Source organism: Pinus tabuliformis, chromosome 2_2 (genome assembly GCF_031772625.1).
Source record: "Pinus tabuliformis cultivar Carrire ecotype Pingquan chromosome 2_2, CPIR1, whole genome shotgun sequence".
In the NCBI taxonomy this organism is placed as follows: Eukaryota; Viridiplantae; Streptophyta; class Pinopsida; order Pinales; family Pinaceae; genus Pinus; species Pinus tabuliformis.
In genome coordinates this window covers 896628926-896701014 of record NC_142300.1, presented here as the reverse complement: position 1 = coordinate 896701014, position 72089 = coordinate 896628926, and the positions used below count along the sequence as shown (strand labels likewise).

Here is a 72089-nt window from a genome sequence, read left to right as displayed (position 1 = left end):
GTTGTTATTCTGTTTTTTTTTCAACATACCTCGGTTTTTTCTTTTGTGTGGTTGGATTGACAAGAGGACAAGGAGGTTGTCAGAATTCCATCATCATCGATGAGGTGCAAGAACTGCTTTGGCATCCAACAATCCTGCAAAAATAAAACAACAACAGTTGCAAACAAAAATATCCAGAAAAGACATCACATAACTACCCATTTTTTTTAAATTTAACTTGCAAAAATTCTTCCATGGAAATGACACAAATTTACGCCTAGACACATTGGATGAGACAAAACACAATGAGGACAAGCTGAAACAATAATGAAAAAACACAATCGACAAGCCAAAATAATAGTGCAGAAACACAATAGACCAAAATAGAATGCAAACGCGTAGAAATATAAAAATGTGAAAACAACACAATGCAAAAACTCTGCAGTGGTCTCAAGGCCTACATATATATAAAATGTTTTTTGGTTGAAAAACTTATTCGGCCGAAAAAATTTGTTGCTAGATCTTTCCCCTAGCACCCAAATATCTGTCGCACACTGTCATTAATTTAAATGATCAATTTTTAGGCCGAAAGTTAAATTCAACTGTTCGGACGAAAAAATGTTTAGTTTGGCTGAAAAGGTGAAATTATGGTTTTTTAGGAAGAAATTCTCACAAAAGTGTAGCCCAACTTCACATTTTCACCCTTAATCATACTACGTGATTACTAGGTACATGAGAGTGGTTTCCCAAGTGTTGTGCCTAATGTTTTAAAGAGATAAATAAATGAAAAGTTGTATAGGTGGTTTCATATATTATAAGAAGGCTTTTGATATGCTTGATAGTGTGTGGAAGGTCAAATCCATAAACAATTTATTTAAAAAAGGAAAGATTACTCGCAAGGTATCAACAAGGAATATACAAGGTGTTCAATCAAATAACTCCATTTATATTCCATGTATGTATGCTTCTTAGTCATGATTTTAAAAACTTATTAAATAATGATTCAAAATGGATCATTATATTTTTTTTCATCTATCTCGATGCTCAAAGATGAAAACATTTGAAGGAATCAAGTTGTAGAGTCATTGTAATAGTGGGTCTTGGTTTGGAGAATTGGGCTCTAAAACCTTTTGGAACCATTTTGAGGCATTAAACAATATTTTTTGGGTCAACAAATTCTTGCTTGGGATGGAAGCCTTTCCAATGGTGGAAGAAATGTGTCAAATCAAGTTCATATTCAAAAGTTATGCATCTAAGAAGTTGACTTATCATGTTGACCACCATGGTATGCTCCGATGTGATGCTAGCTTTGTTACTCATGCATAGCAAGCTAGCCATGTGTGGGATTTCAAGAAGACTTTAGAATTTCCAATACTGTAACCATAGTTGAAGGTTGAGGGAGTCTAATCTTACACCCAGTTGGCTATTAGGCTATGTTAAATATTGGGCCACCAAGAGTAGGGATTCGATTTTGTGTTATTGTATTTTGTTTCATAGTTGAGTAGACAATTAGGAGTGAGAAGTTAGAGAGAAAAACACATGAAGTTATGTTTTTGTGGGGCCTTAGATGCTACAACTCTTAGTTAACTGCATATAGAGTACCTCTTGTACTTGCATATTTTCCATACCAAAGAAAATAGAGGAGAACATCTTCACTTCCTAAGTGGGTTTTCTCGCATGAAGATTTCCCATGGTAAAATTTATGTTTATGGTAGATATGTATGTCTGTGTGTTTAATTATGTTTTTTTATTTCTTACATGAAAAATTAATTAATACAAAATTTAAATAAAAATTAACCAAATTTATTGTGACAAATTATTTCACAATAATAACAAAAAAATCAAAAAACAAAACTTTAAGTTGATAAACATTGATACACTTTTTTAACTTAAAAAAATTCTATGAAATTTAAACATATTATATAATATATATATATATATATATATATATATACTTTGTTATATGATTTCGATAAACATTTTATTGAATTAAATATATGATTATTTCTATAAAATATTACAATAATATATTAAGATTTTTCAAAACCCATTAATATATTAAATATTTATTTACTTTTTTAATTAATTGAAAATACATATTTTATATTTACAAATATAACATTTTAAATTTATAAAAATAAAATAAATGATTGGAAAAAACAAAAAAAATTTTTAGTAACAGTGAACACTTTTACCACATTCCTGCCCTATTAATGACAATGTAACACTAATACCATATTCCTGCCCTCAACTAGAGAGCGCAAGGAATAATTCAATAACTTGTTTCTCATTAATAGGATAACCTATTTTTAATTAAAAGAATGGTATATGGTTGGTGCGGATATATATGTTGCAGATTAAGAAAACAATGTGCGATATATATGAAAAATCCTCCAATAGGTCAAATAGATATAAATATGCTCTTAATATGTTTCCATAATTTTCTATCACAACATTAAAAAGTATATACAGATTGCAGGGAACAAGGGGAATACCAACAGAATTGCGTCGTGTAGTCAAGTTGGAATATCTTGATATATCTCAGTATTTTCTCACTTTTCTGAACAATTGCACATCCCTGCAACAATTGATCAGTTACCAGAGAAATCTTATTGGTCACATCTCTCCGGCTCTAGGCAATTGTACTCACCTATTGGCTTGCTGCAGAACTTAGAGCAACTATCTCTGGCTTCCAACCACCTGATTGGAAGAATCCAAGTGGAAATGGGCTTTCTATACAACTTACAGGTATTGTCTCTACGTTCCAACAACTTGAGTGGAAGAATTCAAGGGGATTTGGGCTCTCTGCAAAACTTAGAGACATTTTATCTATTCCCCAGCAACTTGAGTGGAAGAATTGCACATGGTTAGATCGTATCAATGTATCGGAGAATAAAAATAGTGGACACCTAGGCACAGTGTTTGTAATTTCCTTGAGCATTCTCCCTGCTCATTCATTTTTGCCAACTACACTACACTTCAAGTACTAGATTTAAGGAAAATTAAATTGATAAGTAAGTTTCCCAAATCTTATGCATCTTTTCAATCATTACGAGTTTTAAGTATGGGTTATAATAAGATTCAAGTGGTATATTTAGTTGGCCAAAAAAAATCTCTAAATTGGTATTGGATTTTTTCAATAATAAATTTATAGGGAGAATTCTTTTTAATTTAAGGAGACTTTTAGCATTTCAAATGGAGTCGTCCAGCGAGGCGGGGGAATTGCTTGGACTGCTAAAAGTGGTCGAAATTTGGACAAAAAAATTCAAATAATTTTGTAGAAGCAGTGTTTGAATCGTGTTTTTGATGGTGGAAATGGATTCAGCACCATCAAAAACATCTAAAACACCTAAAATTTTGAAATTTACAACTATAACTTGGATTTACAAAAATCCTTGCCAGATTTTCTGTAAATATGACTGAAATTTCTATAACTTTCCGAGCAATTACTCCGGCTGGTTAGACTACGGCATTTCAAATACCTAGGTCTTCCCAACTGATTGGTAATACATTATATTGTGATGTGCAAGTTAACATTAAAGCCTTTGAGTATTCTCTAATATATGTGTTACTAGCAAATTTTAATAAAGCATAGTAATAAATGATATCATAAAAAAATAAATATTTATTCCTTAAATAACATAATTTTTTCCAATATATTAATGAAAATTAAAAAATCTATAATATTTTTATGAATAAAATGTGATCAGATTTTATTATTTTCATATTTATTATTCCTCTGTATTGTATTTTTTTCACAATTAAGTGTTATTTTCATATATATATATATATATTATTTTTTGTTTTTCTCGCTTGGCATTTATATAGTTTAAGTAGTCTATACAATAAAGTGATGCATGTATGTGATGCTTAGATTTTTTTATAGATTTTGAAAGTAACATTCTTGATTTAGTTTGGAGAAAATTAACTCATTTTTCTTAATAATTTACAATTCCATATACTTTTTCAAATGGTATTTGATTATTTTAACTTGATTCATAAATTATTGTTATTTATTTATAAATTATTTAATTGAATTTTTTTATTTATTTATAAATTAATAAATTAAAATTGGTGATTTTTTGTATTTACATTTTAATTTCAGTTAAAATTTAAATGAATATTGGAAATTAGATATGAACAATTTTGTAGTAAGAAGAAAATTAAAGTTTTTTATATTATTATAACATTTTTTTGTTGTTGTAAATCTAAGGTTTTCTTTTATGTCAAAAGATCATATTTCAACATATAGCTTCCCAAAATCTTATTGGTCTCACTCATACTAGATTTGTTAGCTAGTAGATGCAAACCCAAACATATAGCAAGTTCTCAAAATAGCAAAAAAAACCAGAACCGAAAAGGCAGGTAAAACTAGAAAACTTGTAAGACCAAGATACAATCAATAGTTATAAAAAAATAGAAGACTTGACCAGAGCATGTTGGTCTAGACTCGATCTAGGAGATGGAGTGGGTTTTAAAATTGCAATGGAAGCATTTCTCCATATGGGTTAGCTTGATTTCAATCCGATCCAACTTCTCCTGAATGCGCAACTTCCCACTCATCATGATGGTCAGTCTATTATGCATCCACCACTGGTTTCATTGAAGATGGTTCATGAAGTTGATAATGTCATTACAATCATCATGTCAAGCCCTGTTGAGATGATCCAAGGAAAGAGTGATCTACCTCAAAACACTGTCATTTTTAGCGTGTGGAAGGATGCGAGCCACTATGGAAGAAGGCTAAGAGGGTATCATGTCAACAACCTCACCCTAGCCATGATCTTCCTCTGCATGCCCCCCACCTTGCCCCCTTTCTCCTACGCCCCTTCGCACCTATCCACATTGGCAAGGCATGGCCAACTGGACTGTTGTCGAACATGTACCCAAGCTCCTCTAAACCACACACCCAAAGATTAAATCTATTACAACAAGACTTTGTATGCACCAAAATAGCTAGGGATGCCACCCACTAATGCTTTGAACCACAAACAGAGTTCTCTACTAAGTGTAGTTGAATTCCACCTATGGGTCTCCTCTCATGTTTATACAAATGCCCGTAAGCCACCCCTAAGGTGATAAAATATTGTTGGTGATGGTCTTCTATAGGGGTTTTCCTTTGTTTGAAACGAACTCCACCACTACCTAGACTTACTCTAAGAAAAATTGCACATATATATCTCCCAGGAAAGTGTTGAAAGGCCCAGCAGAACTGAAACTAAACTCAATTAAACCCGGGACTAGACCATCAAACATTGACTCTCTACCCACACCAATAAACACAGAACAATTACACTACTGAGGATCAAAAAACTTATCAAGTCAAACAAATATGAAGCTACATAAAAGTTTCCCTAGGAAAACTCCTCAACCCTCTAGTAAAATGATAAAATCTCTAGCGACTCGAGACTTATGGATAGAATTTAAAATTCCAAGAGCCTTTGCTTGCAACCATCCTCCACAAAAATTAGCAATGAGGCCTAATTCTTTAGATACAAAGGTGATAGACTTAGAGAGAGAACCAAGGCATCTTACCTCGTTCCAGATGTGATGAACCAAAAATGACTTCTAAGACACACCTAGTGTTCTTGCAATAATTTCAAGCGATAGGTGGTCAGATAAATCTTTAGGTAGCTTCCCAGAGGCATGCCCAATTCCTAGATCCCAGCTTAACTTCGATTGAGCTAACGTCCCCCCACTTTACTATCCTCATGTATAACTACAACAAGGATTCCCCTCCTTAGTCACTTGCTAGGTACATAGACAATATTACCCCTAATTCTACATATATTTCTTATCAAAGGTAGGCAAAAGAGGCTTCCACACCCATCCCATACCATATTGTACAAACCTCCATCAACAAATGAACCGACATCCACACAACTACATCCCAACTCCAAATATCACCATAGCCATTGTTAAATGAAAATGAATGCCACTTTACCACAAGTTGATAACTCGAACGAGGGTGCATGTTTCCCAGTTGCCACAACATGTGACTATTAAATTCCATTATGATCCATGGGGTGGTGAACCCCCACAATGATCCCCACAACTCAATGCTGTGATACCCTATTCAAGGAATTGTCATAACATTTGTAAAATTAAAAGTAAAAATGGAAAAGTTTAGAAAAACTTAAAAGTGAAATATATACTATTTTATTATTTTTGGACACCACACAAATTAGTATAATGCATAATTTTGTATATAAATTTAATTATTATTAATTAATTATTGAATCAATAAAATTATGATATATAGTTCATGGAACCAAACGAGATCAAAAGTTATATTCATGCTTGTGAGCTTTGTGATCATGTAAAAAACAATATCATTGGACATTCCAACTATCACAACATCTAGTTTCTTAAGGAACCACCATATTATTCGCAGTTATGATATTTCATTGGGAATATGATCATATTTATTACCCCACACCTAGTGGAAGTACTTCACCTTAACCCAATGATTTTGTTCGAATAAAATGCAATTTGGAGGATTCCATGTATCAATTTACATCACATAGGGATAAAAGGGACATGGAGACACATATTTCATTTTGAAAAGCTTATTACATTGGAACCACAAAGATTGTGTACAACTAGATAATTGAGAACTCAAAGAAACTATATTCATGGAACGGTGCTTCTTGTAGACAACATACTAGAAGCATGGTCGCAGTAACCCTTTATGGATTATATTTGGGAGGTGCTCTCTCCCCATCTCTTAGTGTCCACTCTTTATTGTGAGTTTTGTGTCCTTTAGAAAAATGTTTGATATGAATCGTTTTACCAAAATTTGGGTATCTTAAAGTGCTCCAAATAAATTGTCTCAAAATTAATATAATTTGCAGTTGGTATTTTGTAATTGTACTCATATTTAGCTAATCATTCTTTTAGAAAACATCTCGACAAGGACTACACCAACATACTTGGGTCATCTAGTATAGTTGGAAAATCTCTCATAATTCATTAATCTTTTGAGTGTAAGTATTAAACTTATTTGAGAAAATGCACATCTCTCTAAGTATTGGAAATTTATTTCAACAATGTCACTAGTCATGTCCTCTCAAGTCTAGGAAATTATATTTAGTAATGAAGCACTCATTTTTCTATAAACAAATCAAGTGGAAGAATTATATTTCAATTGGACATGTTATAAACCTTATATTCCTTGATCTATATTCCATAATTTCGAATAAAACTCATCTATATTTAGAAAAATGTTCCTCTTTTTTATTTTCTCTTGCTTCAAACATGCTAAATGGTAGTATCCTTGAATCTATTACAAAATTAGGCAAGTTGGCCCTTCTAAGTTTTTATGCAAACATGTTAACAAGCAACATTCTTTAGGGAATAGCATTTTAATCAAGCTTGAATTTTTTGATTTTCAGATAAATAATCTTAAGGGTATCGACAAATGTGTGTGTCTAAGGCTACTAAGATTATCCATAAACAAGTTGCATGAAAATATCCCCTTATCTTTTTAAGCCCTATATATTGATTTATTACATTTTTATTATTGTACTAATGTTGTCCTTATTAGTTAGCTAGGCCCTTCAACGATCAACTAGAATCTTTAATTGTGATTATATCCTTTGTCTCATATATATACCAAGGAGACCGTGTTTTAGAGATCATCTAATATTTTTCATTTCCTATATTATAACAGGAAATTATCCCCCAAAGAGGTTATTCATTCATTTGTTTCTCTTATTCTCATGGCATGAAGTTGCTTTTCTTTCTATTTTTAGGTTTTTTGGTGTTTGATGCATAACATTTGGTTTAAAAACATACACTCCTTGGGTTTGACCACTTCAAATTAATCCTCTTGAAAAAAATTATAATTATTTTTTGTAATTTAAAATAGAAAAGGCTTTGAGGTGACATAACTAAGCACTTGTTATAATAATCTCAAATTATGGTTCATAACAATTTTCAACTTACATGTTGTGGAAGTTAGGGTTTTTTATTAGTCTTAAAATTAGTCTTGAGCATGTGTTTTGTGTAAAACAATCATATATGATTCTAAAAATATTCAAATTGAGTGCCACCATTTCTATTGAACATAGTTTACACCATAGTATTTTAAATAAAAAAATACAAAAGTATTTCTAAAAAATTGGATGTTGGGAAAGTTATGATAGCAATGCAAAGAATATAAATTAAAATTTTAGAGTCAAAGGTGTGAAATTTTTTAGTTGTATTAAGTGAAAAGTTAGCCTACAAAACAAACTCCAGATCAAGGTTTTTAGAGTGTCTCTTAAATTGAAACTTGCACAATTTATGATTGGAATATCTATTTGAGATGACTAAAAAAGTGTAATAAAGAGAAAATATAGGAAAACTCTAAGTAAATACTATTTTTGGCTCACATGGAAAGAGTGGGTGGAAAGAATTCTACATCTACCAAGCCTCTAAAAAACTCATCCATGACACCTAAATAATGTAAAGGCTTAGGGAAATAGGTATCTCAATTGAGGAACTAGTGTAATGGCATGGGTGATACTGTGAAAAAACATGTATCGACATGTTCACATGAAATCCTTAAAAATAAATTGAATATAAAATGGAAATATTAATGGATCAAAATATGGAAAAGTGGATGGATTAAAACATGGAAGTTAAAGATAAACTAGAGAAGTTGATAGATCAAAAGATATAATGATTACAAAATACATGTAATCCATTCTCTTACATACCTTAGATGGGAGGTTCTCTGAAAGTGCTATTGTTATCCAAGGAAATCATGAAAATAATGAAAACAAAATTGTTCAACAGTATTCACATATTGGGAACATTTTAACACATTTAGATAACATGAACAGTGAATTACTAAAATATGGTCATTCATCACTCAAAGATCCACATCATTAAGTGTTAGACTTGGGACCAAGGAAATATTTAATTCATAATATTGATATAAGGCAATTTGATGGTAAAGATAATTTAACATGGATATTCTAGATAGAGAAATTATTTAATATACATCAGCTAGCAACTTTACAAAAGGAAACTCTTGAATCCTTGTATTTAGAACCTAATCAATTTACTTGGTACTAATGGATTTGTGAATTAAAAAATATTACATTGTCTCTTGGTCAATTTTTATGAATGACATGATATCACTTTATTGGGATATTATGAGCAACATATTCTTTAGGCAATCGATAAATCTGCAACAAAGAGTTCCAATTATAAAAGAAACTCATCAACTTCAATAGCTAAGTCTCCAAAGTAAAGAACATTCCAAAGGATATTTGTTAGATCTTATTACGAGGACTTTAAAGGAAAACACACAACATGAAGTGCATCTCTTGGAACCTGAATCCAAAAATCATGATTTCAATCTAGCATGGAATATTGAAAGTAAAAATATGGCTATTATAAGGGTTTTCACTAATATCTATATAGATTGCCTCATTCCCTTTCCTAACTTAGCCCGAACTAAAAGGATGACACCTAAAAAAATAGTTGAATGAAGAGAAAAGGGACTATGTTTCAATTATGACAAGTATAATAAATTATATAAGTGTGGAGAGAATAAACTATCCTACATAGATTATGAAGAGGAAGAAGATCAAGAATTGGAACTATTACAAGATCTATAATTAGGAGACTACTCCAACCATCTCTTGTCATATAGTGGCTAGCATTAAAACTTCTCAAAATATTTATATAGAATGTTATATCAAAAGAAAAAGGTAACAACATTGAATAGTTTTGGTAGTACCCATAAATTAATTCATTTCAAACTAGCCAAACTTTTCAATTTCTTTAATTATCTGGCACTAATGTTTCAAGTAATGATTACAAATGGAGGTATCATAAATTGTTCAAGTAAATGCATTATTAATTAAGATCACTATGGGTGAGTATTTATTGGATAATATAATTTTCGTAATCCAAGTGGGTGGTGTTCATGTTATATTAGAGGTCCAATGCTTATAATCATTGGGAATAATGCCTCTTAATTTTTAGGAACTTTGTATGATATTTTCCTTAGAAATTAGGAAAATTGAACTTAAAGACATGCAATGGAAGCTCTCTACATATCACCATGAAAAAGTGCTAAAAAGGGAAATAGTAGTGATTGCACAATTTCATCCACTATATGTTCAAATAGCTAGGCCCTCTATTCTCATGGATCTCCAAAAATCTATTGACAACCATTTCACAGTATTAGAGGATATGCCTAAAGGTTTTCCACTTGCTCAAAATCATGAACATGTTATTCATTCAAAAAAGGAAATGTATCACCTAACATCTAACCTTATAGGTACCTATATACACAAAATATTGATATTAGGTATATGGTTTAGTAAATGCTACTGAGGATTCCATTCATGAATGCAGGGGATCATCCATTAGGTTTCCCGATAAGCTTTTCCTTGGGATTGTATATGTGTGTGTCAAACAGAGATAGAGAATTCTAATATATGTATCATGCATGTTACTAAAACAAATGATAATATGACTATTATAATATCTAGTATTTTATCAGTGACATAACAAATTTTGTGGGAGTGTCTTAGACAACATTAATGGCTATGTGTACAAGATTACACTTGGATTTCCAAAGATATATGCACCACTCAATGTCTTGGAATATGAATGAATTTAGTTATCAAATAGTGCTTGGAGGTTCTATAACCTCATTTTATTGAGATCTATCATTGTTTGAGGTTCACAACCTTGAGGAGGCTTGCATGAAACTTATGTACAATGAAACCGAGAGAAAATGAGATATTGTATTTAGAGAGAGCTCTAGAAATTTAGTAATCAAAATTGAGGAACAAAAAAAATCAATGAAAGGTAATAAGGTTTTTCATGCCATACAAAGAAATAACATAGAAGAGAACGATTGATAGAAGGAAAGGAAACACAATTATTGAGTAAAATTACAATATCCAAAGAGTAAGAAAAGTTATATTACGTTGAGAATATAAATCTACTTTTAATGATTGTTTGTTTTGTATAATGCAGAGAATAAGAATCACCATTTTACTAAAATGATTCATATGCACAAAATGTTGTCATGTACATGCTTAGTTTTGGCCATCCTTTCTATGAAAAATTTATAGGCATTATTTCCCAGTATCTTGAAGGAACAATATGGTGGATGTATATAACCAAGTTTATATTTTTTAGTTTTGAAGTGTTTTATAGTGCAAAAACCCAAGTAAACTTAGAAATCCCTTGCTACATTCATGGAAAATATGCATATGATTGTAGGTTTACCACTATTTTCTTTAGTCCATAGTGTCCAACAACTTTTGAAGTATGGGCCTCCTAGAGAAATCATAATATATTGGAATGACATAAATTAATAATAGGTGATGAACAAAAAACATGAATAAATGCTCGTTATTTTTATAATTTTCCTCCAAGTGACCACAAAATAACACTTTCCAAAATAAGCATGACCATTCTATTCTAGATTCCACCCCTAATTTGAGGCTACAAAACCACACGGGTCAATTCCTAATAGTTAGCTTTGAACTCCCACTTATATCTAAACCCATAGCTCTCAAATGGGGAAAATACCATTGTTGGCTTGTGGGGGCCTGACCCAGGTTCGAAGCTAATTAGCCAAAAAAATCCCGATACTACTGGCCCTTTCGACAATAGTCCGCAGAATGCGAACTGAGGTCTCACCTAAAGTAGTATGGGGGGGTGCTAGAACCAGGTTTCCACACCCTTGAGATGTCTGACGGTTTGATTTGGTCCAACTATAATTCCTTCATGTAGGTCAATTCATGCACTTCCCAGGCCTTTTTGGCCCAATATATTCACCTCCGCGCAACCCTAATGAGGGGCTGCAGGGCTTCCACGCTACTGGAGCAGCGCGTTGCACTATTTCCTTAAGTCACACCCGAGATCTTACTTATCTTCTTACACCAGTTAATTATCTTCACATAAACAGAGGCCTTATGTTATAATTACTTATTCAGCACATTCATATGAGTTCGGGCAATAAATAAACATTAAAAGTGCAATTTGTACCCAATAACACATAAACATGAAAAGATACACAAAATTATGATATAACTTCTTTTTTATTAATTCCTTCCACGGTTACAGACTTGACCTGCCCTACACATTTAGCTACAGGGGTCTACAGACTCAGCTGCGGACTACTAGGCCTCTACGCACTCAGCTACAAAGCCTTCTCCTACTCTATGACCCAAAACCATGATCTACACTTGACTCAATGCTTCATCAATCTCTTAGGCTCATCATTTCTTTTATCTCTATCTATGTATGTTTTACAACTTAGAGCCTTGCTCTATTTATACAATCCCATGGTCCATGGACCATGGGTAGATCTTACAAACCAACATTACATTACAGAAACAAGGGCGGAAAACCCTGTGACTCTATTATGACTTCGCACTCGGCGCCCACAAATCACGGAGTCTTTACAATGGAATTGGTCAAAACTTGGGCTTTAAGCCCCAAAACATGTCTTAGGGGATCTTGCACCCAATAGGCCCCCAACACAAACATCGTGACTCGCCCTCGAGTCACTTGGTCAGTGTGGACATCTTCGGGCAGAGTCCCTGTAACTCTGCTCGAACAACTACAAGGTTGGCAGCACACTAAGTGGCTACCTGTTGAATCTCTTATACACGTTGTTCCGAGACCACAGAGTTGGAAATGCTTCCCTGGATCTATGTTTGTTTCCCCTGCATTTGTGCGAGCTTGCCTTCAATTGTTGTTGTCATGACGAAGGCCTCGTCGATCCAAGGATGAATGCGCACCTTCAATACTGCTTCTCTGTGTCGTGTTGCGTCCACTTGCTCTTTCAGCGCTTTGGCTTGTTGCATTCATGCGAGCCTTTGAGTAAGGGCCACCATCTACGTGGTCCCTTTGATGCTGTCATACTACTGCTAGACCTCACGCGCCTCTGTCTCTAAGCACTGGATGTTAGGGTCCACCTGTAGATTGGTCAAGACCTTGAAGGACTCTTCCAACATTCTGGTGCAGTCCCTTACTGCACTGTTGATCTCTTCCATCCCTACTGTAATAGCATTGGCACCCTATTCTCTGAATTCTGGAGGGGTGGACAGTTGCACCTTCAATCGCAGCTCTGTTATCTAAAGGTTTAGCTCCAGCTAAACCTTAGTCATTTCCTCTCATGCTTTGTGCACCCTTGCTGCTAATCAGTGGATGCGCGCCTCTACCGATGCATCTGCTAGGATGGCTAGCTCAGGGACCATCAGACAGGCTTCTTCCAGTATCTATACCATCTGTTGATTCTGTGAGATGACATCATCGCGCTGCAAGCTCAATTGTTCCATGTTGATCTTCTGCTCGCTCAATACCTGCAACGCGCGGCTCTCCCTAGCCTGCAGTGTTACTGTAATCCCATCTTGCAGAACATATAGTGTCTCCCGCAGGAGCACAACCATGTTGATCCGTATCCCTTTGAGCACACTAATCATAGGCCTGTCTGCCTCATTTTTTGTAACCAGTGCCCCTTCTAGTAGCACTATTGTGTTGGTTGTCCAAGCGCGTAGCATTTTCTCGGTTGCAGCTATCCCTACTGTGAGTCTGGTTAAAAGAGTACCAACATGGGGAGTGTGCACCTACAACTCCTGAAGCTATGCTCGAAGGGCCCCCAACGCAATATTCTCCTCCGCGAAGCTCTGGAGGGCCTCGGTGGTGACATCACACACTGCTTCACTTATGTCGTGCAGATCACCCTTAGTAAGAGTGATCGGGTCGATCGACAACTTGGATGTTTTTACCTTTTTGCGTGGCCCCATCTATTCGCTTGGGCATTGGTGTTTCAGTAGTGTTGACACTGTTTGTGGGTCTGCGCCGCCCTCTTCTTCCTCTGTTTCCATTTCCTTCTCCTGCTCATGTGAAGGCAACTTCTGGCCTTTGCACACCTGCTTTGTTTCCTTTTGTGTTGTTGTTGTTGTGGCCTTTCTCTGTTCTATTGCTGCTTGCATAGCATCCCATGCCTCTTGCGCTTTTGTTGCCGCTACTTCTTATTTTCTCTTTTCTGCCAATTGCGCCATGCACAGTTTAGGCTCATCTTTCTTCTTCTGCATAGTAGACTTTTCCACTGTAGCGAGGTCTAGGGCGTGCCACTTCAGTGGCCATGTTTCCATTACATCGAAAATTGCATCATCTGTGGTTATGAAGGGTAGCTCATTCCATTTCTTGGCCGGGTCCTTGCATGCTCTGATATATACGTTGTTGAAGTCTGCTTTAAATTCTGTAAAACTTTGCAGGATGTTATAGACAGTGGGTGATAACCACGGCTTGTGTTTAATCCCCATTCTGATGTTCATCTCCATGAACACATAGAATATCTTGCTGTCGCGGATCCGGTTCGCATTCTTAGTGGTTCATAGAAAAGTGTACTTCACGGCCTCCTGCAGATCCCTATCAATTGTGGGGAACTGGCTGTCCTCTGGCAATTCCCCTGCCACCAGCACTATGGACAACATAAGCCATGCATAGTGGAATGGTTTTCCTTGTTCCTGGGCCTTGCGGAAATTTTCAAGGAATTCTTGCATAAGAATTTAGACCAGTTAAATTGGACCCCCTCCACGCACTGTTCAGCCAGTGCCACCACCAGCACGAGTACCTCATCTGCACGACACTTCCGCATGACCTTTCCTACCAGTATCTGGGTTGCCACTTTAACTGCTTTGTTGTTGATGCTCGATATGGCGTAGCCCCTTTTCTTCTTTTCCAGCTTGTATTTCTTCTTCATGACCTCCATAATGGTTAAATCGCTGCTCTTCCCCTCTAAGATGTCTGCGGGGTCCTCTCCTACACAAGAGCTGAGTAATACGGTGGATTAAGTGGTCCGTGATGGGGATGGGATCCTCCATCCATAAACACCCATCATGCACCAAGCAGAGCAGCTGCCTAATGACGAATATCACTACTAGTGTGTGGTGGAAATGCGACACCTAGAGCAGGTTTAACAACCTTGCCTTTTCAACTCTGCGTAACCATTTCGCGGCTCCAATTCGATAACCCCCACTGCGGTGTTCTGCTTGGGCTTCATGAGCTACGCAGTCTCTAGATGAGGGAATTTCTTGTGGTTGCTGAGATCCCAATCTTCAAATTTCAAGTTTTGTACCCATCCTAGGTGTGCACCCTCAAAGATGATGTCGTTCGAGAAGAGCGGAGTCTAAAGAGAGCTCTTGCTCGTGTTGAGGTCCTTAGGTACTTTTGCCTACCCCTTCTATGGAGGGATATATGCGGGCATCTTAGTTGGAGTGTGCATAGCCTCGGGTTCTACTTCCATACCCTCATCCTCATCTTCTTCAATTATGAGGTCCTCTAGGTCTTCCTCGTCCTTGTCGGTTTCCAAGTTAATCGCTTTCCCCTTCTCCTCTATTGTTAATCTAGTGTGCAAAGGGTTTCACGGGGACATACACACCAAAATCATCAGTTGTTTGTCCTTCTTTTGCCTCGACGTGTGAGAGGATTTAGGGATTTCTGCCACAATCCCAGCGCCTTCAAGGGCATCTTCCACAGTTAGGGCCTACGCGGCCTCTTCGGCAGTCATCTCCACAATTTCTTCGGCTTCTCTACATGTTGTCATCTTTCTCATCCAGAAATCTCTCAATCACTCAATCAAGGGCTCAATCCACACTCTTTACAGGGCACATAGGTCTTGGCTTAGAATACGTGGGGCATACAACAACTCAATTAAAAAATTACCAAGTTTTGTTTGTTGGGAAGTCCTTTGTAATTTATGGCACCTTTTGAATTTTAATTCGACCGTTCCCTCCAAATCTGGTTCATTAATTCTCCCTTAGCAACAGATTTTCCCATATCTTGCCCATAAAGCATGTCTTAAATGCCGACCACCCGCTCCATTTGGTCTCAAGTCGAGTATCACATCTTGAATAGTGACTCCAATGGTCACTTTCTGGCCAACCCATGTAGCAGCGTAGCCCCCCTTGTGCGGTTGCAGACCTTGTGACACTTTACTCCTACGCGTGGCTCCATCATCGTCAGCTCCTGGGTAGAGTTGTTTATAGTCCCACGCCTGTTTTCAACTACCTGGGGTGCTAAGACTATTCTTCCCACAGCTATTCAGGTGGCCGCGCCACCTATATGTAGCTCCCTCCGATCACCATCTGCATTTTCTGGAAAATGTTCACCTTTGAGCTGTAATACCTATATAGCACCTTTTTCCCTTTGCATCGCGCCATCATTTGGGATCCCTTTAGTAATATGTGGTCTAATCCAAGGCATTAAATTGATTAATTCTCGGCAATAGTTTCCCAATTTATCAACGTGATCGTGCGCACCCTGTTTTATCACCCTGGTCCTCTTATCGAGAAAATCTTCCTTTATCTTGTCCTCAAGCTTCTTGACTTCTGCTTCCACCAGAGCACTTTTCTCCCTTAACCACACCCTTTCTTTCATGAATTCACAGAGCCTAAGATCATTCTGATGAATATCTTCATCAGTTTCCGAGCGTTGTTCTTCAATTTTTTCTAACTGCGTGGTCCCTCATTTCAGGGCGCTGCGACCCTTCATATCCCACGGTGCTACTATGCGCGGACTAGGCCTGCGGTACTCCATTGGGAGTACAACGTTTACTCCACAAACCAGCCTAGAAGGCGTCTATCCTGTCAGTTTCTTGCATGTTGCCTTATAAGCCCATAACACTGCTGGTACGCGCAAGTCCCAATCACTTCACTGCATGCTACATACCTTGTTCAATGCTTCGCACACTTCACTAAATGCTTCTGTATGGATAATATTTTGCGCGGTCATCTTCTGTTCACTCTGAGGCTTCAATTTAAGGAGCTTTATACACTTCTGCCTCTCCAATGCCCACTCATGGACCATTTTCGTCAACGTGAATTTCATGTGCATTCGTGTTGAACCTCAGAATTTCCTTCTCCTTGACAACTTTTCTCACTTCTTTCCCTTGTTCTTCATAAGAATACATGCCCTCATCAATGATAAATGATAGATTTTGTCTTAAAGGGGACATTAAATGATTAACATGTTATGCTTTTATGTTTTTACTATTTGAATAATTTTTTGCAAATTAGCTACAGAACGTAGCCTATTCTGTAGCTAACTGTGTGTTTTGTAGCTACTTCTGTGGTTTGGCAGGTTCCAGGTGTCAAACGAAGAAACTGACCACATGGGCATCTCTAAAATCATCTCGACATGGATCCTATCCTAGTCATCCAGCCCAGATCAACAAAAAAGCCAGCTCAATACCACAATCAAAGGAGGAGTCAAACGAAGAAACCCGAGAGCAATAGGACTCTTTATCCACTCTTCATGGTTAATTAATAAAACCCGACAATTTTGTTGCAGCAATAACTTGAACCACCCACCGATGATAACGGTTTCATGCAACCATCTTGCTTGACTTAAAGTCACTTGTAGCTTATCAACCATTTACACAGAACTATTGTAAAACGTGTAGACCACCTATAGCTAAATTCTCTCAAAAGATATGAATTTTTCTTTAAATATCAGTTGTACAAAACTGAGAAGAAGTTCGAATTCTTGGATGTATTAAGCTCAGACTTGCAGCTCTGTAATTTTTTAACTTTTTCCTATTAATAATATGAAGCCGTGTTTTTACCAAGTGATCATTTGAAAGTGTATCTTCAGCTAGTTAGCAGCTCAACTCAATCAGTTGTAGAGGGCCGCTACACTGAAGGAGGTTTTTTTTTTTTTTTATTTGTTTATTGTTCAGTTTAGTTTCATTATTTACTTTTAGCAGTATTTGTAGCTTAGGTTGATTCCCTATAGTTTATTTTTTTTTTAGTTCTAATTAATAGCACAATGTTAGATTTTGATGGTGCAGTCTTATTTCTTTAATCTATTTCATAAAGGAAACAACTTTGTTTTTAAACAGGGCAAGGTTGAAAAGTAATAAGGATGCATTGTTGATTAGTTTACTTACTGTTTTGTTTCCTCTGTTATTTATTTCCTAGTTCAGATTGCCAATGCATTGTGTGAATGAATGTTTTTGGTCACCATTTCAAGCTGATATTCATCCTAAACTAAATGGTTAACATTCACTTCACACAAGGATTGAAATCAATTAGTTACTTTCTGCATATTTGATTTAGTTCTTTGGACTATAAGGTACAGTAAGTTGCTTGTATGCCATCTCAAGGAAGTTATCTTTCAAAATTGAAGCCATGGGCAAACTAAAAGTACTTTAGTCAGTTTCATTCTCTGTGATTATTTTAATTTGCCTTACAAATTTCACCTTTTAATTCTTGACTTAGGATCAATGACAAAATCAAAGAGACACTCTGTTTTTTTTCCTTCTCTTAACTTAGATTTTGATTATTTTTAAGCTCTTGGTTCAGTTTTAGGAAACTTAGGCTCAATTTCTCACAAGATTTAGAATGTACATCATTAGGAATCAAAGAATAGAAAACCCCCAAACAAAACGATATAAAAATACAAAACAATGATGTAAGAAGGGTTAACTAAGAACATATAGTGCACTACACTTCATTAGCTTACAAGCCTCGGTTGATAATTCATGCAAACAATTTAAGAAACTAAATTGATTAAAGAGTCCATGTAGGTGGGTTGTCATACGCTTGTACCCATCTGGACAAATCAGGGAAAATTTTAAGAACCCCCCCTAAATTTATAAATATAATAAATGGGCGAATCTCCATGGTATATAGGAAAAATGAAAGGCGATTTTATCAATAATATAATATGTATATATAATTTTTTGGCGAATCTCTCACCAGGCATGGTGAATATTTTACTCAATTATAAAATTGGCGAATCTCTCACCAGGCATGGCGAATATTTTGCTCAATTATAAAATCTTGTAAGATCTTGGCGAGTCTTTCACTAAATAATAAAACTTTGTAAAGTCTTAGTGAATCTTAGCATAGGCTACATGCTGGTTTAATTCCCCCATTTAAATAGGCTACATTCCAGGTGAATACCATGGGTCAATACCATGTGCCATTTTGGTGAATACAATGGGTCAATACCATGTGCCATTTTGGTGAATACAATGGGTCAATACCATGTGCCATTTTTATTTTTATTAATTCTAATATTAGGGTTAATAATGGTTTTTTGCATGGTATTAATAACAATCTAGTCCATGGTATTTGTCCCATAGTATTTTGGCCATTGGTTTCACCTAAATATAACCCATTTTTTGAGTGTTCATAAATATAAGGTGACTTATGGAGTAAATATAAAAAAATGTTTTATTTGTTTACCATACCTCTCGTTTATTTATATTTTTATTAATTTATCATACCTCTTTTACAAATATGGTATTTGGCCCATAGGATTCACTTAAATAAAACCTCTTTTTTGGGCCTTCATAAATAGAACGAGGGTTATGGACTAAATATAAAAAGAGCTTTTATTTATTTACGATACATCTAGTTTATTTATATTTTTATTTATTTACCATACCTTTTGAGTAAGTATAAAAAGATGTTTTATTTATTTACCATACCTCCACTTTACTTATATTTTTATTTGTTTACACCCTTACATGTATATAAGGTGACTTATGGAGTAAATATAAAAAATGTTTTATTTATTTACAATACCTCTCATTTATTTATATTTTTATTAATTTACCATACCTCTTTTATAAATATGGTATTTGGCCCATAGGATTCACTTAAATAAAACCTATTCTTGAAAATGGGTGAATGGATTCACTTAAATAAAACCTATTCTTGAAAATGGGCGAAAGGAAGGTTGTAAGTCCTAATTTCAAGGGCTAAATTTACCTTTTTTACCCTCTCCCTTAAAATAAGGTGGGCTATTTGAGGTGATTTGTAAAAATGTACTATGATACAAAATATTCGCCCACTAAAAATTTAAAACCCATTAATTTCGCCAAAGGGCGAACATTCGCCCCTAAAATTATCGTTGGGACAGATGCACGTGCAAACCATCCCATCCATGGTATTTATCTGTCAATCACACTATAGGCTTTCCAAACTATGTGCGCATCATTCTTCGGCATTTGTGGTATTCCTCAAAGATTCCTTGGTGCATACTGCATAACCTCATAGGCGTAGCACACAGTACCCATTTCAAAGCCTCGAAGTGTTATTGTTCCGACACTTCCCTTTCGAATCTGTTCAGGAAGTCATCTACCTCGCTTAACCCATCATACGTAGGCAGATCCCTTACCTCCATTGATATGCAGCGTAGCGATCTCATCATCATGTTATAGCTCAACGTGGTTACCTAGTGTAACTGGTTCTGCCATCATTCTATCTCCTCGTTAGAATCCAAAGTACAAGAGCTTTCACGCTCCCATGAAATTTGTTCATCCGTGGTGGGATTTACTCTGTCTTGATCTCACGTAGTTATCTTGTAGATGCAATCTAAATCATCGTGACTTTCATAGTCGTGCACTAGCTCAGTGTGGCGTGATCCTTTTGCAAGGTTCAAAGGTACAACTATGTGTAGAGACTTTTTCTCAAAAATCATCCTGCACTTCTTCAGGTTTATCACCCCATTCATGTCAGTGGCCCAATCTATCCCTAATAGTGCAGGGTAGGGATTGTTATCATCAACAATATCTATCACTTCAAAATCAACTAGCGCACTCACTCCTTCGATATCTATGGTGATTCCCTACAATCTTCCCATAGGTAGGGTCTTTTGCTGGTTCGTCATTCACAGTTGGATAGGAGACCATTACAGCGTATGCCCCCACATGCACTCCTAGGTCTGCTTTGGTAGAACGTTCGTGTCTGATCCCATGTCCAAAATCACTTGGTCCATCTCGTATTCTCTAACCTGCATGGTTATTCTCATTTCTCTTCCTGTCCTTGTCGCATGCTTTCAAAACTTCCTAACTACCCACGGTTTTGGCGTGGTCCTAGCACATCGATTGATGAGTTTCTGCAGCACTTTTACAACCTTGATGTCACACAGCAGCTTCATGCATGTTTCTAGGAATGTTGTGAGCATCAAGGGGTCCCTTTCCAACTCCGGCCTGTCCTTGCTTGCTGAAGTGGAGGCATTAACGAAGATCTCCCTGGCTTCCATGAAGGTTTCCTTAGCATTCTCCAAATCAAACTCCGGCTCTTTCGTTAGAGCCTTGCGGTCCCAAGTACTCTCTTCAGGCTGATTGTCTTTGTCATCCCTTATCGCAATTCCACTTCGGAGTACAATGTGCACATTAGGATCCTCTTTGCGCAGCTCAGACCTCATCATTTGTAGGTTCTGAGTTAGGGAAGGTTGGAGCGTTCCTTTATTGCGCAACCTTGCTATTAGTGTGGGACAATCCTCCATTTCATGATTAAACAATGTACAATACAAGCATGATGGACATGTTGGATTCATACAATCTCGGGCATAATGTCTCGACCCCCCGCAATTGTAACATATGAGCTGTTCATGACCTCTTCCAATTCCTCCTCTATCTCGACCTCGTCCGCTCCCATGAAATCCGGTTCGCGCCATCCTTGCATTCTGGTCAAGGGGTCATGTTTCAGCCTGAACTCTGTAGATAGGAGTCCTATCCATCATCAGCTCATAACTTCTACAGGTGCGCTCATCATGTCTTACTAACCTACAGAAATTACAGAACAACAGCTGCGAATTTTGCATGTACTTCTGTAATAAATGGCAGTTGTATATGGCATGCTTTCCCCCTATTTGACAAATAACGCACCATAATGCAGGCATCGCGATATGCCCTACTTGTGCTTCTGGCCTCAACGACATTGGTCCTCCTCCCGCGAGGTAATTTGCAAACACTGCGCAGTGGTCCTTGTTGTGTCCCTGACCCTTGCACTTTATGCACCATACTTCTTCGCGCACCTACGAGCAAACTGTTCTATCTTGTTTCAGACTTTGCATCTCAAGGCATAAGTTTTTCAACTACGCGTGGATCCGTTGAACTCCCAGGTTAGGATCCTATATCGAGGTTTCATGTAGTCTCATCGTGGTCTCCAACACTTCAGCTTGAGTTGTTATCCTTTGTTGTGACAACGTGTTCCTCGAATGCGGTGCTAGTGATGCTACAAACCATGCGCGGCATTTTCCATCTGTCAGATTCATATTGGCTTCGCAAATCATGCATTTCAGCCTTTGATCCAACTCCCAAGGAGTCTCACCTAGTAGCATTGTGATTTCTTTGAACCCAATTATCGACTGCACTTCTAACTTTGGCCTGCTAAATTCCTTAGTTAGCGTGGCTTGGACCTCTGCGATTCCTGCGTTCGGGTGATCTCTTGAGTGCTTAATGGACCAAGTTAGTGTGTGATACTGTAGAGAACTAACCAATGTAGCCTTCTTGATAGCAACATTTATAACTCCCTGTTCTTCCCATACAGCTTTTGCTATGAACCAAAACTGGTTCGGATCTTCATTTCCAACTCCTTTGAACACAAGTAACTTTCTCAAGCTTGCCATATTAAAATGCGACGGTGGTGGAGGTGGTGTGAGCGAGGACGGAGGTGATGATGGAAAAATTGGTGGTGGTGTGGGTGGGGGTGGAATGCGCGGAATTATTTTCCTTATCAAGTTGATCACACTATGTAGAGATCCCTATGTGAGCTATTCTTTGTCCCTTCGCGGGGGTGAGATCAAGGGGCTAGTTTCTAGTTCTGTAATACCTTCGTTTCTATAAATTCTACCACTTCGCGTAGCCCCAAACATCAATGTATTCGCATAATATGCTTTTCACACAATAGAATCTTAATCCAAGTGTTCAAAGACTTAACGTACTTACCTTGTGGTCCCTTGAGGAAGCACTGCTCTGCCTCGCTGTAGCTGATTGAAGTATCTACCGCAAATTCAGTAATGAATCCTCCTATAATTTTATCAAGCCAATGATCAACAACGCACGTGATATTATCCTCTGATGCTTCCAACCTGCGCACCTATTCTAGGGTCCACACAATAGGGCTGTTAAGCTTGCACCTTCCTTGGCTATCTGCTAGCTTCGCGATCCACTCGTACAACTCAGTGGGGAATGACGTGAAGAAAATTTCGTGGATCTTCATATACAGGTAGGATTCTAACCACTCCTCTTTTGTCAGTTGCATTTTTCCTATTGTCCTACGTTGTGAACTCATGAATTCTCTTGTCAATCCAGCCTTCGATTTCCTTCTTAGTTGGATTCCAATGATGCGACATCATACATCTCTATGTAGATCTAGGTCCCAACAACGAAACCATTTGTTGGCTTGTGGGGGCTTGACCCAGGTTTGGAGTTAATTAGCCAAACAAATCTTGATACTACTGGCCCTTTCGGCAATAGTCCGCAAGGCACCAACTGAGGTCTCACCCGAAGTAGTATGGGGGGGTGTTGGAACTAGATTTCTGCACCCTTGAGATGTCTGAAGGTTTGATTTGGTCCAACTGTAATTCCTTCATGCAGGTTAGTTCACACACTTCCCAGGCCTTCGTGTCCCGATATATTCACCTTCGCACAACCATAATCAAGGGCTTCAGGGCTTCTGCGCCGCTGGAGCAACGCGCTGCACTATTTTCCTAAGTCACACCCAAGATATTTCTTATCTTCTTACACCAGTTAATTATCTTCATGTAAATGGAGGCCTTATGTTATAATTACTTATTCAACACATACATATGAGTTCGCACAGTAAATAAACAATAAAAGTGCAATTCATACTGAATGACACATAAACCTGAAACGATACATAGAATTATGATATAACTTCTCTTTTATTAATTCCTTCCATAGTTACAGACTCGAACTACCCTACACACTCAGCTACAACAGTCTGCACACTCAGCTGCAGACTATTAGGCATATGCGCACTCAACTACAGAGCCTTCTCCTACTCTATGACCCAAAACCACGTTCTACACTTGACTCAATGCTTCATCAATCTCTTAGACTCATCATTTCTTCTATCTCTATCTATGTATGTTTTACAACTTAGAGCCTCACTCTATTTATACAATCCCATGGTCCAGAGACCATGGGTAGATCTTACAAACCGACATTACATTATAAAAACAAGGGCAGACAACCCTGTGACTCTATTATGAATTCGCGCTCCACGCCCACAAATTGCAGAGTCTTTACAATGGACTTGGTCAAAACTTGGGCTTTAAGCCCCAAAACATGCCTTAGGGGATCCCGCGCCCAACAACCACTATAATTCCTCTAGGCACAACAATAACTCTTTAAATAACCACACTATACCCTCTCAATCCTACACAACATGATGAAATGAGTTCTCTTCTCTACAATACAATCCATAGGAAATCAATTTTCCCTCCTATTCTCTAATACATGCAAGAAAATTTCTTCTACTAGTTTATATGGATTCCTAGTTGGTAGAAATTGGTTTCATTTCTTCTAAATTACATTGTTAATTTTAATCATGGCTTTTACATATGTATTACATCATTATGGAATAGCATGAGTAAGAAAAATAAGGTACAAGTTCCCAATTTAAAGGATATGTTAGAAAATAATCATTCATGTAAACATTTGAATGTCTAATAATGCATCTTAAGTACTTCCAATGAAACTAAGACAACATGCCTTCTCAAGGAGAGCACATAGCATTAATTTGTACTACTATCTTCCAAAAATAAACCTACCATATTATTCACAAGGAAAATTTGAAAAATCTAGGATAAGGTCAAAGAAACAAAAAAATATATTAATTACCCTTAACACCTTTTTCTTTCCCTCTTTGCGGACACATAACCCCCTATGCTTACTTGCAACCCTTTCATGGTTAGTAATATATAATCATAATGTAATTGAGGTCAAAATCAAATAAAGCATTAGATTTGCATGAACATTGTATCATAAAATGCTTAAAAATAAAACTACAAATTTCTAACCAAATTATTGTGAACATATGTATACACAAAAAAATTGAATTGTATATGTAAAACCAAAAATTTCCCAATTTATATTATGTATCACTAACAATTATTTGTTAAAAGCCAAATAAAATTATAACTTCTCTACTTTTTTAATTAATGTCACATGTAATTTGTTTTTTTTTTTAAATTAACCTTTCAAAATAATATTTTTTTGGCATAAAATCTTATTATTTTGAAAAACAGGAAAATTAATACATAATTTACATTTAAAGATTCACAATTAATGTAACTTGAGTTTAATCATCTTAGATATATCTTAAATTTATATCTACCAAGCATTGAGAGGGATCAAATCTCGTTTCACTCTAAAAAAGATTTTCATCTCAAGAAATTTTATAGATCTAAAACTAAGATGAATCTAGACTGGACTAATTATTAATTATAACTATAATTATAGTTATAATTATTACGCTGTAAGGCGTTTCCCTTTGAAATGAAATCTCCTCTAGTCTATGTTGTCCTTGCTATGCACCATCAGATTAGGTGTTAGACAATTAAAAAGTTTTCCTCCGCTGATCTCATAACTGACTCATCTGATAACTGACTCCTTACCACTCAACTGACTCGCTCATTAATTTTTCAGTTCGATGGTAGTCTGTGTGAAAATCAGATAAAACGATAGTATTGGTATAGAATCTATGAATCAGTTCCAAAGACCTGATCGATGCCTTTGAAAATGAAAGGTTACTTTGTAATTTCTGGCAGGATTTATGTAGCTGGAGGCTCTATGAGGAGAGAGGTTACTGTGTAATTTCTAGTAGGATTTATTTTGTTGAGGAGAGATGCTTGCAGGGAAGCCATTGTTCATGCATAGGAATATGTTCCTGACCTTGATTTATGGATACCCATTGCAAATATGCATAGCAAGAGATATGGTTTCCTGGGTGCTACTATGGATGAGAATTTTCTATGTAATCGAAGAGATTAAGTTTTGTAAAATGAATGGTTTCTGTTGGGACAAGGTCACTTGCAGTCAATTTTGGGGCAAAAGCCCAAGTTTTGGGGCAGAAAGCCCAAGTTTTGGGGCAGAAAATCCAAGTTTTTGCTATGTAAAGTGTAAAGTCTTTGCAAGTTGTGGGCACGGAGTGTGTAGATAGTAAATGTCATAAAGAGATTTCCCCTTGCTTTATGTAAGTTGTGTCAGCTTGTATAGACCTACCAATGGTCCGTGGACCATGGGATTGTATAAAAATGAGAGTCTTAAAGAGTCTAAGGAAGTTCATAGTTGATGATTGATGTAATAAGTCATTAAGAAGTGAAGATCGAATATTTTTAGTGTATAAGAGAGGGCCTGCAGTTTTGTGTGTAGAGGCCTAGAGTAGAGTCTGTAGTTGAGTGCATGGACCCCTGCAATTGAGTGCGCAGGGTAGTCTCGAGTCTATAAGCAGAATTGAAGTATCAATAAAGATATTATTATGGAAATATTTGTGTTTTGCCCATTTACTTCTGTTATGAATGAATGCATTTATGTTATGATGAATATTGGGTTTATGATTTAATATTGTATTGATGCACGATTCTACATAGTTTACATTATTATATGAACACAAGTAATAATATCTGTTTACGCGAAGAATATCTTAATGCATGTTAAATATATGAGACACTTAAGCCAATCTGGGTAATAACATACATAGGATTAATCACAGAGGCACGTAAGTTGTTGATTCATCTGTCTAAGGTCCGCAAAGGAGAGTTGTAGACCTTTGCAAAGGTCTAGAGGCTGGTAAGAGAAAGTTATATCGATAAGCCTTAAACACTTATCGACTTGCGTGAAGCCAGGTTAAGGGCATAAAACAACATCACAATCATCTTTGGGTGTAGAAACTTGGTTCCATCATCCCCCCATCATTAGGGGAATTTTGAGGTCTAAAGTGGGCCTCCTAAGGAAATTATAAAATAATAGTGGAAATAACAAAATAAGAATAGATTACATCATTAAATTTTAGAGGGAAATAAGAAAAAACTATCATTTCAACTCGTATGTTCAACTTATCTCCCTATGAGTTTACTCAAATTTCGAGTGACAACACTCATTGGATGCAGAATTTGGTTCCTCATCCAAGGAGTGCCCATGTTTCATACTTTCTATGGACCCTACTACATAAAAAATGAGAAATACATGAAAAAGGTGATTGCAATCACATTTTTTCATGTATTTATCATTTTTCGTGTAGGAGGGTCCATCAAAAGCATGCAACATGGGTACTGGTTGGACGGGAAATTAATCTTTTCATCCAACGAATAATCCCACTTGAAATTTGAGTAAAACCTTAGGAAGATAAGTTGAAAATACGAGTTGAAAATGTAGTTTTATTATTTTATTATTTTTTAATCTTTTTACTTTCGTACTCCAAAAATGGTGAATCATCCCCCATGGTTGACATTATCATCTTGAATCCTATTAGTTCTTTTAAAGTTTATTTTGGTTGTACATTTTTCTTAGGAGGCCCATTTTAGACCTCAAAAGTCCCCTAATGACTGCTTCAGGTGAGACTTCAGTCCACGCTCCGTGGATTGATGCCAAAAGGACCAATAGTGTAGGGATTTGTTTGGAAAAATTTACTTTGAACCTCGGTCAAGACCCACTAAGCCGAAAAGTGGTTCCATTTCCGGGACTGGGATTTGCATAAGGAGATGTGTGATGTCGCATCACTGGAATCCAACAAAGAAGGAAATTGAAGATTGGTTGGATAGAAAAATCCTCGAATTCACAGCGCAAGAAAACAAAAATCCACTATTGAAGAAAGAACAGTAGTTGGACAGGTATCTGTATTCAGAGATACATGAAATTTTCTTCTGTTCCTTCTTGATCGTGCTATACGATGTTGAAATATGGCAACAAGAATATTCCAATTTAATTTGTCCTTGAATTAAATTGTGAATTAAAATCGAATTTAGTCTTAACAACTACTTGGAAATAATTAATTTATTTATTTTAAATTAATCAGTTGGAGAAATTCAAGTTAGGAGTCTTTTTGAAGTCATGCAAGAGTTATCCCTTAAATTAAAGAGATAAGATTGAGTTATATTTGAGTTTTAATTAGTTAACTCAGTTTACTGAGTTAAGTCCAGCTAAATTAGTTCTAAACTGTTTGAGGAACTAATCGTGAGTTAACAGTTAGTTGATGCATTAATGCACTCAACTAGTACTACTCTAGTTAACTGAAGATTCCCTCATTAGAAACCCATGCATGTCTATTCTGAGAAAGACATAGTTTAGATTAATGTTCAAGGACAATGTACTATCAGTTGCATGTGTTTTCTCATGGAGAAAACTCGTGCATGCAGTCAAGGATTCATCCTTGAGGATTATGCACTTTTGAAGGATTGGTTTTCCACTTGGTAAAAGGCTAATCATCCACAAGGAACAACACAAGGAAATAGGAGCTTGGAGGGCAAAGAGGAAGGCTTGAGAGAAGCCAAGATTGCCTGTGAGCATCGTGAGGATTGTATTGAGAGTTGGCTAGCTGTGAGAGCTAAGGCTTTGTATAATTCTTATGTATTTCCACCATGTATGATAATACAATGGTGTTGGGTTTTTAGCTGAGGCTTTCCCCAAAGTATTTTCATGTGTATTGTGCCATTGATTCTTCTTCTTCTGGTTATATTATTCAGCTCGATCTTTAAGCTTCCGCAAATTAATAGTAGAAGTAGGTTATAGTATTTTTATTTCATTTATATTTCATTATCGGGTTAAGCTATCACATATTTTCTACATGGTATCAAAGTTGTGAACAGTATACTGAGAAGAGAATTCGAAGTTTGAAGTTTGGGGTTTCACGTGCAAATCGAATTCATATCATACTTCAAGGTTGGCCAATGGCATTCAATGGCTTGAGACTTCAGTATGCCTTGGAAGGTAGCTTGAATGACATAGCATGGAAAGATAGAATGGAGGTTGTATTAGAAGACAATGGCTTGAAGGAATTCATTGATCAAGAAATCCCAAAGCTAGCTTCAACTAATGCAGAAGAGTTGGTTGAGTGGAGGAAGTGTGTGGCAAAGGCAAGACAAATCATCCTTGAGGGAGTTTGAGACCATATTGTCTCGAGTCTCCATGGGAAGGATACTCCATTTTCAATGTGGAACACATTGAAGGGCCTCTACGAGACAATAGCGACTAGAGGAAATTGGCGCTCAAGGATAAGTTTCGAAGAATCAAGATGGAGAAGGGCGATACTATTTCCACATATTTGAACAAGCTCACCACCTATAGACATGAGCTTGGTAGTGTGGGAATAACTACTTCTGATGATGATATGGTGAGCCTCGCTCTCCTTGGCCTTCCAAAGAGTTAGAATAGCTACCAGGACTCTATGAATGGAATGGAGAAACTGTCAGATTGGGAACGACTGTGGTCGGATCCTATGCAGGAGGAGATCACGAGGAGCACATGAGATGGCTCTTCATCCAAGAATGGTGATGAAGAAAATGTGGCCTTAAAAAGCAAGGCAAGGAAAGAGAAGGGGAAGACTTCCCATTCAAAATCGAATTCTTCTCAAGGAGGGAAGAAGGGTGACATGTCTGAAGTAAGATGCTTTAATTTTCACAAGATGGGACATTATGCAACTAATTTCCCATCGATGAAGTCCAAGAAGGGATCCTCGAAAGGATCGGAAGGTAAGGCATTAGCCTCTCAGTTTGAAATGGACTTTACCCTCATCACATGCATGGTGTCATCGATGATGGGTTGTGTCTGGTATCTTGACAATGGAGCCTCATTTCACATGACTAGTGATAAAAATTTATTCAATGCCTTGGAGAAGAAGACCTCAAGATGCGCATAGAGATGGGTGACAACAGAAGGTATAGTGTTTCAGGAGTGGGCATAGTTTCTTTTTAGAGGGAGCATGGAGCTCCTCTCACCTTGAAATATGTGATGTATGTGCCTGGACTGAAGAAGAACTTGGTATTGCTTGCGATTTTGGAGGAAAAAGGCTATGATGTTGTCTTCAGTAAAGGAAAGTCGTTCTTAAGAGACATAGCCACGGGTCAGACCAAGAGGATAGGGATTCGGGTGAAGAATCTCTATAAAATAGAGGTAGATGATTGTGCAACATTGAGTACGAAAGCAGAATTGGTGCAAGTCCAAGACATTGGCAAGTTGTGGTACAGGCAGTTGGGCCATTTATATCATGGAGCTTTGAAGATAATGCAACAAATATCTACAAGACTTCCCAAAGGTAAACTTGAGCAAGTTGACACATGCAAAAGTTGTACCTTGGGAAAGTACACCAACTCTTCCTTTAATGATCGAGACAGTGGAGCAGAGGCTATCTTAGAGCGAGTTCATACTAATTTGTGTGGACCATTCTCGATGGCATCCATAGTGAAGCAAAGGTATTATGTGATTTTCATTGATGACTATTCTCGTAAATGTTGGATTTATTTCATGCAGAAGAAGGACCAAAGTTTCAAAAAGTTTTGTGAGTTCAAATATTTGGTCGAGAAAGAGTCAAGGAAGAAGATCAAGGCCTTGAGAAGCGACAATAGTGGATAATATGTCTCTCAAGAGTTTAAGGACTTATGTGTAGTGGAGGGAATTAAATGAGAGTTGACGGCACCTCATAACCCACAGTAGAATGGGGTGGCTGAGAGGAAGAACAGAACTATTGTAGGGGCAGCATTAGCAATGTTTCATGACCAAGGCCTACCACTTCACTTGCGGGCTGAGGCATGCAACACAATGGTCTATTTGCAGAATAGAATCGCACATCGCATACTTGGGATGAAGACACGAGAGGAAGCTTTCTCTGGTAAGAGACCAAATGTGGGTCACTTTAGGATCTTTGGCTTATCGATATATTGCCATGTGACAAAGGATGCACAGAAGAAGCTTGAGCTAACAACATAGTTGGGGATATTTGTGGGGTACACTGATACACCTCGCAACTATCGGGTGTACTTGCCTACTAGTCAGAGGACAGTGGTTTGCAAAGATCTCAAGTTTGATGAGCAGAAGGCCATGCGAGTTTCCCTTGAGAGGGAGCTCCAACTAAAGGCTGTGGAGGAACTGTTGTTTCCTAAGGAGGAGGAGCCTCAGACTGATGCAGAGCAGCCACATTCAGAGGTTCCAGGAGTGGAGACATCGACTCAAGCAGAGTCTTCCAGAGATGGATGAAAGCACACAAGAGAAGCTGCTAGATTGTTGGAGGATGCGAGAGAGAATGTGGGAGCACCATCTTCTCAGCATAGACAGAGGAGATCACCTGAGAGGCACACTAAATACATGGCCCTTGCTGAGGAATGTGTTGAGACCGAGCCATCTTCCTTTGAGGAAGTATTACAACAACTGATTTTGGTTGATGCTCTGGTGGAGTATGACTCCATAGTTTGTAACAGTGTTTGGGACGTTGTTTCGAGACCGGAGAAAAAGTCAGTTGTGAGTTCCCGTTGGCTTTACAAGGTAAAGCAAGCTACTGATGGTAGTGTGGAGAAGCATAAGGCAAGATTTGTTGCCCATGGCTTTTCATAGGTCGAGAGGATCATGTTGCTGCAGTATATTTCGACAGAGGAGCAAGATGCTGACATTTTGACAAAGGCATTGTCAAAGTGTAAATTCGAGTTCCATAGAGACAGGATCGGGGTGGCAGATAATCCATTTCTTATTGAGAGGGAGTGTTGAAATATGACAACAAGAATATTCCAATTTAATTTTTCCTTGAATTAAATTCTAAATTAAAATCGAATTTAGTCTTAACAACTACTTGGAAATAATTAATTAATTTATTTTAAATTAATTAGTTGGAGAAATTCAAGTTAGAAGTCTTTATGAAGTCATGCAAGAGTTATCCCTTAAATTAAGGAGATAAGATTGAGTTATATTTGAGTTGTAGTTAGTTAACTCAATTTACTGAGTTAAGTCTAGTTAAATTAGTTCCAAACTGTTTGAGGAACTAATCGTGAGTTAACAGTTAGTTGATGCATTAATGCACTCAACTAGTGCTACTCCAGTTAACTGAAGATTCCCTCATCAGAAACTCATGCATGTCTATTCTGAGAAAGACCCAATTGAGATTAATGTTCAAGGATAGTGTACTATTAGTTGCATGTGTTTTTTCATGGAGAAATCTCATGCATGCAGTCAAGGATTCATCCTTGAGGATTGTGCACTTTTGAAGGCTTGGTTTTCCACTTGGTAAAGGGCTAATCATCCATAAGGAACAATGCAAGGAAATAGGAGCTTGGAGGGCAAAGAGGAAGGCTTGAGAGAAGCCAAGATTGCATGTGAGCATCTATGAGGATTTTATTGAGGGCTGGCTAGCTGTGAGAGCTAAGGATTTGTATAATTCCTATGTATTTCCACCATGTGTGATAATAGAATAGTGTGGGGTTTTTAGTTGAGGCTTTACCAAAAGTATTTTCATGTGTATTGTGCCATTGATTCTTCTTCTTCTGGTTATATTGTTCAGCTCGATCTTTAAGCTTCTGCAAATTGATAGTAGAAGTAGGTTATTATTTTGCTTTGATTTATATTGAATTATCGGGTTAACGTATCACAGATTTTCTACATTCGAGTGGATTGCAAAATAAGCGGATGGACAGGGAAGGTGGAGGCTTGACAGTCCAATAGTGTTGACCCCGAAGTTAGTGTGGATATTTGAAGCCTCCGAAGATAAGATTGCACATGTTGTCGATCAATGGCTTAATCATGTCCTCAGAAGGTTTGTGATAGAGTTCGTAATCGATACCCCAGTCAGCTACAGTGAAGTAGAGAGACGCTTCTTCAAAGGACCATGAGGTAATTATTTGAGATCTTTGAATACTTGGATTAAAATGCTCTTGTGTGAAAATCAGTTTATGTAATTACCTTGATGTTTGGAGCTATGTGAAGTGGAAAGTTATTCAGGAATAGAAGGAGAACAGATCTTGAATGTATCTCGCTAATTGAGCCTCCTCTAAGTGACGACGAAGAAGCAACACAAGCTTCACCGCAGAGCATTGTCCAGTTAATAAGGCAAGGGTTCCCATGAATACCCCATCCACCTACAACACCTCCATATTCACCTTCGCCACATACATCCTCACCCACACTGCCACCACCTCCACCACTGTTCAACATGGCGAATACTGTGAAGTTGGCCATTTTTAAGGGCTTGGTGAATGAGGACCCAGACCACTTTTGGTTTGTTGCGAAGGCTGTGTGGCAAGCATAGAAAATTAGAGATGGTCAGATGAAGAAAAAAATGTTGGATATTGATTTAAAGGATCACACACTACTGTGGTACATTAAGTATTGCACTGATAATGCGACAGCTGTGTTGGCAGATATTCAGACTGCGCTGAATAAGGAATTATGTAGACCCAAGTTTGAAGCACAATTGATCGTGGGATTTAAGAAAATCATGATGAAGCCTGGAGAGACACCCTGGGATCTAGATCAATGATTGAAATGCAAGATTCGTGAAGATAACATGAATCTTACAAATGGGAAGCATCGCGAATGGTTTAATTTGGGGCTTCGTTCTTGCCTCATCTAAGGGTTGCTTTATCATAGCAAACGTTTGGGACCCAGGCAGAGGCCCTGGAGATTGCGATGAGATTGCATCAGACACCAATTCAAGATGTTGCTTTGGGAGTTTAGTAGATTCATGCAGAGTTGCAAAACCTTTGCCTAGAATTCCAAAGTCTGAAGAAGGGTAGAGCGGCTTGGCCAGAGGTGCGCGAAGAAGTTTGCTGTTTGAAATGTAAGAGTCAAGGAAATGATAAAGATCATTTCCCTATCTTCGCCAGTTATGTTGCAGGAGGAGGGTTGATGCCTCTTAGATCGGAAGCTCAAGCAGGACCAAGTACGAGGCCCGTGCTATGGTGTGCTATCTATCAGGTAGCTGGAAAAAATGTGACAGAAAATTGTCACTTGCTGTAGAAATTTGTATAGACACCGCAACAACTCTTCTGCAACTTCTGCAAATTAGTAGGTCACGATGAGTGCAATTACGGTAGTTATGAGTTAATGATGGAGAGAACGCCCACGTATAAGATGTATATAGAAACTCGGCCTCTGGATCAAGTTGCCGGGGGGCGTGAGGAGAATATTAAGGGCACAGACGAGGCCAAGGTGGAGGAGGACCTGCGAGAGGTTGGGGGCAAGTTATTTGCTACAATTGTGGAGGACCAGGACACTACGCGCAAGAATGTATGAACCTGACGTGCCTATCATGCCTCAATTTAACCAAGCGAAAAAAGATTGCAATGTTTTTAGCTAAGATGCACGAAAAAGGGACGCAGCCTCAACAACCTACCCAGAACCTGCAAATAATGAGGCTGAACCCTGCGAAGAGGATCCTAATGTGAATATTGTGCTGCGAAGTGGAATGACGACTAGCGAAGATAAGGGAAGGCAACCTAAAGAAATTGAATGGGTCTGCAAAGCTCTAGAGAAGGAGGTTGGCTTTGATCTAGAATGCGCAAAAGAGACCTTCATGGAAGTGAAGAAAAGATTCATTGATGCTTCTACCTGAGGAAGTCTGGATAAGCAGTTCGAAGAAATGGACCCATCCATGCTGACTACCTTTTTTGAAACTTGCATGAAGCTGCTACGCGATAGCAAGGCCGTGAAAGGATTGCAGGAGTTGATCAATAAATGTGTTTGTAAGGAAAATTCTCCTGAGGGGCCGTGCATGGTCAGGAAAATTGGTAAGAATAAGTAAAGAATAGGGCGTGAGATGAGGCTCACTGCGAAAATAGGTGAATATGAAATGGACCAAGTTATTCTGGATCTTGGGTCAAATGTGAATGTTTTGCTGAAACAAACATGGGAGAGAATGGGGAGACCTGTGCTGTAGTGGTATCCTATTAAATTGAGGATGGTGAATCAGCAAAAGATTATCCCCATGGGAATATTGCAGGGAGTGATAGTAGATATTGAAGGCGCGAGCGCATTGGATGATTTCAAAGTGATAGATACGTCGACGACAGCAATCCCTACCCCACACTCCATGGGATCAATTAGGCTATTGACATGAATCGGGTGATCATTTTGAAGAAGTGAACAATATCCTTTGAGAGAAAATTGCTCCGCGTAATAGTACCTTTGGACCCTGTAGAAGGACCGCGATATACTTAACCAGTCCGTGATTATGAAAGTGATGATGATTTGGACCAAATCTACAAAGTAACAACGCAAGATCAAGATCGGGTGAATCTGACAGCTCATGGATGTATTGCAAGGGACCGCGAAAGCTTTTGCACATCAGATTCAGATGAGGAATTGAAACATTGGTTGAATCAATTGCACGAAGTGTCTACGCTGCGCTATAATATGATGACTAAGTCACTGTGTTGCGTATCATAGGAGGTAAGAAGTTTGCCTTATTGTGATAGTTCAACTAAAGTTGATAAATTTTTGGATGCATTTGAAAGGGAAGTGCTAGAGTAGCATCGCTTCCAAGCCTTCGACATGGCGCTGCATGCTACGCCTACAATATGGTGTGGTACGCATAAACAAAATTTTCATGGATGGTGTGAATATAGAAGAATGATGAGGGTGAGGCTTGGTCACCCAAAGGTTCGATTGTCAAAGAAATATGATGGGAGGAGTGATCGTGACCAAAGGTTCGATTGTCAAAGAAATATGATGGGAGGAGTGATCAGCACGATCACTTAACAATTGACTGATACTTATGGGGCAAAACCGCAATCAGAGTGGGTACATTTGTTCTATCACACTTTAGATGTAATACCGATGAATTGGTACTTGGAAACAGAGCTCCGCCATGGCACGGACAAATGGGATATTTTGAGACAGGGGTTCTTGATGACATTCATCTTTGAGGATGGATTTGCGTTCATCAATGAAGCACTACAGGAGGTTAAGGCAGCGATCTTTAGAATCCCACAAGATCCCTTGGATTTGATTCACCCAGATTGGACCACCCAATGTCGCCATGCGTTGGAGTGCTACAATGTGACTACTAAAGAAGAAGGGGAGGATCCAAGGAATATTAATATCCCAGAGGCATAAGGTCACCGCCAAGTTGAGGGGCCGCAGATAAAAAACCCAGATATCACCATGCCACTGAAAACGAGACAAGTGAACATTGGAATAAAGGCAGAGCTAAAGTTTGTGAAGATAGGATACTACTGGGATGATGCTACGGTGGATAAGGTCATTGAGTTACTCCACAAATACCAGGATTTTTTACCTACAAATTTTTCAGACCTAAAGGGGATAATAGGCAATTTAGGAGTGATGAAGATAACGTTGAAACTAGACGCGAAGCCTATGAAGCAGAGGCCATACCACCTTAATCCTAAGTACAAGGAAAAGGTCTGCTTGGAGTTGGAAAAGATGTTGGCAGCAAGTATTATTGAACCATTGGAGGAGTCCAATTGGGTAAGTCCTATGGTAGTTCAGGAAAAGAAGCAGAAGGATGAGATAAGGATCTGCATAGATCTTAGGAAACTGAATGATGCTTGCATTCATGATCCCTTTCCAACTCCGTTTACGGATGAGGTATTGGATAATGTTGGCAAACATGAAGCATATTTGTCTACTTATGGGTTCTCTAGATATCATTAGATAAAGATCACATAGGAAGATAGGAGTAAGATGACCTTCGCGACCAAGTGAGGATGATTTCAGTATACTGTAATGCCTTTTGGATTGAAGAATGCACCAACGATCTTTTCACATGTAGTCATTGTGGCATTCAAAGAGTTTATTCACAAGTTTTTGGAGGTATACTTTGATGATTGGACAGTGTTTGGACTGGTCACACACCATGTAGATAGTCGGTGCTTGATGTTGGATACATGTCGGAGGTATTAGATCGCCCTAAACTTGAAGAAGTGTCTATTTTGCGTCCCTTCTGGAATCTTGCTGGGTCATCTGGTGTGCAGACAAGGATTAATTGTGGACCCAACCAAGATCATAGTTATAATTATTTTGGAGGCGCCAAGAGGTGTTAAACAGTTGCACGCAACATTGGGTCATATTGGTTACTACCAAAAGTTCATCGAGAGTTATGCCTAGATTACCACATTGATGGAAAAACTGTTGAATAAGGACGCTACATTCTGTTGGAATGAGGAATGTGAGCGGAGCTTGGATGTGTTAAAAGAAAATATGGTCACCACACTGATCCTAGTCTTCTGGGATTGGAAGAAGGAATTTCATGTGCATGTGGATGCGTCATGTATTGTGCTGAGAACATTACTTACACAGGTCAGTGAAGGAGAATTGGATCAGCTGATACAATTGCAAGCAGAACGTTGTCTAAGGCTGAAAAGAATATTTGACGATGGAGAGCGAAGGGTTGGCCATGGTGTATGCGCTCCAGAAGTTCAGGCATTACTTGCTAGGCAGACACTTTATGATGTATATAGACCATTCTGCATTAAAGTACTTGGTCAACAAGCCTATGTTGTGGGGGGGAATATGCATATGGTTTTTGTTGTTTCAGGAATATGATTTCGAAGTCATTGTGAAGCCATGGCGATTGAATGCAGGGCTAGATCATATGTCGCGCATTGAAACAAGAGAGGAGCCTACCAATTTTGGAGGAATGGCTTCATGACGCGCAACTCTTTGCGGTGTGCATGGCCGACAATCATTTTGTAGACATCATCCACTTTCTAACTACGGGAACGGATCCAGAAGGATACATAAGTAAACAGAAGAAGGAATTAGTTGTGCATGCGATAGACTTTTCGGTGATTGCAGGTCACTTATATAAAATGGGATCGGATGAGATACTACGTCGTTATGTGCTTGATTTTGAACAAAGAAACATCCTAGCTGAAGCTCATGAAGGGGATGCAGGAGGCCATTATGCAGGTAAAGTAACAGTGTAGAAGATTTTATGTGTTGGGCTATGGTGACCAACCTTGTATAAGGATTCGAAAGCATATTGAGGGTGTGCGATGCATTTCAGAGAACCGGTAGGCCATCATGGAGGGATGTTCTACCTCTAAATCCTCAAGTATCATTGTAGCCATTCGAAAAGTGGGCGATTGATTTTGTACCGATTCAACCTCTAGGAAAGAAGACGGGTGTGTGGTATATCATCACCGCAACTGAGTATTTGACCAGATGGGCAGAAGCACAACCTATGAAGGATTGTACAGGGGCAACAACAATGAAGTTCCTATTTGAATATGTGCTGACCAGGCTCGGTTTCCCAAAGATTTTGATGAGTGATCACGGTACGCACTTCCTTAATGAAACGATCAGTGCGCTGACGAAAGAGTTCCAAGTTTATCATCAGAAAAGTACGCCATGTCATCCTCAGGGCAATGGGACGGTGGAAGCATTTAATAAGATATTGGAGAACTCGCTGACAAAGGTTTGAAATGCACAGAGGAATGATTGGGATATGTGCATACCCATTGTGTTATGGGCATATAAGACTACCTGTAAGAAGCTGACTGGATAGACACATTTTAGGATGGTCTATAGTGTAGAAGTTGTGATGTCAATGAAATATATTGTGCCTAGTCTACACATAGTGGTGTTGATAGGAATGGTAGATCGCAGTGCCTTAAAAGAGTAGCTCACACAGCTGACAGAGCTAGATGAAGATATATTCTTGGTTGGATTCCATAAACAAGTTCAAAAGGAGTGAAAAGGCATAGCATGATCGACACATCAAACTGCACACCTTCAAGGTAAATGATTTAGTTTTATTATATGACAGCAAGTCTGATAGGAAAATTTCAAATGCATTGGGTGGGGTCGTATGTTATCAAGGATACTAATTATGGTGGAGTAATTCAGCTTGTGAAATTGAATGGAGATCCATTTCCCAGAAAGGTAAATGGCAGCCGATTGAAGCCATACACTGGGGATCTGACCAGATGACTATATGATGGTAGCACAGTCTTGGTGCTCCAAGAAGATGCAAGGAGGTGCGGGACTATAAAATACATTGCCCAAGTTGTACAGATCTGCGACAAAGTGTCTGTGCGGAATGGGAGGATTTCACAATACCAACAGAAGTGCGAAGGGATCTGCGCAATAGGATAAGAGACCACGCAGCGTAGCTAGAAAGTGACCATTACTATCATTGTTCACGATTTGACTGCCAGAATATGGTTAAGAGGAGCATGCGGACAAAATTTAAGGCATTTAAGGCTGAAATCAAATGTGAAATATTTGGAAATCTACCGCCAATCTTACATTTATGAAGGGATTTTTGGGGGAATGTTTGAATTTGAATTTGAATTTTCCTGTAAATTACAAATGGTCATCCAGTGAGAAACACTTTGCATTTTGAGAATTTCTGAGTCTTGTTTTCTGTTGCGTGAGCTCTTTGAGAATTTTCTTGCAAGCCCTGTGTCTGAGCCTGATCAGAAGCTCATTAACAAGGTCATGTATGCACCAGTTGAGACCGCTAGTATTGGGGATGTTGTCGCCTCTGAGGGAGCTGCCCTTGAAGTCGTGAGTATGGAAGTTCCTACCGCAGTGCCTAAGGTGCCAAGGTTTCCTAGGCTGAAGCCTACACTACCGAGAGAGGTTCCCAAGCTGAAGAAGGATAAACAAAAGAAGACGCCACCAGTGTGTGAGTCACCAAGGAAACATGTAGCTACAAAGGCACAACAGAAAGAAAAGCCAACCGTGAAGGAGAAAGGCAAAGTGGTAGACTTAGATGCCGAGGAGGGTACTGAATACATAGATATTGAGGGGGTAGACTCTATTTTGAAGCTGTCGGAGTACATACCTCCACACCAAGGCAAGGTGAAGCTCCCGAAGGACCCAGATGAGGGATAGTTCCTCCTGAAAATACCCCTGCTACCAGAAAAAATCACTTTTGAAGGTCCATGCTTGGCGCGCGTCCCACATATGAAACTTGAAGATTGGGATTTGGGAGACGTTGAGCGATTTCCCCACCTGGCTACTGATACCTTCATGAAGCGAGTATTCTATAAGGATTCTTGTGTCACCATGCTGGAGCCAGTGGAATGGATTTGCGCGGTAAACAAGGTAAGTTTGTTGAACTTGTTATGGGTGCCTCACGACGAGTGTGCCCCGATAAACTTGACATTCATTAAGCAGTTGTTGTGCCTTCTGCATGATAGATTCTTGTGGTTAAATAAGCCCATACCAATCAATGATATGATGATCCATAGGATCACATTGTTACCTCACTTTGGACTAAATCTTGCAAAGACTTTTGGCAGAATGACGAGCAAGCTCGACCTCGCTGAGAAGATGAAGGACAAGTTGAAACTTGTCAAGAAAGCACGTGGGTATTCTACTACTAGTATTATTGACCCTTGCGGTGAAGGTGGCCACCCAAATTTTGGTTGGCAAAGTGATGAGGAATTTACTTCTGAACGAGGTGCCGACATCAGTGTTTTCGTTAGCAGCTCAGTACACGGAGAGCGTACAGTTCAACTGGATGCGCTACCTGTGTAGCGAGCTCCTCACGAACTACAAAGAGGCACAGGACCAAAGTAAAACTTTCCATTACTCATGGCTACTGCTGTCAATTGTGATAGTCCCATGGGAGTTGCCGAAGGACAGCCAGTTTCCTCCGATTCAGACAGATTTGGCAGAAGTAGTGAAGTTTTCTTCACTATGGGCCACAAAGGACACTGCGCGGGTTCAAGAAACTAAATTTTTTTGGGTATTGATGGAGATGAGCATTCATATGGCCATCACCAAAAGCCATGGTTGTCACCAATCATCTTTGAGCAACAATCTGGGTACATGGATTTTAAGGCAGACTTCCTCCATGTTTACATCCAGGTGCTGAAGGATCCAGATTAGAAGTGGTATGATCTTCCCTACTTGGCTACCAATGATGCCATTGTTGAAGTCCTTAAGAGATGGCTAGTCGATTGGCACACACCCTAAAATTTGGCCGTCAAGACTAGTAAGTCTGTGGAGAAGAAGAAAAAGGAAGCGGCTCGACTGAAGCTGCAACAATTGGAAGAAAAGAGGAAGAAGGACACTGAGGAGAAGGCCCATGTAGAAGTAGAGTGCGCTGCAAAGGAACAAGCAAAGCAGGAATAGCATGGCTCTGACAGAAGTTAGAAATCTCCTTCACCCCAAACAAAGGACGAAAAACAATCAAAATAGGGTGGCAGAGATCTGGAGAGCACTCCTATTCATGTAAAGAGACATAGGGAAAAGGAAAAGGAGGGACAATGAAAGAATACCAAAGCCTCCAAGTCATCGCTAGATCCAATCACCTTGACAAAGGTTGACTTGGACGATATTGGAGATAAGGTGAGGGACATGACAGCAGAACCACTGCAGCAATTTGAGCAGTAGCAGAAGCAAGCACTGGTCGCCATACAGACGGGTCTGTGTGAGCTACAAATCCAAACAACTAGATTGTAGGCAAGTGCAGGGCAGAGCGACGTGACATCAACTAGTTTAGCGTCGGGGACCACTAAAGCAGCAGATTTGGTTCAATCCTTGGATCTTCTGGCAATCGCACTGTAGGATGGAGCTTTGAGCATGGATGTAGAAGATGAAAAGGATACTATCAATGCTTTGAGGAATATTGGCCTCAACTTGACTGCACTCCCCAGTGAATTACTTTACACACTGCAAGAAGGTGTGATTACAGATATCAGGGACCGAGAGCAGTGTGCACTGAGCATGATCAACGAGAAAAAATTCAACAATGAACATATATTCGTTGAGAGGATAGAAGCGATAGAAGCATGGAAGAAGGTTCATGAGAAGAATGATTGAACCACAGCTGTGGTAGCTGAAGCATGCTGAACTGTTCCAGAACTACACATCCCAGAAAAAGCGCTGGTGGAGGCCAAGATTAGGATGTTGGCTACAGATGTGCATGATGCAAGGACAAAGATGGCCAAGGTTCAATTTAAACTAAACCTTAAAATCACAGAGCTTGAGTTGAAGTCACAACCTTCAACTCAACTAGAGGTTAGAGAATGACGCGAGGAAATTGTAAAGGATGTAGTCGCAATAGTAGATGTCATGGTGGAAGATTGCACCACGCTCTTTGAGCAGTTTATGGAGGTCATTATGATTCTGTAGGAGGATCCTAACCTACAAAGGTTGAACATAGGGGCACAAGAATTTCAGTAGAAGTATGACGAAGCAAGAGCGATGGTGCACACCATTGCTATATTATAGTAATTGGCTAAGCTGCATGAGGAAAAATAGTTGCTCGAGGAGGTGGAGGCAGCGTAATGGAAAGAGGCGGTCCTCAAGGCCAGATTGGGGCCTTGGCTAGACGAGGCCTATGCTATCTCTACCACCATTGAGGAGAAGTTGGCACACCTAAAGAGGACATAGTAGAAAGTAAAGGAAAACAGCGCAGGACCAACAACTGAGCAGCTAGTGGAGCAGATCAAGGAGGAAGCCATGCAGAGCACGACTGAAGTAGCAATGGCACAGGTCAAGTTGGGAGGTCTCTGTAGTAAGATCTCCACGCTAGAAAAGTGATTCGGGGGTGAGTCACGATATTTGTGTTGGGGGCCTGTTGGGAGATGGTCCCCTGCAGTCAATTTTGGGGCAAAAGCCCAAGTTTTGGGGTAGAAAGCCCAAGTTTTTGTTATGTAAAGTGTAAAGTCTTTGCAAGTTGTGGTCATAGATCACGTACATAGTAATTTTCATAAAGGGACTTTCCCTTCCTTTATGTAAGTTGTGTTGGCTTATATAGACCTACCCATGGTCCGCGGACCAAGGGATTATATAAAAAGGAGAGTCCTAGAGAGCCTAAGGAAGTTCATAGTTGATGATTGATGTAAAGGGTCATTAAGAAGTGAAGAGAGAAGATTCTTAGAGTAGAAGAGAGGCTTTGCGGTTGTGTGTGCAAAGGCCTAGAGTAGAGTCCGCACTTGAGTGCACAGACCCCTGCAGCTGAGTGTGCAGGGTAGTCTCGAGTTTGTAAGCAAAACTGAAGTATCAATAAAGAGATTATTCTGGAAATATCTGTGTTTTGTCCATTTACTTTTGTTATGAATGAATGCATTTATGTTATGATGAATAGTGGGTTTATGATTTAATATCGTATTGATGCGCGATTATACATAGTTTACATTTTTATATGAACACAAGTAATAATATTTGTTTACACAAAGAATATATTAATGCATGTTAAAGATATTAGACACTTAAGCTGATCTGAATAATAACATAATTAGGAGTAATCACAGAGGTGCATAAGTGGTTGATTCACCTATCTAAGGTTCGCAAAAGATAGTCGTAGACCTTTAGGAAGGTCTAGAGGATGGTAAGAGGGAGTTATATCAATAATCCTTAAAGGCTTATCGACATGCGTGAAGGAAGGTTAAGGGCATAAAATGACATCACAATCATCTCTGGGTGCATAAACTTGGTTCCAACATACCCCCATACTGCTTCGTGTGAGACCTCAGTCCACGTTCCGTGGATTGATGCCAAGAGGGCCAGTATTGTAGGGATTTGTTTGGAAAACTTAACTCTGAACCTGGGTCAGGACCCACTAAGCCAACAATTTCTCATAAAAATCTTGTCTAACAAACTTTCCTTAATAAAATCCTAATATTTTGGCATTTTTTATTACTATATTCGTGAAAGTAGATGAAATGAGTTTGTTTTTCATGCACATCAATAGAGCATATGAATATATGAAAGAGGTTCTATTGACCTAGGTGCACTGCCAATTGAGTAGGTAGCATAGATAGATGGTTTTGCATCAGCAATTACAGCATTTGGTTTTGCCATTAAACACTTTTTCCTGTGTATAACGATTGCAATTGATTCCTCAAGAACTAGGGTAAATAATATATACCTGACAGCAGTACATTAAATGTTGTATAGGTGAGGATATATGCTCCCTATTTAACATATTCTTCCTTTATTATGAAGTTCATGACTCTTAGAACTTCATTTGATTCTGGAAATAAATGATCCAGTCCTCTTTTTTTGAATATATGTGATTACTGGTAATTTCTCCATACGTTATCCAATGGATTCGAGAGATTTGCATGAGATTGCTGGCAATTTATTTACAATTTATCAAATAGATTATTTGCAAGAGACTCAAGGAATGTTGCAAAGTCATAAAGAACACATACGTTGCAATAGGGCTTTTGTTCCCAATCTTGATGCAACAAAAATTGATACTGACAGTCAAATTATAGCTCAAGTAGTAGAAATTAAAGTTGCAATAGGGGTTCCATTCCCAATATTAATGTAACAAAAACTGAAACTGACAGTCAAATTATAGCTCAAGTAGCAGAAATTAAAGAATCTGTGCTGCCAGTTCAACAACAGTTGGATGAGGCATGAGTTGAATGGATGAAACTTTGGAATTCTACACTTAATATTCACAGATTTGACCAGGAAATGGCCTCAGATCCAAGAACCTAAGTGAATTTTTATAGAGGAGAGTTAAATGAGCAAGAAGAGTAGGAATATGTACATCAGTTCAATGAATAAATAAAATCTGTGAGTTAGGAAGATGAACTAGTTAGTACAGTTTTGGAGGATGTTGCTAGTCCTTATACACAATGCTGATTTAAAGGTATCTATCAAGATATTGTACACAATAATGTATACTTATTTTTATGTTTTAATAGAACTATAATATAATATAATCTCCACTTTAACATTTAGCTACAACATCTTCTAACACAGTTACTTATATATATATATATATATATATATATATATATATATATATATATATATATATATATATATGAATATGAGATCGGTGGAAAATTTGGTCACTGGACATAATATATGAATTGAAATGGAATTATATCTCAATATACAGAAGCTTCTGCAATTTGTAATTACAAATGTTACTCTGTCTTCTAATTTGAATTTGTCATAGATTTTAGCTTCTGATAATGCCTACTTCAATGTATCTATTGGACAACAAACAAAATTTTGGTTTCAAATAATTTCCTAAAATTTACAAGTCAAATTGTCTCAGTGTTAAATCTCATGTATTGTTATAAACTTGAAAACGGTTCCATGATAAGTACCTCAAAAACTTCCATATATAAAATGATTAACCTGAAAAAGGTTGTGAAGTTTGCTCTTCCAACTGATAAAAATTTCAGTGTACCCAATTACTCAAGTTCAAAATATCTAAGGTTTATACCTCCAACTTAATTTGAGATTTACATCGGATAAGTTACGTTCAATCTTCCTAAATGATCACAATATACATCCATCCCTCATAATCCCAGTGGCAAGGCTATAAACGTCGATCTTGGAACCATTTAAAGCTGTGTGGGTGTTTGGGATGGTCATCATGATAGAGTGGATATCATTCCCAATGATCAGGGCAATCAGATTACTCCTTCCATGGTTGCCTTCACAGAAAATGAACGCCTCATCAGATAGCCTGCCAAGATTCAAGTCGCTTTCAACCCTGCGAACACTGTTTTTGATGCCAAGAGGTTGATTGGTAGGCATTTCTCCGATTCCTTTGTCCAAGCTGATAAGAGCCTTTGGCCCTTTTCTATTGTTTGTGAATGCAATGATAAGCTCTTGATCCAAGGAACTTTTAAGGGAGAAGAGAAAACCTTTGTGGCCGAGGAAATATCTTCAATGGTATTGCTTAATGTGAAATAAATCACCCAAGCATACCTGGGTATTCAAGTGTATAAAGCTATCATTACCGTTCCCACTTATTATAACAATTCGCAGAGGCAAGCCAATAAGTACCGAAAGCAAATAATGAGGGAAATGAATATTCTTTGAAGTGTGAATTCTCCACAAATCGTGCATTGTTATGGCATATTAGATCGAGGAGGAGAGATTTCCTTTTCATTGGAGTACATGGATGGTGGTACCCTTGCACATGTTCTTCAAGGCCACAAGAAAATATGAGAACACTATTTGGTTGAGTTTTCCAAGCAGGTTCTCAAGGGCTTGCATTACCTGCACCAGAACAAAATTATTCATTGTGATATAAAACCCTCCAATTTGTTGATCAACAAGAGAAGAGAAGTCAATATTTTTAATTTTAGTGTCAACACTGTGTTGGCTGACACTTTGGCCCAGTGAAATTCCTTCTTGGGCACTTGTGCTTATATGAGCCCTGAAAGGTTCGATCTTGATGGGTACGGTGGAAAGTATGATGGATGCTTTGCAGATATATGGAGTTTTGGATTATCTTTGCTGGAATGTGCATTTGGAAGGTTCCCTTGCTTGTCTTTGGGGCAAACACATGATTGGCCTACATTAATGGTTGCCATCTGTTTCGGCAACCCTCCATCAATGCCACTTGATGCATCACCATAGTTTTAGTGTTTTATGATATGTTGTCTTCAAAAGGATGCATTACTTCTCCATACTGCACATCGGCTGCTTTCACATCCCTTTTTGAAGAAGTATGAACAAAAATCTTGTGACCTGTCTCCCTCATGCAGTCTTTACACCAATAGAATTTTTAATTCCTTTCTATATTTTGAATATTGTACTTTAGGGCATTAATTGACTTGTAATGAATGTACACTCTCTTGGTCTCTAGAACTCTATTTTGTAAATCATTTTGCAATGCAACCGCAGTCTTCTTTAGAGTACTTTGTCATCATGTTCGTTTTGTTTTTCCAGTGGTAAATTCAAATGTATTCCTTGGAAATCCTGTCATTTTCCCTTTCAAGTACTGCAATTATACCTCTGAAAACAAAAGGTTATTGTGTAATTTCTAGCAGGATTTATGTCGCTAGAGGCTCTATGAGGAGAGATGCTTGCAAGGAAGCCATTGTTCATGCAGAGGAATATGTTCCTTACCTTGATTTATGGAGACTCATTGCAAATATGCCTAGAAGGAGATATGGCTACCTGGGTGCTATTGTGGATGGGATTTTTTATGTAATCAGAGGGCTTAAATTTGGTAAGAAGAATGGTTTCTCATTTCATCCTTATGCTTATGTGGGATCTATGGATTCCTATGGCCCCAAGACTAATACTTGGCTCAAGACCAAGGCCCTGCCAATGGGGGGTTGTGTGATTTCTTGTGCAATGATGGGATCATATATTTATATGTTGTCAAGTCATGCAGTTGATTTTTCTTTCTGGGGATATGATACCAGGAATGATTTATGGAGTCGGATTAAGCATCCTCATATTCCATCTCCTTTAAGGATGGATAATGTGCTAAAATTCTCTTTTGTTACAATGGGTACCTATGTTTATGTTTTGCAAGTTGGGAGTTGCATTGATGATTTTCTTATGACAAGCGGGAGGTGTGCTAGAGGCCTGGAAGAAGAGTTGTTGTTGATCTATGTTACTAAGTTGCATGAATGGCTAGAGGACCTAATTTTCTGCTTGTTAGGAATGGAGTTGTCTATGCTACAGTGGAGTGTTAGTTGATTCCATAAATCAAGGTTCGTATTAACCATGGAACCTAATGCTTTCTCTTAAGTGCCAAGTTGAATATGTTGATTTCTTCTGTATTACCATTCTGGAACTATAACAAGATTCTCAGACATGAGCTCTTTGAAGGATGCCCATTCTATTCTCTGGGTTTCTTATGCATAATCTGAGTAATTTTCTCAATGAATCTGTAAGGAAATCTCTTCCGTGGCATTTTGATCTAATTTCACAGGGTTGGTTTTGTTTTTCTTAGAACCAGTTCATAGGATAAGGACTTCCATCAAGCCTAAATTTTGTCACTATATTTCCATGGAATTTTCATTGATAAGCCTCCATGGTCGTGGATCTAATACACTTTCCATCGTTGCTTCTTCCTCTGCATTTTATTTATGTTCTTACAATTGTAACTTTTTCCATTGACATGGGTGCACTGCCTATTAAAAAAATAGCACAGATAAAGGGTTTTGCATCAACAATCACATATTTTGGTTTTGTCATTAAACACTTTTTCTTGTGTATAACGATTTCAATTGACTCTTCAAGAACTGGCGTAAATAATATACACCTCACAATAGTACATTAAATGTTGTATGGGTGAGGATATATGATCCTTATTTAACATATTCTTCCTTTATTATGAAGTTCATTGGATCTTGGGACTTCATTCGATTCTTGAAATAAATGGTCCACTTCTCTCGTTTTGTATATATGAGATTACTGGTAATTTCTCCATAGGTTATTAAATGGATTCGAGGTATTTGCATGGGATTGCTAGAAATTTATTTACAGGTTATCAAATGGATTTGAGGTATTTGCAAGATACTCGAAGTATCCTACAAAGTTATAAAGAACACATACTTTGCAATAGGACTCATGTTCCATGTGGTTTCAACTAAGATTACAGTGACCAATGGTGCCTATATCTTGGCAATTTTTTTTTCTCTTTTCTTTTAAATTCCTACAAAATTACCTTATTTATTATATAAGTTTGATTTTGGTATTATTTTTTCCCTTGAATATACCAGATAAGGATATTCATTGATTTACTAATACCAGTGGAAATTTGATAGTCGCCTACAGTTCCTTTATGAAATATTTTTGTAACTCATTATATTTTCGCATTTGACTATGTAATATAGTTACTTGAATTTTGTGCAAAATGATGAGCAAAGGAAAAAAAATATGTCTCACCAGGCTCGAAATAACAAGCCTCACCAGGCTCAATTAGATTTGTTTTAAGCACTGGGGGTTTTCGCAGTGCATTATATTAGATATAATTTTTTGAGATTCAATTGCGTTAAGTAAGTCATTCATCTATGACCATTTCCATGAGATGTGGTTGTAACTGACTAATTTCTCATGATTTTTGAATAGTCTAGCATTATATTAGATATCATTTTTTTGAATTCAACTGTGTTAGGTAAGTCATTCATCTATGACCATTTCCATGAGAGGTACTCGTAACTAACTAATTTCTCATGATTTTTTAATAGTCCACTTAACATTTATTGCATCAGGTAATGCTCACAGGGGTGAAGAAGTGGAATTGAAACTAGTGAAATAAATCACGTAGCCTCAATCATCACTTCTAGGGCTTGCACCCAGTAACTAGGACTTCCCAAGAGGCCACCCATCCCAGATCGGCTCTGGCTCAAGTGCGCTTAACTATGGAGTTTTCCCCACAATCAAGCCCACTTAGCTTGCTACCCCATTTGCAAAACCTTAACAGGTATTGTGCCTCATGAGCCATTCATGTAGAGTTCCCTTCACTCTTTCGAATTAAGTATTGGGGGTTTTTGGAGTGCATTATATTAGATATCATTTTTTGGGATTCATCTGCGTTAAGTAAGTCATTCATCTATGACCATTTCCATGAGAGGTAGTTGTAACTGACTAATTTCTCATGATTTTTGAATAGTCCACTTAGCACTCATTGCATCGGGCGATGCTCACAAGGGTGAAGAAGTGGGATTGAAACTAGTGAAATAAATCACATAGCATCAATCATCACTTTCGGGGCTTGCACCTGGTAACCAGGACTTCCAGAGAGGTCACCCATCCCAAATCACCTCTGGCTCAAGCACGCTTAACTGTGGAGTTTTCCCCACAATCAAGCCCACTTAGCTTGCTACCCCATTTTCAAACTTTAGCAAGTATTGTGCCTCGTGAACCATCAAGTAGAGTTCCCTTCACTCTATTGAATTAAGTATTGAAGGTTTTCACAGTGAATTATATTAGATAATTCAAATGCGTTAAGTAAGTCATTCATCTATGACCATTTCCATGAGAGGTAGTTGTAATTGACTAATTTATCATGATTTTTGAATAGTCCACTTAACACTCATTGCATTAGGTGATGCTCACAGGGGTGAAGAAGTGGGATTGAAACTAGTGAAATAAATCACATAGCGTCAATCATCACTTTCGAGGCTTGCACCCGATAACCAAGAATTCCTGAGTGGTCACCCATCCCAGATTGCCTCTGGCTCAAGCGTGCTTAACTGTGGATTTTTCCCCACAATCAAGCCCACTTAGCTTGCTAACCCATTTGTAAAACCTTAGCAAGTATTGTGCCTCATGAACCATTCAAGTAGAGTTCCCTTCACTCTTTTGAATTAAGTATTGGGGGTTTTCACAATGCATTATATTAGATAATTCAACTTCTTTAAGTAAGTCTATTAGATTCCTATAGTGATAGGATTCATAATTTTAAATTGGCTAAGTTTGAGCCTTGTAATATTGTACATACCTTTGCTTTCTGCAAATGTTTTCAATATTAAAAATTTTAAAAATGTAAAAAGGGTATGTCCTAAAAGAAACATCAAAAGACAAAAAGAATAATGAAAGGTCAAAAAAATGAAAAAATATGAACCCCAAAAACAAAAAGAGACCATGAAAGTGTGCAAGTATAAATGCCACTACTATTTACTTTTATGCATAATAATGGTTGTGTGAAACTTTTCATACATGCCACAACCCATGGTAGTCAAACTGTTTAACCTTGGCTATTTCATGCTTTCAATTTTATGTTTATAGTTAGAGAATAAAATTTGACCAAACAGTTTAATCTTGGTAGATCATTAAATAGGTAGAGAAAATAAAAGGAGCTCATCAGTTTAATCTAAGCCCTTGGAGGATATAAGGTTAGAATTAGATATTTTACTTTTCAAAAGAAAAATGAATTATACGGGTCTTCTAGCATAAATGCACCCAAACAAAATGAAGAAAAAATGGTAGGGTAAGTAGAAGAAAGGTTGTTCAACTATAAAGTTGATTGGATAAAAGCACATTTATCATGCTTAATTATATGTTTCAATGTGCATGAGCATTTAAGAAGGCAAAAAAAATGGTTTACATGTTCAAATAAATAACTTCCCTTCATTCTTTTCACCCCTTTACTTACTAATTTCCCCATCTACAAGTAAGTTCTAGTACTTAAATCCTTCAAATCATAAAGGCTCAGAGCATTTCTCTAACTTTTGGTGGGACGAACCCTCAGCTTAATGACTTATGAACATCAAGTGTTAGAATTCCCTACATACAATTCATTTCCATTCACTACCTTAATAAAAACCATTTTCGTAAGGATAAACTTCATTGACCTAGGAAAAGTAAAAAACCCCCATGTTAAATCCTATTTCACTCAAAAAACCCACAAAAGTGCTTTATCATAAGTATAAATGTATGTCAAGAAAGTACATCAATATTACATTATGCTTATTGGTATGTTCACTCCGCACATTCATTTCATATTAATTTTTAACTTAATTATATAATTCTTGATATACCTTTTCCTGTATTAATTAAATCCCATATATAAATATCCCAACCCTTAGTTTTTATATAAACTATGCAATTTAAACCATATCCTGACAAAACCTATAAATCCTGTCATTAAACCCCACCCGATCATTTTAATCTATTATTAAAATCTAATTAATCCCAAACTGCCAAGGATTAAAGCCCCGGGCCCCCCCGAATCCCATGCTCTTATCATCCACACACTTCCCTTCACTCGATTGTCGTCTGATAATCATCACTCTCATCCGACAATCCACAACCATATTGGTTGAGCCTGACGGCCGACCTTTACCCACCCAATAAAGTGGTTTTCCCTGGCTCCCCGACTACTACGTGTCGAGCGATGAAGTAGATTGGGTGACCCCTCCTAAATATCACTCCCTCCAGGAAAGCGGTGCGATCATCTAGAAAACCGCCTTCCCACTCAACCTAAAAAACCACCTACTGTTCACTCATAAAATTACCCGCCAAAAATAACCATTGCTCAATAAAAAGCCTACGAAGCCCTATTTTGCCTTTTTTCGCTTATTTCATGTGTAAACCTCTGCAAACCACTGCAACTCCTACAAATGTTGAATTCACCTATTGAACTCCAAATCCACTCCCGAAGAAGCTGCAGAGACCCCAATCAACCTCTTAGCCCGTACCAGAGCCATTCAAACTTCTGCAGTGCTGAGAACATCGAATTTGAAGCCAATTCACCCAATTCTGGGTATTTGAAGACAAATTTTCCAGACAACCCTTTCAATTTGAAAACGTTCAATCTGTGAAGTGTTTTGATGAAGTAAAATTAATTGAAAATGCTTTAAATTTAAAAGTCTGCATCCAAACCCTTTTGAAAACTTCTAGTTTGCATCAATACCTTTGAATAAACTTGTGAAAGCCAAATTCAAATCCATGAGAACTGAATTATGGCTATCCCTGTTGTCATGAATGTCAGACCCATCACAACTCCCCATTTAGACCTTGACCACCTCCCCCTGGCTGACATAGACTTTCAAATTAGAGATACATTACCCAAACCCTCCTACTTAAAATCCATTGCTTAAGTAGAGACAGATACCTTAACCATGATGATGATATTGGCCTTTGGGAGTGAAATTTTCCCAAGTACCACTTCCCAGAGGTACATGTCTTCCCAGAAATTGTCCACCAATGCCATGCCTGTTACATTCCCAGCCAGAGAGCCATAATGTCCCCTAATCAAAAGGTTTTGTTCACAATTATAGCTGAGTCAATTAATGAGATGTTATAGGTCCAACCAAGTCCAAACCTCACCCCACTCTCCATTATGGATTTTCTAGACCAATACTCCAAATTGAGTTTGTCTAGGTTAGCCCAATTATTCCAGACATTCACTGTAGAAGAGCAATATATTCCCAAGGATCCCCCTCCATACCATTTTACCTTTTTCTCTGATAAGGGGAAACAAATTGTGACTATGATATCATGTATTATGGGTTGTACCACTGACAAATTTGTCAATGAACTTGTCCTGGCCTTCATGTCCATTTATACCCTAGGACAACCTCTTGTTGTTTTGTATGATTATGCCCAGTTCATAGTTGAAAGAATGCATGAAAAGTTCACCAGAATGCAGAATGAGAGAGTATTTAAATGCTCATCTGTTCTATACCATATGTTCCTATACTATCAGCCAGACATATTTCCTTTCACTCTTCAGAAGCTCGATAATAAAGGCCAGCCCAGGTCTATCATATTTTGGACCCCACTTTTCCACAAGTTTCAGCCACCATATACCTATACAGATTTCATTGATTCTTTTGTTCATCCAGTCATGACCATGCTAACAGGAAGCCCTCCACCTAGAATAAGTCAAGAGATCAAAAGGGTGCTCCAATTGTCTAAACAAAGCCAAGTGGGAGATTGGCACCTTTACAGAAACCACTTAGAGATAAGAATTTATGGTTGCCATCTTGCACCATATAAAATACCAAAATACCTCCCCATGAGGTTATTTGCTCTAGAGTACTATAGAAAAATAATGAACTTTGATGAGATCAATTTTGTCTCAGATAAGAAAAGATCACAATTCAAAGTAAAAAACTAGCTAGGCCCCTTCATCTGCAATTCTAGAGAGGAAGGAAGGAGGCAGACCAAATTTTGCAGCAAATGAAGTTCCAAAAGAGTTTCATGTGGAGGTATGACCCTTAGGAATTTATGACCGGATTGAGAAAGAAGGTCAAGTTGGGACCTTATATTCACCACCCCATACCCGAGATAGAAATATATGACAATCAATTACAGTGGGTGGAAAACGCTCTTGTAGAGAGAGATAGTACAAAGGTAGATGTAGAGAATGCCTTGATTGACCTAGAAAGACAGCTTGATGAGAGCTCGTTTCTGCAGGTACCTGAAAAACAAGAAGCAACCATGAGCACCCTTCCTAGCATGCAGACTCCTCAGAATGGGGAAAGAAATCCCAAGAAGAATATAGAGGGAGCCTCCACTTCAGGCATAGACACATCCAATGTGTAGCATGAAACCAGTCAAAGCAAGAGGCCAAGGCTTAATCCTATTTCAGAACAGGAAGACACAGGAGGATCAGAAGAAGTGACTAATACTGAGTTTGATAGAAGCAGGGGCACAACTCCATCTGGGGAAACACAGGATCCATCCACATCACAAACTCAGATGTTGGAAAGGCAGCTAAGTGTAGAAGTTTCCTCATTCAGTAGGCCTGATAAGGATAAGGATATAAAAGACAGGTTTAAAGAGATCAAGATGAGAAATGAGAAACTAAAGGCCCAAACTTATGCTCAGTATCTCAAAATCACACCTACCAATCAGGCAAAGTTGATGTCAGCTTTTGACATAAAAGAGGGAAAACTACAGATGTCCTTTACAAAACCCACAACATAGTAGCCAAGGACATCAACAGACTACAAAAAGATTGACTTTGAGGTATTGGCAAGGGATATTCATCCCATTGACCAGATCAAATTGCAAACAGGCTGGAGAGATGATATACTCCACCCTCACAGGTAAACCCATATCTGCTCATCAGTTGCAAAATTTTTTGAGCAATATTTCAGCCCAATATCAGGTAGAGAAGGCCTCCTCACAAGCCAAGGATACTAGAATTAAGTCTTTGTAAGACTTAGTGATTGAATTGGGACATGATCCCAAAGATGTTAAAGCCACTCAACAACTAATCAAGAAAAAGAATGATGGCATTGCTGCACTCAAAAAGCAATTGAAGATACCTCAATTGCAGCATCCCCAAACACAGGAGGTCTTGGAGAGCCAAACCAAACATGAAGAGTTGATGGACCTTGTCCTACAACTAAATGATCAGTTAAGGGAAACATAGAAGGAATTGGACACTTTAATCTAATTGAAGCAAAGTAATATCTCCACTACATCTGCAAATGTCATCCCAATAGTCTCAGCAGCAGTCCATTCTACATTGGCAGCGTCATTGGCTCCCACAGCTCCTATGCCTACAATACAACCTGTTATGCTCCTATACCAATAGGTGTCATATTTCATGATTGACTTGTTGAGCTCTATAATATGTTCATTCCTTTCCTTGTTGCAAAGGTTTTCCATATTATCAAAAAATCAAAAAAGTTAAAAAATGTAAAGAGGGTATGCCCTAAAAGAAAATTCAAAGGGTAAAAAAACTTAATAAAATGGTAAAAAAAGTGAATGCACTTGTAATTATAACAAAATCATAATACATATTAAACCAATAAATATATATCACAATATAATAAAACAAAACATAATATATATTAAATCAATATATATTAAAATCAAAACATAATATATATTAAATCAAAATATACATATATATCATAATATAATAAATCAATATATACATATCTTAATACATTAATATCAATCAATATACATATATAGGTATAAAAGTAATAAACATAATACATAATACATATTAAATCAATATATATATATCACAATATAATAAAACAAATCATAATATATATTAAAATCAATATATATTAAATCAAAATATATATATATATATATATATAGATATATATCATAAATATAATAAATCAATATATATATCACAATATAATAAAACAAATCATAATATATATTAAAATCAATATATATTAAATCAAATCATAATACATATTAAATCAAAAATATATATATATATATATATATATATATATATATATCATAAATATAACAAATCAATATAACAAATTATGTCTAAGTATAATAAATATACAAAAACATTTATATACAAATGAACTAATAAATCTATTCATAACTAAAAAACATGATTAGGTCAAAAAAAAAATAAAAAAAAATTAAATTATTAATTAAAAATTCATCCTAAATTCAATTAATAAACCCTCCTCTTATCTGGATCTTGTCGGTCCTGCGCCCTCCCTTATCTTCACCTATTTATTCACCACCACCCATCTCTGACTTCTTTAATAATTCTCATCCTAATGATGAACCACAGAGGCTGGTTCGAAATGTCGATGCACTAAAACAACAGATGCGATGAATCCGGAAGATACAACCACACAGAATGCAAATCGCAGAAGTCTCAAATCCATAAAGTGAAAGAAATGAACCCCAAACAAAAATAGACCAGGAAAGTGTGCAAGTCCAAAATGCCACTAATTTTTATTTTCTGTAATAAGCATTATATGCAGCTTGTTAATTTATGCCACAATTGATGAATGGCCAAACAACTCAATCTTGGCTAGTTCATATTTGAATTTCCTGTTTTAGAGATAGAGAATAAAATCTGATCAAACTGTTTAATCTTGGCAGATAAGTAGATAGGCAGAGCAAATAAAAAGGAGCTCAACAGTTAAATCTGAGCCCTTGGATGTAATAAGTGCAGACTTAGGTAGGCTTATCATGAAAAGAAAAGGAAAGTTGATAAGGGTTTGCTAGTCTAAGTGCACCCAAAGAAAGAAGGAAAAAATGCTAGGACTAAAGTAGGCAGGGTAGGTAGATGGTGTTGCAGAATGATACTTGTGATAGATTATTTCTCTGAATGTGTTAATATTTATCTCTATCACAATCACAAGGTAAACATTATACTTGATGCAACTCAAGCGAGGCAAGATTACATAACTAACTCTGCTTCATAATTTTCCCTAATCATTCACTAGTTCCCCCTAAAATATTAAGATCTGTTCTTAATATCACTCATAAACCACTCATTCCATTTCATAACATTGCCTAAGTAAAAACCCTATTTTACTTAGGAAAATGGCAAATACATCATATAAACCCCTTTTCCACTTCAAAGCCTAAGTTTGACACAAAAGTCAATTGTTTTAAACTTGGCGCTTTCATTTTCATAATTCATATTAATTTGAAATTTATTATTATATAAATCTCGATAAATATTACCCTTCCCGTACTATGGAACTATATAAAAAAAAAAAACCCCGCATCATTACATATCTGCACCCTGGTCGAATATGACCATAGTCATACTCTAAAAAAGGGACTAACAAGTTCGTTTGAAATCTGTTAAAAGCCTTCCCCACCGCGACAAAGGGATTAATTAACCATTGGGTTATTTAATAAGCATTACCCCTTGAACCAATCAAATCGCGCCCGAAAAGATTAAAACATTGTTTATTGTGCCAAGGCCGCAACAGTTAACTCCCCGCCATCTCTAACACCCATCAACCCTCTGATCTCCACCTTCACAGCCAACGGTCAACGACGATATCGTGACCACCTTTTGACCGTGCATTAACTCGCGGGGGCTTGGCGGTTTTCTGCCGTACCTCTGCCACGCGTCACCCATCCGACGTGATTGCTTGCTCTCTACCTAAAACCACTCAGCCCCAAAAGCGGTGCGGGAAAAACCGCTTACCACCCTTTGCTGACGTCATCTGCCATACAGCTTACGTCATCCACCCAATCAAATCAAAAAGTCCTGCCAAACCTCAATTTTGTCAAAATAAATGGATAAAGCGCCACTTTCATTGTTATACACTACATACAGTGCTCCGGGCATAACAACGCTCGAGTCCAGTTTTCAACTGCCACCCGACCACAAAGACTCCAGTAATGAGCTCGTGGCCTCAACCAACTTGCCATTTTACGGTTTCTTCCTCTTTAACGTAGTTTAAACCAACACTGAGGGAATTCCAAGCTTGCAGAAGAGAGAAATAAAGATAGATACAGGGAGATTGCTACCCTAACCAGTGGACCTTCAGAGGCACAAATTGACAGAGGAAAGATGACCAGACAAAGCTTTTTACCAGAGCAGGATGAACAGGGGTCAAAACAAGTCAAAGAGTATCAGATCACAGTCAAAGAGTATCAGTTAAGATAGGCAGCTAGCGCAGAGCGACTGAAGAAAGACAGCTGCAAGTCGAATCCTAGGGCCTGCCTCCAACATATTCAACAAAAACAGGACCAGCACAACATCAGTTTATCTTTTTCCTATTTTAGAGACTAGCTGTTTCTATTTTCTTGTAAGCTATTTTTAGTCATCCTAGATATTATCTCACTCTGTTATGAGATATTTGTTATAATTTGTTGCATAAATACCCCCTCCATTGGAGTATTGAGTGTGGATTCCTAGACTTTGCTATAATATTGATTTTTTGGAATAAAGAGCTATTGGAATCAACTGTTGCATGGCCTACTGGATGAAGAATTGAAGCAGAGGACTTGTCACAAACTTCTTGAATCAATAACCGGATCAATAAGTCCTTTATATCTTGTGTTTTAAAGTTTTCTTAGTTTATTATATCATTTGTGTTTCACAATCGAATGAAAAAGAAAGATTTAATTTCAGAATATGTTTGATTGCACTCTGTTTTTAGTCATTATTGTTCTCTGTGTTTTCTTCAGAATTAGGTTAAACAACGAAATCTTGTTTCTAATTCTTGATGTTGATTATTTGCTAAAGAATACTTAACTTCTCCTTATCATTAATCATCCAATTTCCCTCTTTAAATAGGTTGAAGGATTCTTAACTGCCCTTCACCCAATTTGAGCGCATTTCATCTGTTTCAAGTTTTTATTTGTTCCCTGGTTGACCACCTCGCTCTATGAAGCCATCCTCTGTCAAGAAACCAAAGCCAGAAAGCCATCTTCTTTGAATCCATTAGCCCAATGGACTGAACTACTCTATCTTACCTCTCTGCTCTATTGAATCTCACCACCCAAACTCAAACAAAAGTCCTGAACTTCATAACTAGCCTAACACCTTTCAAAAAAAAGCTAAATCATAAACAGAGAGCCTTCTCTGGATACAAATTGGCTAGATTCTGTATCTAAAAGATTGGTTTGTGGTTACCTCGGCCTCCTTTCCCCTTCTTACAACTTCTGGGAAATCCTGAGTGATAACATCAATGGTGACCATACTGGGGGCCTGAATAATTGTTTGTTACTATTGTTTATTTCATAAGCTACAAATAGAGCCTGAAGTTATCCAGGTCGCCTTTGAAATGATTTTTCTTTGTAATTGCAGAAGTAAATGAACGCTGCTTCAGTCTATCTCCAGTTGATCTGAATTTGAAACTACTTTTAAATGGTTTGCAAGGTATTCAATTCAGATATATACATATTTAAAAGATGTCCATGTCTTGCAGAAAGAAAACAAATGAAATTTTCAGCTGTTCATGACCCATTTAAGCATAGCAGATTTATTTCCTTTTACTGTTTAACACACTAAAACGAATTTGTTCTGCAAAATAAATCAACCACAGATGCAAAAGAAGTTGATAAAGCAGTTCACCCCTCCTGGGCTACGTCTGCTGGGTCCAAAGCTCCCAAATGGGCCTGTCCTTGTTTTAATTAAATGCTCAAATTGAATATACAACTGAATAGAAGCATCTACAGGTGGAATAGATGGTAAAAATGGATTCAGAACACTTGAATCCTTCAGGATTGACTACTGGTTCACCTCCAATGGATACCTGCAACCCTATACAGTCTTCACAATACTGGGCCCTAGTGGCTCCTAGAACTTTCACGGCTCCAAAACCTCTGAAAATGACCTCAGATGGCTGTAAGACCTGCACCAATGGCTTCAGAAGGTCGAAAATACCCAAAATCAAGAAAAAATTCGTCCAAAACCGCCTTTCCTAGCTAAAGTTATGGCCCATTAAAGATTTCTTCCAGTTTGGCCTAAAAAAACTCTAGCTAACTGTAGTTACAGCCAGATAGGCCCGCCAAATATGGAGCAGCCACCAAATTTGGTGCGCTCCGCCAAATATTCTGCCATGCTAACTCCAGTTATAATAAATGTATATGAACGTTGGGCGGTTTACCTCGGATTTTGTGTCCGACGGTTAGGGGGTTGAGCCCACGGTTATGGGCCGAGATCACATGAAATGGGGCCTGGTGTTGTGGGGAAAAGTATCCGACTCAGATGACCCTATCCCTACTCTAAAGGTGACAGTCTTTAGCAACAATTGAAAGTAAAGCTTTGATATTTTCCTTTATGAAAGTACAGAGAGAAGAAAGAAAAGATTAACCAACCTGGTATCCTTCGCTTAGTCGTTCCTTATCCTCTCTCTTTGTCTCTTGTTCCCAGCTCCTTGCTCTCTTTGCCGGTCCAGTTACACACAGATCCTGCACAAAACAAGAGAGGAAACTACAAGATACATGTACTCATAACTGATGCATGGATTAGAGTGAATCAAATATACAAGTAAATACAATACATCAATGCAATACAAGTATATAGGAGAACATTCAAAGCTTTATTGATAGAAGTAACAGGGTTCTGAGAAGGTTACAACCATTGATGGCTCCAATCCAGCAGCACCTCCCCAGCAGCAAGAACTCTCCTCTTCACCTCTAGTAAAACAATCACCCAATAGCTCTAACTGTAAACCAACAGCACTTCCTTGCTTTGCACAAAATTCCAGCCTCCTTAGACCTCATAGAAGAGCTCTATATATAGGAGATTTGGAGAAAGGATGAGTCAGCTTGAGGCTGGCATAAAGCTGACTAGTGTCCTCTCCCACTTTAGTTAATCTTCAGTTCTTGTGTCCACTTGGAGAATCTTGCTTCCACTTGGAGATCAAGACCTTCTTACTCATCATAGGGCGAATCCCTTGAACCAAGTGTCAGTTTGGAAGCTTCCTGGGCAGTTGACACCTTGCAGAATGACTGTGCCACTTGGCCAATCTCGCCCAGCGTAGGTAGCCTTCATTGGATTTGACTTTCAGCACAGGTACAAGGAGGAGAAGTTGACATTCAGCGTAGGTACTCAGTGGAGCAGCTGACATGATCCAGAAATAGCCTGTTTTTGAGTGTTTTCAGGTGGAGAACTGATAGGAAGTGCTGTGGTTTGTTGACCTTGTTCCTCTAGGGGTAAGAACAACATGTTTAGGGACTGAGGATCCCTGTAATTATCGACATTTCATGCTCCATGCTGCGAGGCACAAAAATGTCTATAACAGTTGCCCCCTAAAGTATGAGGCCGTTTATCGGGTGAAATGCTTTATCCAGAGGGTCCGAAGTTCATTCAAGTGCTGAGAGGTGCCCTGTAATACAATACAATACAATACATTATTTTTCATTCTTTTTTCATGATCTAGCTGAGGCGGGCATTCCCATGCTCAGCTTTATAAATACATTTTGGTACATAGAACAGACGATCGTCTGATAGTAGACTGATAATTTTCTGCTGAAATTATCATCCTTTGAGTAGGATGATCATCTGCTGTAATGATGTACATGACAAATGCTTTTATATTTCCTGAATATGTATCGCAGCCCGGATGGATGAAACTAGATCCGGGGTCTTCAAACTCGTTCGATCTTCACTCTAAGTACAAGTCGATCCATGTGAGAATTTCGCTGAAGTCGAACATGGAAAGACATCGCTTGATTACCGGTCAATGATGTAAACCGTTAACAAGTGCGAGAGGAATCACCGATAAGGATGATGACCCTCAAGGTACTGCAGTACAATTCACGTGGCGTGAATAAAGGACTTGGCGTCGAACGCCACGCAAAATCTTCTGGTCGAAGGTCATTGATGTATACCTGTCACCGGAAGTGAGAAACTTGCCATTGAGGCATGCAAGCTTCAAAGTACTGATGGGGGTTGTTCCTAGATCAACTTCTTGGATAATGAGCTGAAGTCGACAAGAAGCGATCCGTCAAAGGAGGGCCTTAATGAATCCCACATCAATGACACGGAACGAAGCTAATGATTTTAGTGGAGGTGAATACAAACTGTGATATATGATTCAGGGTGGCGATCATGAATGGATGAAGGATAATGTATGGCAGTGGATGGGACACGGTTGACACTTTCAGAATGACCTCTCTTGAACATATAACGACACTGATGTGATGGATCGGTAGCATTACCCCAAATATGGATGGTGTGGCGAGGACCATGGTGATGAGACCGGTGAATGAAACAACCCAACCCGATGTGATACGGAGGACAAAGTGTCATGTTCAAGAGCGACTTGCTACCATTAGGCTTTGATGTTCTCCCAATTTTTCCCCAGTCATTTCTGACCAGTACCTCTTTATTTTTGTCAAGCTTGAGGAGGATAACATATGCTTGTTCTATAACCTGCCCTTCGGGCAAGCCCATCGCTATGATTTAACGAGCTTAGCGATAGGGAAACTCGTTCTCGTCTAAAGACAAGTTTGTCGCTATTTAATCATTTTAACGAGTCTAACGACAAGGAAAACTCGGTCCTTTTCATTTTTAGAGAGTCTGAAAAGGTACAGAAAGTTAACTCCATAATTCCTTTTTCGTCATCTAATCCCTTAGGTCCAAAAAAGTATAAAACAATACAGAAGGGATGGGTGTTCGGTACTTTTAACGAGCCGAACAAACAAGCGCTCGATCTTTTTGTGCAATAATCCCTCAGGTCCAAAAAGATTAAAATCTAGAGGAGGGATAGCTTTCCGTTCGCTTTAACAAGCTGGAAGGCCAAAACTCGGCAAACTTTTCATATTTTACGAGTCAGTGAAAAGAGCTCAAAGAAGACTCGTCTTTTGAGGAACGAGTGATAAACAGGGTAGCAGCAGATTCCAGGTACAGGTTGGAATATTCCAATCACGGCAGTGTCACAAGGATGGCTTAGTGAAATCACTCTTCGCAGTTGTTCCTCAAAAGAAGGTAAACAATCATATGGAGATGAACGATTGGCCAAATGAACGGATGGAGGTGATGGCATATAAACACGACCAAGGGCTTTTAATATGGCAGTCAAAGGTTACACTTTACCAAGGTTATTTACCGGTTCATTTTTTCTGAGTGAGCTTGAACTCTAGGGGAAGATTGCTCACAACTTACGTTTATTTTTTAACGAGCATGAACATTGCTAAAACTACTCGATTCTTGCGTTTATTTTTTAACGAGCATGAACTATGTGCTAAAACTGCTCGATATACCAGTCATAAAATAAGAATGCCTCCTGTGAGATAGCTATTTTTTAAGGAGCTTTATCTCACGAAGTTGTGCTCCAACTCATCCTTTCTTTATGTAAGTTCGGAAAACGATTAATCTTAAAACCAGATAAATAACCGCCCCTAGCTTACACTCCAAAAGGTTTGCATGCCCCCAGGTATAGGATAGAATTTCGAGGCTGCCCCTCCTCTCCCCTACCTCTGTTTTTCTTTGGGTGTTCACAGCTACTTGTCATCTTGCCAATCTAATGTTAACGGTACTAGTCTTCTCGTTATTTTAAGGGGTCTTACGCGGTACTCAGGCTTCCCGTCGGCCCAACTTTTAACGAACAGCTATTTGTGACAAGAGAAGAACACTACTCAAAGACAAAACATTAGTATTATTGAGGGAGGCTTGCTTCTTTCTTATTATCCGAAGAGGGTTCTATTTGCTGCCGCAAATCAATCTCTTTCTTCGGCGATGTCTAACATTAGGTAACTAAAGATGGTGACCAACTGTTGTAGCAATAGAATCTCTTTCTTTGGAGGCTGCCCCTGCTTATCCTTCAAAACATACGTTTTAATGGGCGAGGCTTGTCCCCAAAGATGGTTACTGCTTGCTACCGCAAACGGTCCTCATCCTCGGTATCTTGATTATCTAGACAAGGGGAGCGAGAAGCTGATTATCTCACTCACATAACTTTGACAAAAGAATATTATTCTAGAACAACCCTCTCTTCCTTCTTTCGGACGGGGTACGGACTAGTCATATTCTTCTGCGGAAATTCTACCTTATACCCAGGGTTTCTTCTGCCTGAAGCAGACCAGGGTGCATGCCCCCTGGGTTCCAGTCTTTCTTTCCGAATCACTCGCACTCATCGGGAAGGAGGACTGGGGGTGGAGGCATTCCTTGAGTGAATAGACCGTTAAGGGATGGTATTTGACTATTTGCGATGCGTGATCCTGGAAATGAAAGTTGGTCTACGAGCTTGACCATTCTTCCTTCGTGCGGAAAACACATAACTCTAAAGAGTGAGGACACTATCGCCTCCATGCAATATATATAGTCTCGTCCAAGGAGCAAATTATATGCCAAAGGTCCTTGGACAACCATGATGTTCATATGAACTGTTTTCCTTTTCAATGTAACTGGAACATTGGGGAGAATCCCTAACGAGTGACTGGTTCCTTTATCAAAACCTGATAGATTCCTCATCTCAGGTAAAAGCGTCGGGCAACCCAGTGCTTTCCAAGCAACAGAGGAAAGGATACTCACAGATGCCCCTTCATCAATGATAGTTCCAGCCATTACCATTCTATAGATCTGAACAATGATTCTGAATGGGATACTGGCTGGTAACCGGGGTCTGCCTAGTTGATTCCAATCAAAGGATACAACCAGGTTGCTTGGTGGTGGGACCGAATATACGGCCGGATACGACTCTGACGATGTTCCTTCCTGCGACAAAGGAATGGGCGCATTGCCCTGATGCTCATTAGAGTCTGTGTTGATGAAAAGAACCTGGATGGTGTCATCCTTATTCTCTTCAGTGAGGGTGTCGCATGAAGATGGCTCTTCAGCGACGGTGTCATTTGAAGATGGGTCTTCAATGACGGAGTCATTGGACGATGAAACCTCTGAAGGAAGAACCGGGTCAACTGCCGTTTCGACCTTTAGACTTTTGTCTGGTCTGGATTCAGTTGGTTCATTCTCAATGACCGACACTTCAGCTGACCACTTGAGCGGGCCAGCTGGATTTTCAACTATCGAGGGATTAGGCATGAGTTTTTGGTATCCAGGAGGAAGTCGCAACGGTGATACCGGACGATCTTCCAGAACTCTCTTCGCCTCATCTAAGAATGGACATCGGTGAATGGCGTGATCGCCTTCACACAACATACAGGGTGATCTTGGTCTCCCTTTTCGTCCTTCACTCTCGGTAGTTGATGGATTGCAATCAACATGACAACCAGAGGTTGATGCTACCGGATTGTGCAACCTTGGGGACCAGTCTCTTAGTATCCGGGGAATACAAGGACAATCACGATGGAAGTGGGTCCCTTTGCAAATGACACATGGCGATTTAGGCCCGGTCGGTGCAGTGTGTGGGTTTTTGTCAGCTGTCTTTTGCTTGCCCCCAGTCGCCTTCGCCATAGGCCCCTTCTGCTTCTTCTCTTTCTTCTTCTTTTCCTTCTTCTCCTTGGGAGGCTGACTTTTGCCGGCTCTACCTTGTGAAGATGAAGGATCAGAGGAAGAATTGTAAGAAGTGGAAGGCTGGTGGGTAGCTCTAGACTGATCTGACTGTTGATTCGATTGCTCAGGATTAGTGGCGATCTGGACTACATTAGTTGAAAAGAGCCATACAGGTAGGCCAATTGTCAATCCTGGAAGTGACAATGTTGCCATATGAGGCGCACCAACATCTCCCCAAGAGGAGAAGGGATTTGGACTTCCGTCAAGGTTACTTCCTTGGTTGGTGGGCTCCATACTTTTCAACTGAAAGATCAACGTGGGAATAATAGGTGATTATGTTCCGCTTAAAATAAATTTTATTAACGACGCTTTTAGACACAACTTTGCTTTTTCATGTTTTAAGAGTCGAGAAAAAGCTAAAGATGACTCTAGTCGACTTCGATGTATCAACGAGCCCGAAGTGACAAATGCTCGGTTGGACTTTTTCAGTTATAGAGTTTGAAAAAGGCCAAAAGAAACTGCTCTGGAGATCTAGGCAGAGGGTGTGCCAAACCTTTCGCGAAACCACAGAATACGTTTTACGGTACGGGTGGTCGATCTTCGTGAGTGCTGTGTTCACTGCATCGCGATCAGAAGGGTGGCCGACACGACTTCCTAAGGATAAAGGATAAATGCCTATAGGGGTCTCCCAATATACGCGACGGTACGCGGGAGCACAAGTCCGTATTAGTGCCACCGATTCTCAGGAGGAATCACCCACCTTCGTAGAAATCGATAGTCACTAAGTTTAACGACGCCGGAACACGTCTCTACCTAGACCTCTAGATGTTTGCGTTATGTTACAAAGCGTTGTTATGTAAATTGGATTTATTTTAATGTTGATCTTGCTTAGTAGTTTGCCTTTAAGGATCACCACGAGATGTATATATACAACTTCCTAAATGCAATCTAAGATGAGAAGCAAAAACTTTTCAATCTTTCAACTTTGAAAACCTTAATCTACTGAGGGAAAAGAGGATATCAACTTTTCTCACAGATCATAGAACACATACTAAATGCATTTCTTCCTAAATCGTCAAGCACACAGTCAAATGCAAAATGCACAATGCATGTATTTCTTTTCGTTATCCTTAATGTTGATGTAAGACAGAAAGGAAAACTGTTGTATAACTTTGAATCTAATTTCAAGCAGAAATAAACAAGCTTGTCCAAAATCAAAAGACACCTTAAGATCGACTTGTTTAGACACTGGAAATGTATAGATTCAAACCATAAAATGAAAAACAAACAAACTCAAACAGCCATGAACAGTAATAAAACTAGCTCTTAAGATCACAAAAACACTTCTACAGTTCAGGATCTAAGAGGCCACAGCTATACTGGTTTGCTTTTCACAATGGGAAACTGTAACTGAAGCAAGAAATACTGAAAGAACAGTCACGGTTTCATCACACAACTGAGGCGGAATAATGTCAAGGAAAGTTGGTTTACAGCAAGTACAATGACAAGCAATCAGCAGCAAAAAATTAGTGAAAACAGGGCTAAGACACAGTGGAAACCTCAGGAAGACATAGCCTAACTGGATCAGCACAGGCTCTGGTCTGTCAAATTGACTTCCAGCGCAGTTCCCGAAGGGAGTACCTGCGCTGTAATGTAGACTGCCTGTGGACAGCCTGCACTGGGACACGAGAGTTGCATTTACAAGGATTTCCGGGTCATAAAAAGCTCAAAAATTCACTGTTTTTGCTGAAATAAAAAGCTATAGGTCAAGTACAGGCTAAGGGATGATCAAGAGGATGAAAAGCTATCACAAAGAGTAAAGAGTATTTTGTAGATCAGCTCTTCAAATCTTGAATTTGCTCAGCAAATGAGCAAGAGTAACAGCCCCTCTACTTCGCTTTTGATATAGTCAAAAGCTTTTCGATTTGGTACTCTTTTTTTCAAGAAATGAATAGCAAAATACTACAAACACCAACAAGATACTAGGCTCCCCAGTGGAGTCGCCAGTTTGTTGTGGGGAAAATTATCCGACTCGGATGACCCTATCCCTACTCTAAAGGTGACAGTCTTTAGCAACAACTGAAAGTAAAGCTTTGATATTTTCCTTTATGAAAGTACAGAGAGAAGGAAGAAAAGATTAACCAACCTGGTATCCTTCGCTTAGTCGTTCCTTATCCTCTCTCTTTGTCTCTTGTTCCCAGCTCCTTGCTCCCTTTGCCGGTCCAGTTACACACAGATCCTGCACAAAACAAGAGAGGAAACTACAAGATACATGTACTCATAACTGATGCATGGATTAGAGTGAATCAAATATACAAGTAAATACAATACATCAATGCAATACAAGTATATAGGATAACATTCAAAGCTTTATTGATAGAAGTAACAGGGTTCTGAGAAGGTTACAACCATTGATGGCTCCAATCCAGCAGCACCTCCCCAGCAGCAAGAACTCTCCTCTTCACCTCTAGTAAAACAATCACCCAATAGCTCTAACTGTAAACCAACAGCACTTCCTTGCTTTGCACAAAATTCCAGCCCCCTTAGACCTCATAGAAGAGCTCTATATATAGGAGATTTGGAGAAAGGATGAGTCAGCTTGAGGCTGGCATAAAGCTGACTAGTGCCCTCTCCCACTTTAGTTAATCTTCAGTTCTTGTGTCCACTTGGAGAATCTTGCTTCCACTTGGAGATCAAGACCTTCTTACTCATCATAGGGCGAATCCCTTGAACTAAGTGTCAGTTTGGAAGCTTCCTGGGCAGTTGACACCTTGCAGAATGACTGTGCCACTTGGCCAATCTCGCCCAGCGCAGGTAGCCTTCATTGGATTTGACTTTCAGCGCAGGTACAAGGAGGAGTAGTTGACATTCAGTGCAGGTACTCAGTGGAGCAGCTGACATGATCCAGAAATAGCCTGTTTTTGAGTGTTTTCAGGTGGAGAACTGATAGGAAGTGCTATGGTTTGTTGACCTTGTTCCTCTAGGGGTAAGAACAACATGTTTAGGGACTGAGGATCCCTGTAATTATCGACATTTCATGCTCCATGCTGCGAGGCACAAAAATGTCTATAACACCTGGCCCTTACGGGCTGGGCCCCTTCGGGCCCTACCAACCTTACTACAAGCTTCTTTAACCATTTGATCTGCAATACAAACAAGTTCCACTCCCATGATGCGTTGGTAAGGCGTGGCGTTTGCTTCCGGCAGGTCGTGGGTTCAAACCACGCTAGACCCAACTTTTAAATATATGCGCCCACATATGCTGACGTCATCCTGGGCCACGTGGCGGCCTCCGGGCCTGACACAGGCAGCCTGTGATTGGTTGCTGAAACAAAATATTCCCTAGAATATTCTATGGAATATTCTTTTTTATTTTTTTTTGAAAAATTCAAATTTTCAATGTTATTGAGAAATTCCTCTTTTTGCCATAACTTTCTCATACGGCGACCGTTTTTTGAACCGTTCATGGTACTGGAATCAGGAAGATGAGCACTTTCCAGTCATTTAACTTTGAACCAGTTTTGAGCATTTTAAATTTTGAGCATTTTACGACACTTAGGACATGAGCACCTGATCACGCCTCCCCATTGGGAAGCTTTTGGACCCCAAAAGCCTTCAACTACCTGTTAAAGAGGTGAGGGTATAGCTCCCTCACTCTATCCACCTCCATCCACTTTTCCTTGTTCGGTTTGCTGCCTTTGAAACCAACCCGAACATAATCTACACTGCCCCTCCTTGAAGTGCGTGTCCTTCTGTCAAGGATTGTATCTTCTTTTAGCTCATCTAAGAATTCTAGTGAGAAATCTTCTATAGATGGCAACTGAACAACACTTTCATGATCAGCAATCAAAGGAGGTTCATACAAACGTATGTTCTCCACATTGACAACAGAATACATTTGCATGTAGGAAGGCAAATCTAATTGAAAAGCATTATTTCCAACCTTCTTAAGGATTTTGAATGGACCATAACAAATAGGCTTCAGCTTTTTACCTTCTCCTTGCATCCTTTCCTTACTAATGTATAGCCATACCTCATCCCCTTCTTGAAACTTGTGATGGACTCTATGCTTGTCGTGTCTTTCCTTGTACTTGCCTTGACTCTTCTCAAGCTATTCTTGAATTTGCTGATGTATTTGCTGAATTATTTCAATGAATGAATGAGCTTTGTCAATATCACTATGTCCCTCAATTGCAACATCTTTCTCAAGAATGAAATCAAGAGGTGATTTTGGCAAGTAACCAAAACAAGCTTCAAACGGTGAAGTGTTTGTGGAAGAGTGCTTGGCATGATTGTAAGCATGCTGTATGTAGTGCAAATGTTCATCCCAAAGCTTGGGATGCTTGCTGCAATAACCTATCAGGAGGTGCACAATGGTTCTGTTCACAACTTCTGTTTGTCCATCTGTTTGCGGATGGAAAGCAATACTTTTCTTCAACTTTGTGTCCATCATCTCCCATAGGTTGGACCAAAAATTCCCCACAAATCTGGAATCCCTGTCACTAATAATGGAAGTAGGAAAACCAAAGTGAATCCATACATGATGAAAAAATAATTCAACAGTTTGTTCAGCAGTTATAGTTTTATTACAAGGCATAAGTATACACATTTTGCTGAAACGATCAACTACTACATATAAATAATCATGTTGCTTTCTAGATTTTGGCAAACCTCCTACAAAATCCATAGAGATGCTCTCCCATGGTCTAGAAGGTACCGGCAAAGGACTATAAAAACCAAGCTTCCTATTGCTAGGCTTGCTTGTAGCACATAATGAACATCCTCTTATGAACCTTGAAACAGAATCTACCATGCGAGGCCAATAGCAATACCTCTGTAGATGTGCAACTGTTTTGCTTACCCCAAAATGGACAGCAATAAGAGAAGAATGAGCTTCTCTTATGACATTTATTCTCTCCCCCTGTGGTATACACAACTTTCCCAAATGAAACAACAAATTGTTATGCATGTGATAGTCATTTTCCTCTACATGATTCCCTTTACTCAAGTTAGCATACACATCTTTAAAGTCATCATCAGATGCATATTGTTCTATGTAACTATCATGTACCATGGAATCATTATCAAGTAAAGTAACAACACCAATAATAGGCCTTGAAAGCATATCAGCAACCTTATTCAAAGTACCTTTCTTGTACCTTATTACCAAATGGAACTGTTGCAAGAAGCCCATCCATCTGAAGTGTCGTGACTGTTGTAACTTGCTTTGTGATTGCAAGTATTGTAAGGGCTGATGGTCGGTATGTATAACAGTTTCTTTGCCCATAAAATAGTGTTTCCACTTTTTGACGCTTTGTACCAATGCATACAACTCCTTATCATATGTAGGATAATTTACAACAACACCATTAAAAGTTTCAAAATGAAAAGCAATAGGCTTACCATGCTGTAGAGGAACTGCACCCATGGCATAATCACTAGCATCGGTTTGTATCTCAAATGGCTGTCTCAAATCCGGTAATGCAAGGACCGGAGCTGAACTAATCTTCTCTTTCAAAGATTCGAAAGCTTTTTGTTGCTTGCCTCCCCATTGGAAAGCATGCTTCACACTTGTCACTGCATGCATAGGAGCTGCTATAGAAGAGAAGTTAGAGATAAACTTCCTCCAATATTGAGCTGCACCCAAAAAACTTCTTACCTATGTTATGGATTTGGGAGTAGGCCAATTCACAATAGCCTCTATTTTAGCAGGATCTATTCTCAAAGAACCTCCTCCTACTATGTGTCCCAAATAAACCAAAGAAGTCTTTCCAAATTCACACTTTGACATTTTAAGAAATAACTGTTTCTTCCTCAAAACATCAAGTACTTTCCTAACATGCATGACATGATCTTTTCTAGACTTGCTGAAAATTAAGATGTCATCTAAGTAGACAATAACGAAATCATCAAGAAAAGGACGCAAGACATCATCCATTACCCGCATGAAAGTTGCAGGTGCATTGCACAAACCAAACGTCATCACAAGCCACTCAAAGAGTTCTTGTTTGGTTTTAAAGGCTGTCTTCCAAATGTCACTTTCTTCAATTCTTACTTGATGATATCCACTGCGCAAGTCTAACTTAGTGAAATATCGAGCATCTTTTGGCTGGTCTAGCAAATCATCTATCCTTGGGAGTGGTTAATGATTCTTTACCATTATCTTGTTCAAGGCCCTAAAATCAACACACATACACCAAGTGCCATCTTTCTTTGGAATCAATACAATTGGTGACCCACATGGCGAAGTACTTGGCCTTATGAAACCCTTGTCCAACAAGTCCTTGATTTGCTTCTTTATTTCAACATTCTCCATAATAGACATGCGATACATTCCTATGTTTGGAAGAGGACAATCTGGATGCAAATGGATTTCATGTTGAATCTCCCTCTTAGGAGGCAAACCTGTTGGCTCCTGAAACATCTCATGATATGCATCAACTACATCATACAGTTCTAACTTAAGTTTTGGATCACAATTGTCAAATGACTCATGATTCACATCAACCTTGGGCTTAATCATAAGAAGAAAAAAATTCTTACTTGAATTGACCAACCTTTTTACCTGTCCTGCATTCACCATCGCTATATTTGTCTTCTTGCGATGAGCTCTAACAATGAACTCCTTGCCATCTTTGAAAAGATGATATTTGTTTTCACGACGATAAAAGATAGCTTTCTTGTCAAACAAGTAAGGACTTCCCAAAACAATTCCTGCTATATCAAAAGGTACCACATCAAGTTCAACTGTGTCAATAAAATGTGCAGTAATTGCAAAGCGCAATGTGCACTTTCTTGAAACTTGTAAATTTGCATCTTTGCAAATCCATCCAAGTGGATATGGCTTCGGATGTGAAACGGTCTCAAGTTTAAGCTACTTGACCAAGTCCTCTGATATAAGGTTTGCTTGTGACCCACTATCAAAAAGTGTGTCAATTTTAGTATGTTTTGAAATCACCCTAACATGAAACAGTTCAATTCTTTCTTCCTCATTACAGTTTGAGGTACTAGTGCTGACTTGAGTTTCAATTTCTTTTCCCTTCAAGTTTTTCAAACCCATGGCTACAATTTTGGTTTCATCACCTGAATCATCCACTAAATCCTGTGGTGTAGATGTAGTAGCAGCAGTTTTCTATTTCCCTTTGGATTTGTTAGATTGAGGTCTTTTTTCAAGATGTAATTTCCAACAGTTTTTCTCCTCATGGCCTGTTTTAGAACAGTGTTTACATATCACTTTCTCACTCTCCTGTTTGACAGATGCATTCTTTTTTCCCTTTCCCTTGGAGGTTTTCTCTTTGTTTTTCCCCTTGAGGGGCTTGTTTCTACCCTCTTCAAATGTGTTTTTCCCCTTGCCTCTAAATGGGTAGCTTGGACACAAACCTCGTCCAGGCTAGTAGGGTTGAACATCAAGATGGTGTGTCTAAGGTAGCTATGCAAGCCACCAATGTATTTCAGCAAGGTTTCCTGGGTCTGTAAATCTACCCCTAATAAGAGAGCTCTTCTCCTGAATTCTTGGGTGTAGTCTTGGACACTCTGACCCTTAAGTTGTCTGAAATTTTGCCAGTTCATAATGGCTTTCTGCATGTGAGCAAGAGGATAAAACTGATTTTTAATGGCTAACAGAAATTCAGGCCATGTTAAGGT

The 72089-nt window shown here is 38.5% G+C and overlaps 1 pseudogene; it reads left to right on the top strand.

Moving 5' to 3' along the window:
- The first annotated feature begins 40258 nt into the window (after nucleotides 1–40258).
- On the top strand, nucleotides 40259–46207 carry LOC149195911 (mitogen-activated protein kinase kinase 9 pseudogene; annotated as a pseudogene).
- The last annotated feature ends 25882 nt before the right edge of the window (nucleotides 46208–72089 follow it).